This window comes from Pyxicephalus adspersus, chromosome 5, assembly GCF_032062135.1.
Source record: "Pyxicephalus adspersus chromosome 5, UCB_Pads_2.0, whole genome shotgun sequence".
Classification (NCBI taxonomy): Eukaryota; Metazoa; Chordata; class Amphibia; order Anura; family Pyxicephalidae; genus Pyxicephalus; species Pyxicephalus adspersus.
The window spans coordinates 56,311,031-56,382,420 of record NC_092862.1 but is presented as its reverse complement, the minus strand read 5'-3'; the positions used below and the strand labels follow the sequence as shown (position 1 = coordinate 56,382,420).

The 71,390-nt window shown below is 38.0% G+C and overlaps 5 protein-coding genes across 12 annotated transcripts; 3 read left to right on the top strand and 2 right to left on the bottom strand.

Moving 5' to 3' along the window:
- Window positions 1-12,730: 12,730 nt before the first annotated feature.
- RBFA (ribosome binding factor A) lies at window positions 12,731-27,143 on the bottom strand. The gene is made up of 7 exons (XM_072411574.1): window positions 26,881-27,143; window positions 25,329-25,368; window positions 24,183-24,353; window positions 23,981-24,093; window positions 19,928-20,012; window positions 17,211-17,302; window positions 12,731-13,237 (listed from the first exon to the last, which is right to left on the bottom strand). Exons 1-7 carry the CDS (start codon window positions 27,078-27,080, stop codon window positions 12,880-12,882), a joined length of 1,059 nt encoding a protein of 352 aa, XP_072267675.1. The 5' UTR covers window positions 27,081-27,143; the 3' UTR covers window positions 12,731-12,879.
- Window positions 27,144-27,149: 6 nt separating this feature from the next.
- LOC140330951 (glyoxylate/hydroxypyruvate reductase B-like) lies at window positions 27,150-37,601 on the top strand. The gene is made up of 6 exons (XM_072411576.1): window positions 27,150-29,670; window positions 30,988-31,368; window positions 34,700-34,871; window positions 34,999-35,177; window positions 36,637-36,733; window positions 37,387-37,601. Exons 2-6 carry the CDS (start codon window positions 30,993-30,995, stop codon window positions 37,541-37,543), a joined length of 981 nt encoding a protein of 326 aa, XP_072267677.1. The 5' UTR covers window positions 27,150-29,670; window positions 30,988-30,992; the 3' UTR covers window positions 37,544-37,601.
- Window positions 37,602-42,865: 5,264 nt separating this feature from the next.
- Window positions 42,866-48,213, top strand: LOC140330949 (glyoxylate/hydroxypyruvate reductase B-like). The gene is made up of 5 exons (XM_072411573.1): window positions 42,866-43,241; window positions 45,377-45,548; window positions 45,639-45,817; window positions 46,517-46,613; window positions 47,490-48,213. Exons 1-5 carry the CDS (start codon window positions 42,866-42,868, stop codon window positions 47,644-47,646), a joined length of 981 nt encoding a protein of 326 aa, XP_072267674.1. The 3' UTR covers window positions 47,647-48,213.
- A 682-nt stretch (window positions 48,214-48,895) lies between these two features.
- Window positions 48,896-64,884, bottom strand: LOC140330946 (glyoxylate/hydroxypyruvate reductase B-like). 5 transcript variants are annotated; one of them, XM_072411565.1, is made up of 7 exons: window positions 64,792-64,884; window positions 61,717-62,108; window positions 61,072-61,246; window positions 57,204-57,379; window positions 55,976-56,072; window positions 54,055-54,257; window positions 49,480-49,618 (listed from the first exon to the last, which is right to left on the bottom strand). In XM_072411565.1, exons 1-6 carry the CDS (start codon window positions 64,866-64,868, stop codon window positions 54,101-54,103), a joined length of 1,074 nt encoding a protein of 357 aa, XP_072267666.1. In that variant the 5' UTR covers window positions 64,869-64,884; the 3' UTR covers window positions 49,480-49,618; window positions 54,055-54,100. The 5 variants fall into 5 exon arrangements, with proteins under 5 accessions (XP_072267667.1, XP_072267666.1, XP_072267665.1 ...); XM_072411566.1 differs by lacking the exon at window positions 54,055-54,257 and having other exon boundaries at window positions 48,896-49,618; XM_072411564.1 differs by lacking the exon at window positions 49,480-49,618 and having other exon boundaries at window positions 52,498-54,257.
- On the top strand, window positions 64,520-69,439 carry TXNL4A (thioredoxin like 4A). Of its 4 annotated transcripts, none has more exons than XM_072411571.1 (5): window positions 64,520-64,612; window positions 65,468-65,597; window positions 67,292-67,465; window positions 68,163-68,266; window positions 69,016-69,439. In XM_072411571.1, the coding sequence occupies exons 3-5, from the start codon at window positions 67,313-67,315 to the stop codon at window positions 69,185-69,187; spliced, it is 429 nt and encodes a 142-aa protein (XP_072267672.1). In that variant the 5' UTR covers window positions 64,520-64,612; window positions 65,468-65,597; window positions 67,292-67,312; the 3' UTR covers window positions 69,188-69,439. The 4 variants fall into 4 exon arrangements, with proteins under 4 accessions (XP_072267672.1, XP_072267673.1, XP_072267670.1 ...); XM_072411572.1 differs by lacking the exon at window positions 64,520-64,612 and adding an exon at window positions 64,661-64,739; XM_072411569.1 differs by lacking the exon at window positions 64,520-64,612 and having other exon boundaries at window positions 64,818-65,597.
- Window positions 69,440-71,390: the final 1,951 nt, after the last annotated feature.

Below are 71,390 nucleotides of genomic sequence, written 5' to 3'. Positions count from 1 at the left end.
TGTCATTTACAGAAAAGTATAAATCTTGAGCATTCACAAGATCCTCCTGATACGTCAGATGATTTAAAATAAAAGTGTTTAATTGCCAAAGTCTATCTGGTCTAACAGGTTGATCTCCCCATACAACTGTCACTGGCGCATGATCTGACCACGTTATAGATCCAATAGAAGATTGGGTAATATTCAGAAGAAATCTTAAGTCCGCCGGAGGAGGAGTCCTGTCGCCATCTTGTTGTTGACGGGATTGTTGTGGCCTAAAGTATTAAGAAAGTTTCTGAGGCTCCGTCTTCCCCTTCGTTCGTCTCGTCATGCTAGCCAGAGTTAGTGTAGAACCAGAGCACCGATAAAACACTCGGAGGGTCACAGTCGCTACGGGAACTGTCGCTGACGCCCAGACTCACACGGAGCTCTCTCAACACACAGCCATCTTAAGAGCAGGCTGGACACGCCCCCCCCCCCCCACTTGTATTTAGTTTTAAACATAATGTATGGCTCTCACGGAATTACATTTTAAAATATGTTGTGTTTATGGCTCTCTCAGCCAAAAAGGTTCCTGACCCCTGATCTAAGGAGGTGATTTTGCAGTTTGTATGATTCTACTGAGGGCCATAGTGACAGTGGCACGAAAGCAGTAGTGGGCGTATCATAGTAAAGACATTATCAGCAGTAACAAAAGAGGACAGGTGAAAAAGGAAAATAGATGAAAATAAAGAAGTTAAAATCAGGAGAAGATGGTAGGAGAAAGAGGGGAAAGCTTTGGCAATAGTGGACCAATTACAAGTAAGATTTGCAACTTAATAAAGCTAATAAAATGCTGTGGATTGTTGCATAATGATGTCTGGGAATGGGACCAAAACCCACATTGGTTTGTGAAAAGCCTGCTATAAGCCAGTTACATATAGGAGGAACTGCTGGGGTAACAAGGGACACGGTCAGTTAAACTATCTATTTCCATCCCCCTACAGAAAACTGGCATGTAACATTTTTCAATGCAAAAGTTGAGTTTTGCAGTAATGTTTAAAGCAAATATCTGCAAGCAGGTAGGCTTTCTATTACAGAAACAATTTATCTCTTCTCATTTCTGCAAAAAAAAGGATCCTTACCCGCCTGTATTTATTAGTTTTTCCAGTGCACAGCTCTGTGTGCAGCCCAATCTATACTATAGCCTGTGTAACTATCTCCAAATCAAGCACCCCTGTTTAGATAGATTTGTAGGTAAGGAAGCATTTTCTTGTATTGTTTACCAAATAACTTGCAAACAATTGTATAAGTCCCTATAATACCTGTATGGTTCAGTAAATCTCTGTGCAGACTGTGTGTAGTATAAATTTTCCAGTCCTCTGAGCAGAATCTGAGCATCAGCAGGCTGAGAAGAGCTGTCACAATAATGGATCTGTTAACATTTGCCCCACTCACACAGGGTTACTGCCACCACGTGCTTCACCACTAGGTGGCAGAACAAGTCATTTTATATTAGTTAGTAAAATGCAGAGATTGGGCCATCTGTCAGCAAATTAGATGACTTTACAGGGGAATAATTTAGAAATAGAGCCCTTAATGTTCTGTGGGTTTTAGATGTAGTACAAATTAGCAGGAATTCCTTGAGTCCTGATAGCTATTTCTTGTGTTACATTTTTATTGAAACAATCCAAGGTGTTACAGTAATATAGAAATATGATATAGAACAAAACATCTAGATTAGAAGGTGATAACATAGATATCTATACAAGTTTTATAAATACAGTAATATAAAAATACAACAATATAAATGTATCAAGTAATGTCAAACAGCAGAAGTTCAATGATGTACTGTTATTGTACTGGAGCTCGATACCACTGTGTCAATAGTTTATAGTTGAGGTAATGATATTTATTACATATGGATACCTTATCACCAAAATGAAGTACAGTTAAAATAAGGATAAAAGCTCAAAATCCTTAAGCAGGTTGACAATCGAAAATCCGGCCATCAATAATCCAGATCCTTCAGTTTCCCAGCATGAATTTCAGATTGCATTTTCAATACAGGGACTGCAGTACACTGTCTGGCCACTAATGTTTTCATAGGGCTGTTCTGCAGAAACAGCTGTTAGGTCGTGCTTCCTAAACTAAATACACCTTGAGACGTCCCTGCTGCCTGCTCCCTGGAACTGTGCCAGATATCGGCGGTGCTGCAAGAGGAAGGTTGGCCTGTGTGGAGGTAAGTATAAAAAAAATCCACAAATTTTGAAAGTCCGGGGCACCTCAGGTGCGGAGGTTGCAGGATGTTTGATTGTTAATCTGTAATAGCTTTTCTTTTTGTGCTATTCCTTTACAGAAAGTAAAGAAAAACGAAATATTAGGCTGTTAAAAACAATAGCAGTGTGGAGTTCAATTACTGAGATCTTTCATTCTGAGACAAAAAGAAAAACAAGTGTCAATTACAGCCCTTATTTAAGGAAAGAAGGCAACACGTGTTGTCCATGCTGGGTATAGCGCATTTCTTCCTGAAAAACATAAGTCAATTAGGTCGTTCCTGACATTGTTCAGAGATACAGCGGACTTGGATTTGAAAATTACTAAATATTAGTTCAGGGACTGAATGGAAAGCGAAATCTTGAAACATTTTTTTTCAGTTTATACAGTGAAAGTTTGAGTTTGTAAAGAATGCAGACACTACTAATTTTTTAACAGCCTAATATATTCCATTTTCCTAATTTTCTGTAAAGGGATAACACAAATTTGATAAATTTCATCATCTTTGGTGAGGAAAAATCTGCTAATAAAGGAGTCAATCTGCCAATTTTAATGTGTACAGGAAAAACCTGTGCACTCTGCAGGCCATGCTACTGGCTCAAAAGTTAAAGCACACCTAAACTGAGAAAACAAAAGCTACCAAGAGATAGATCTATTTGACATAAATGACATGCAATGCTAATACGAGAGGGTGCTGAGAAGTTCCTGGCTTTGCCCAGAAAGAAGAGAGCCAGAGTTTTGAAATAACACATTTATTCAACATATTCCCCCCTTGAGACTGATGCACTTGGTACAGCGTAGTTGCAGCTTTTCTAGACCGTTCAAATAAAAGTCCTTTGGTTGGGCCGCAAACCAGCTCTCAGCAGCATCTTTGATGTCAGAGACGTCCTCAAAACATTGCCCCTTCAGGTGTTTCTTCAAATTTGGGAACAGATAATAGTCCGAAGGGGCCAGGCCAGGTGAGTAGGGGGGATGGTGGACCAATTGGAAACCCAGGGTGTTCAATTTGGCAGTCACAACGTTGGACGTGTGTGCAGGTGCATTGCCCTGCAAAAAAAGGTCCCTTTAGTCAACTTTCCACGGCATTTCATCTTAATTGCCTTCCTTCAGCTGGTCCAGGAGGTTAGCATAATACTGTCCAGTGATACTAGAGCCCTGAGGTAGGTTGATCACCAACAGAATACCGTCTTTGTCACAGAAAATGGACGCCATGACTTTTCCTTGGTTTCAGAATCATAGATGTGGAGCCAGGTTTCATCCTCACTCACCTAGCCATAAAGTCCTGTGCAGCTTCAAAATGGGCCAAAACGGCTTTGGATGCTTCAACTCATACCTTCTTATGATCACTGTTTAATCATTTTGGCACCCACTTCGCTGAAAGCTTGCACATGTCTAGGTTTCATCCTCACTCACCTAGCCATAAAGTCCTGTGCAGCTTCAAAATGGGCCAAAACGGCTTTGGATGCTTCAACTCATACCTTCTTATGATCACTGTTTAATCATTTTGGCACCCACTTCGCTGAAAGCTTGCACATGTCTAGGATAGTGGTGATAACAAACCCAACATGCTCCCGTGAGATGTCAAGTATCTGGGCTATCTTCTTTGAGGATATTCGCGGGTCCTCAATAATCAGCTCATGGAGAGCATTGCAGGTTGCCGGGTTAGTTGAGGTTGGGGGCGCCAACTGTGGGGCTCATCTTCAAAAGTGAAATGCCCAGTCTTGAAACAAGATATCCAGGTTTTGACAGTGCTGTTGGAAGGACACTTCTCCCCCATGTTTGTGACATCTCGGTGTGAATGTCCTTTGCTGACTTTCCCTGGAGAAACAAAAACTACGGCCCATAACTCCAGCGACGTGAAACTTGCTTGTGCCTCTGCCATCACAGCTTCTCACTAAAAGAAAAAACAGTTTTAGGAATCACAAAGACCTGATATTTGCACGGGTACATACTAAGATATTAGGCTGTCATATGTCTCCATACTCATTTTTCTATTTCATCTGGAAGGGGGCAAAGACAGGAACTTCTCAGCACCCCCTCATATCTAACTCCCTGGGTCCTGATGGCTTTTTGTTCTGCTCTAAATTAAATGGTGCATGTGCTGTGTAAATTAGAGCTTGGCTCTGTGCGGCATAGACGACAGTTTATTCCATCTACATTTTACTTTATTGTGTAATTATGGTCTTAATATAAACAAATGCAAAAAAAAAACATAATAAAAAAAATACATTTCATATCACATTATTATTGATATTTAAACAAATGTGTGCACTCACTGACATGAGTTTTTATTAAACTAAAATAAATGTATGCAGTATTTGCATAATCTCACTTAAATAAGAATCTTACCTAAATGTTTTCAGTCTAACATGAGGCCATGTTCACACCTGCCCCTTGACTGATCAGTTTTGTGCAGCTACCCATGGCTGGCACCTTTGGCGGCCACTCAAGGACTCGCACAGCAGCTGGTTCAAAAGGATCCACACATCTGCACATTTACCAGCTGTCAGCAGTGAGCAGTACTAGTATGGCTCACTGCCACCCCGATTCATTTCCTACGGGGGCTGCCAGAGGGAGACTTTTCACTCTCTTCCAAAAAAAAAAAAAAAAAAGTTTAGAACCTTCTAAACCCTACCATTTATACCCTCTCCTCCCTTTTCCTGCTCCACCCCTAAGTATCATCTTCTTCAATGCTATCAATGACCTCTCTGTCTTCTCCTAACTGCCTGTCCCTTCTTCCTACCCAGTCATGTGGCCCCTTTAGCTATTCTCCCCTTTTTCTTGCTTTGTGCCTACCTGTTCTAGCAAGTGAAATGGTATAATTCTGTGTTGCTGAAAATGTCTTTAAACTTGGTTCTTGGGTTTATTTATCCAGTAATAGGGTTTGTCAATTTCATTCATAGTCCATTGGCAAACAAGTGCTAATATAGGAGACAGAGGCACGTAATAATAGGAAATGGGGTACATTCTTATTTGCCATATTTTGATGTAAGCGACACATGGACTTGTTATACAGAGTTTTCTGTGTGTGAGAAAAAGACTGTCCTGTTATAGAGAACATGGGCTAGTAAAATTGTACAGCCCTATTACAGTAAGAATATAAGAATGTTCTGCCAGCAATAGGCCACTATATATGAGACTTCCCATTACAGAATACCCCAGACCAAGTGCAAGATATAAGGAATAGGGAAAATATTTACCTGTTTCATAAGATTTGCACCAATATAGTCGGAGATGGCATTTGTATCAAAATCTTTTTTCAGATATTTGATGCTTTTTTGTTTTTGTTTTTCTTCATAACTTTCCTATGTATACCAAAAAGAGTTGAAATGCAAGGAAAACAGTTATACATTATTCCGTAATAGTTAGAACAAATTGATCTTTTAACATGGAGGAACCCTTGAAGAAACATTTGGGTCGTCAGGGAACATCTGTAATGGTGGTCAATGGAATGAATGCCTCTTACATTGCTGGTCAATGAGAAGAATGTCACACTTATAGAAAGCCAAAAAGGTCATTGGTGTGAGTAAAACTGGTCTGAGAGGCACAAACTGCTAATTGCTCGAGGGACCCCTAGCAACCTCTGGAGGAACCCTAAAGTTTAGGGCAACCCTAAAGTGCATATCCCCCCTTGCCCCTGCTCCAAATTGCAGCGCTCCAACAGTAGCAAAGAAAAAAACATCCACATATTCACCCTTCCAAATATGTTCTTTCACCTCCACCTTCAGATGAGCCCCTCAAAACAAACATAAACAAGGAAAATTGAAAACAAGAATCTCTCAAAAGATGGATCAATTTTTATGTGGGTGTTTGTTCTGATGAAAACTGGCTAAGATGCAATTACATTACAATTAGGGTAAATACCCGAAGGGGGCATATATGAAAAAAGAAAATGCATGAGATAGTTTTAATCGTGCCCTACTCCAATAAAAATGAAATATACTTTAAAATATTGATAGAGGCATTTTGCAATAAAAAATGTAAAAAAAGGAACACCACTTAAGTAAATAATGTCCTCCAATCAGAGCCTTATTGTACCAACTTTGCGTGGGCACAATGGTAAAAGCTGATAACATTTAGCTCAGCACTACAGGTATCAAATTAAAGCATGTATATCTATACGTGTTATAATATGTCTATACTTAAGATCATTTAATAAAAATAAAATGAAGGCTGACCAACACCTAAGGTGTGCCTCCCAGTTTGACATTGAGCTCCTGTATGCCAGTAGGATTAAACGCCAAATAATAACAAGTGATATTTCAAAGAAGTAAGTGCTTGGCATTTAATAGCATTGTGTACAGGAGCTGTGAGGATATCTTGAGCACCCTCTCACCACAGTATCTACCTGCGTGTATTAAACTGCATGTTTTGAAAAGCTGCAGGTTTATTGGGTCATGAATCCTGGTATATTAGCCGGTTGATGTTTAAGGTATCCCTATACTCCCTTTACCTGACTGATGAATGGCTTAAATAGGTCTCTTTAAATAGGACACAATACCTGTGTGAATGAGGTGTTTTTCTTGTTTTAACCAATATTTACCTTTGCAGAGTCCATTGAGTCTCATTGACCTGTATGAGTCCTACAAGGACCTCCCCAGCAATGTAGAATGACCTAGGAAGATGGAAAAATCCTCCAGGGAAACGTAAAGCAGATGTAAATTCACACTTTTAGCTTGGGCTTCTGTGTGATATGGGGCCAGGTTATACTGATCCATCTGGGTTTTACAACGTGTTCCATGGGTGAGGCTGACAACATGTTCCATGAATAAAGGTGACAATGTCTTCCATGGATGAGGGTGACAACGTGTTCCATGGGTGAGGGTGACAACGTGTTCCATGGATGAGGGTGAAAATGGGCTCCATGGATGAGGGCGGCAACGTGTTCCATGGGTGAGGGTGACAACGTGTTCCATGGATGAAGGTGACAACGTGTTCCATGGATGAAGGTGACAACGTGTTCCATGGGTGAGGGTGACAAGGTGTTCAATGGATGAGGATGACAACGTGTTCCATGGATGAAAGTGACGTGTTCCATGGATGAGGATGACAACGTGTTCCATCTCGGTTCCACACAGAATGATGATGGTCATGGTACTGTGCAGGGGTGTGCTATAGCAGTGGGAGGTGGGGCCCTGATCTGTAGTAAAATCCATGACATCAGCACCATCCAATCACAGAAGACAACACACTGATTGGTTAGAGAGCCTTGGTGGGGAGTTTGAGTTGTGAGGGAGGGCTGTGGTTGGTGACAAGGTGGATCATCTGACATCCCTGTGCAAGTAAGTGAGAATTCATATCTAATATTATGTCTGATGTTGGAGTTTAGCTCCACTTTCACTGCTGCTTGGCTGCAACAGGCAGATATGTGTCATCTGGGTCAGCCATGATTGGCTGGATAGATCATATGATCACTCCAGCCAATAAATGCTGAGAATACAGATCTTCCTGTCACAGCTAAGCAATAGTCAGGTCTCCTTGGAGGACATTCTACATTGCTGGAGAGGTCTTACCAGGACACACACAGGTCAATGAGATTCATGGGACCCTGCAAAGGTAAGGTTTGCTTAAAACAAGAATAATAAAGATTGTTTACACTCCGTGTTGTCTTATTTCTAGGGACCTATTTAACCCTTTCAGGGAATGGGTAAGGAAGGCCATGTACCTCTGTACTCATTCCCCAGGGATTGGGGGTGGACATCTAGGTGTCTCCATATTAAAGGGGCTTCCAGGTTCAAAAAATGCCCCTCACCCACAGACCTCCACAACATTGGGGTCAGGTTGTGGGGAAGAGACTTGTTAGTTTGTTCCACCCAAAAGAAAAGCCCCGATAGATAATCAAAGAGGAGTGGACTCCTATTTGCCCAGCCTGTGATTACATATCATGTATCTGTGGGAGGAAGAGAAGAAGAGGAGGGAGGGAAAGCCAGGGTTTTGAAGGGCAACCTTCAAAAGCCTGGCTTTAAAAACACAACATTTTATTGTTCCAACAACATAATTTAAAAGATTAAGAGCTGCGTCTCTATAAATGAATCCTAGGCTAACATATAACCAGTAGTTTCACAAAAAATAGCAGTATAGTTTAGTATCATACTGGGTTAGCAATGGCGGTAAGGTGTGCTGCCACCCGATGCGTTTCGCCCGAACTGGGCTTCCTCAGGGGTAAGGGAAGACTTAGTATTATTGCTGTGGCTTTTTACCGCATTAAGAGCCTTGTGAAACCGAATTGCTACTTGTAAGTGATTTGATAGTGAGGCTGATGTTAATTTGGACATACTGCTGGTGTTTCCAGAAGTCCGAGTGGAGTGAACTTGTGATAGACGCTTGAAATGTTTATTCCAGGACTTTCATATGCACAATGTATATGACATCTCTGTCTGTCTTAGTAGAAGTAAATGACAGTGATCCAGCAGGGAAAGATAAAGTGTTGTCTTCTCGTACGGACTATTTTTGTTGTGGTATGTGGGTGAGCTGCAGGCAGCCGTCCAAAAGGGAGGGGGGAGTTTAAATTTAACTCTGGTGGCCCTTTAAAAGCCTGGCTTTCCCTCTCTCCTCTTCTCTTCCTCCCACAGATACACATCTGGGGAAGAGGCTCTTTCCCCCAAGGATGGCCCGTCACCCATGGGGGTAGGAGGGTCTGGTTTCTCCAAAAAAGGGGGAATACACGCTCTTTGCCCCCCTTTCCTGATTCTTAAGGTCCTTTTTATGGATAGGAGAGGGGTGCCACCCACTCACTGCCTCATTTCCTATCCAGGAAGTTACTGAGCCTTTTAAAAGGGTCTGGTTTCATTATGGGAGGATGGGGTCTAACAATGTCTGTATATGGAGTTGCAAACATCTGTACAAACTTCTTGACAATTTAAACACTTTTCATTCCAGTCTGTGGAGGGGGCAGAGGTGGCAAACTGCCCCTGTGTGCTGCATTGAGGGTCCAGCAAATTATTTTCATTTATTAGATTTTACTTATTTTTTTTTATTCAGTGAACAGTCATAGATACTGGCATAAAACATTAAAACATACAAATCACCAACTGTGTTATCATCTTCCGCATCACAAACATATTATGAACAAACAAGCAGAATGACTGAGCACAGGCAATTTTCAAATTATTAACAAAAATAACCAAAGAAAGAAATAGAGAAATAGAAAGCAAAATAAAGGAAAAGGGGGAGGGGCATGGCATTGCAGGCCAGATTGAATAAAGGCCAGACATAACACAGTAGGGAACACAGAGCAATAATTCAATGATATCCTCTGCATTCAAAACAGATCGTCGGCATTATCAGCCGCACTGTATACTGAAAGGTACGCTTGAGTAGTGGTATACTGTATCCAATAGAACCAAGTATTTCGGAATTTATCTGTTCTACCGTCCCGGCTGGTAATAAGGTCTTCCATTGCCATAATGTCATTTACTCTTCTAAACCATTGTAACAAGGTGGGAGGAGAGGATTGTTTCCACAGGGCCAGAATACAGACCTTAGCAGCATTTAAAAGATGTTTGAGTAAAGAAGCATGGTATTTCTTGTTGGACCAATCATTCAAATGTAAAAGGCCTAGCTCCGGGCTGTTACGTATATCTACTTCTGTCAATTCTTCAAAAACCGCTGCCACCCCTCACCAGAAAGATTGCAACTTAAGAGCAATCCCAGAATATATGAAACAGGCTGCCAGCAGCCGCTTCACAACGCCAGCATCTATCATCTACTCCCGGATACATTTTGGCTAACACAGTCGGCACTCTGTACCACCGCGTGAGCAATTTATAGTTCAGTTCCTGGTAAGAGTTGCTGAGAGCAGCTTTATAACCCGTGTACAGGAGACGATCCTGCTGTTCTGGGGAGAATGTGGTGTCAAGATCACTTTCCCATTTACGCAGAAATGGTAAAGTTGAGGTCGAGGGGGCAGTATCCGTCAATAGCATCTGGTAGGCATTAGAGAGAGTCCCCCTAATGGTGCCTTGGGCCCCCCCCCCCCGCTCCACCTGTGATAAACCTGTATGGCGGTGGGAGAGAGTAAAGAAAATGACATAGCTGAGATTTTACTTATTTTTCATGGGAGATCAGTGTGGGATATGGGCAGTACCTGGAGTGATATGCATTCCAACACAGTCTACCTAGAAATGCCCATTCCTCATGGTGGGCTGTCATTGCTGACCTTCTGACAATGCTAGCTGTCTAATATGCTGACTCTCTGGCTACTTCCTGAGTCACTCACCCAGAGCAGAAAAATCAGAGGAAAGTTAGAAGTTCTTATCTATATGCTTGTTCTTAGTTATTGAAAGTTTTTTTTTTTAAGGAACGACCTCAGCATGGCAGTCAGGAAACATAGTTGGACTACTTGTTTTTTTTTTTTCTCAGAAAAGGTTACTCCAATCAGGTGACCGCAGGCGTACTGAACTCATATGACCTCTCAAGGGAGATTCCCCACTGAGAGGTCATATGAGTTCAGTACGCCTTTCTAATTTTTTTTTTGCCTTGTACAGTGTTGAGCAGAGCTGCGAGAGTCTTGACATGTCTTTTTAAATGTATTTGGAGGTTGTAGAAGCTCTACACAGTCCTGAAAAATACCTCAATTTCCCCCTATTGACTTTAATGGTGTTCAGATTCGACGTTTGATAACCCAAACAATATCGGCCTATTCGATCAAACGAATAGTGGGAGTGATACAGTAGTATTTTTCATCAGTTATTCTGGAATGGATAATGTTCATCTCATGCTAGGCTCACAGTTCCTGAATCCATACAGGCCTTGGAATGTGTTCTGTAGAATATTGTAATACTGACTGTAATAAAGCTATATTTACTGACTGTAATAAAGCTATAATTAGAGCAACTCAAGAGAAGGACCCAGTGAATTATAATGGACTCAAATTACTCTCCTACCAGATGTATCCCGATCTCATTGTTGAAAGATATCAGTTAGGAGAAGGGTGTGGAAATTTTGACAACAATCTCCCATTCTCTCCATATGTGTGGGCTATGGGGTAAGTCTGCAATACCAAAGATTCTTCTTACAAAGAAAAATTGACAGGCCCTGCTACAATTTGCCAAAAAATACACTGTCTCCCGGGAGCATGAAGGAAAATGTATTATGGTCTGATAAGACCAGCGTTGAATTTTTGGCCACAATTCCATTTGGCTTACAAACACCACCATCCCCACTGTGAAGCATGGTAGTGACAGCATCATGCTTTGTGGATGCTTTTCTTCACCTGGAAGTTGAGTCTTTAGGGAAGGTGAAGGGAATATTGAACAGTTTCAAATGTGAGGAAACTTTAGCATTTGCTAGAAAGCAGAAGGCGGAATTTTGGCTTTTTTGGAATTTTGGCTTTTCAACATGCCAATGACCCCAAGCATACAACCAAATCAACAAAATATTGGTTAAAAAATTAAGAAAAAATTAAAGTTTTAGAGTGGCCCAGCCAGATTCCAGACCTAAAATCAATAGAAAATCTGTGGGGTGACCTGAAGAGGGACAAATTTGAAGCACTTTTGCAAGGAAGAGTGGACAAATATTACCAGGTCAAGATGTGCCATGCTGATAGACTCCTACTCAAGACTGAATGCCGTAATCAAATCAAAAAGTGCTTCAAACACAAGTATTAGGGTGTGTACACTTATGCAACCAGTTTATTGTACTTTTTTTTATATTTTGCCCCTAACAGATTTGTTTTTCAAATGTGGCATTTTAACTGGGGAGTGTGCACTGTTTTTTTTTTTTTTTTTTTACTTTTGTTACCTTCAAAATGAGGCTGACACGACTTGGACGTCCCCTTGCTTAGCTTTCAAGCAAATTAGGCACAAGACTACTTATTGAATTTAAATATTGGCTCCAAGAAGTCAGTATCTGGCGCCTGCAACTACTAGGTGTTTTGCTATCAGCACTTCCACGTGTGATAAATGTCACACCAGGTGCCCATTTATCTTGCATGGCCATCCTGAACACCCAAACAGTAATTATGTAGAGGAAGCATAACATCCCAAAAACGATTACAATGAGCAACACTATGTTTTTCGCCTGTGGATTCAATCCAATTCTCACTAATTTCATTTGTTTTCCCTATCAGATTCTCTTTTCACTTTTGCTCCAGTTTCCTTTACTTACATTTTGCCCTTCAATTTCGCCCATCCACAATTTGTTAAACTATTCTTCAAAATCCCTAGAATTGGATCTAGAGGCATTTTTTACAGACAGATGACTGTAACACTGTAACACTTTAGTCACTGTAGTCAGAATTTCATAGTTATTAGGGTTAAAATGTCACCAAAATTGCTGGGGATGTCTGGGGGACCAATGGCACACTGTCTCAAAACATAAAAGTGTTAGTGTTAAAAAGCATGGGGTTTTGTCCAAAATCAACACACAAATAAATAGATACAGGAGATGACAATTTTTGAATTTAAGCTTTTGCCAGCCACTCACCTTTTACCAGACCATCTTACAATGATTACTCACTGATATCATAAACATTTATGTAAATAAATCCCCACTGTAATTTTCAAATGGTATATTGACATTTTATTATAGTCTTAATTCAGTTGCAGAAAATACAAAAAATTCAGGACACAATTTCATTGCAGTATATTTTGAAGAATAGCAGTAACAGCTTTTTTCCTGGCAAATGTAGCCACTATCAAACACTCATGTTTGAGCACTGCCATCATCTGATTCTTCTTTTTTATCCATCTCTACAAGGTCCTCGTATAGGTCAAAGTCCAACTCTTCTTGTTTATCAGAGTCCATTGCACTAGCCAATAAATACTCTTGTGGGCTCATATCATGAGACTCCTTTTTCTTTTTCATTTTCTTCCTTTGTAAAGCCTTTTTCCTAATTGCTGCAAGTTGCTCCTGCTGTTGCTGAGACTGTTCAATGATGTCAATTCCAATTACTTTGTCTTTCACTTTTTTCTTATAAGCTAAAATTTGTTGGTTGAGGTCTGCATGATCAATACCAAAGATACTAGGGAGCTGAAATGAAGAAGTTTCTGTATCCAGTTTCCTTAAACAAAAACATATATTGATTGAAAATATTATAGTAAATCCAATTTAAATGTCAACTTAAATCATTATACTAAATCATTATATTTATTTAGCAAGCCATGACTCAAGCCATGAATCATAGTAGGAGGGCCTCAGGTTAATTTTTTTTTTTTTTTTGTAAACTGTTTTTATTAATCTTATACACATACAAATACAACTTTATAACTTTAACCAAAAAGAAAAGAAGAAAAGAAAAAATATGGGGGATAAAATAAACAGGGGGAACAAAAAGGGAACACTCACAATTCCAGTATTATTAATATCATCACAAAAACACTCAACGATCACACGGTCATCCTGATATATTGGTGATATACCATGTAGAGTATTTAAACAATTCAAGTATTGAGGTACAGTCCGAGTCAGTAAAGGCGTAAACCAAAAACTTGTACCAATGTGTCCAAAAACGGGTAACAGAGTCATCGCCCTGCAATTTAGCGTCCAGCATTTCTGTGTGAAATAGGGTTTTCAGGGAGGAGATAACTTGTTCCAAACCAGGAGGTCGTGTTTGTATCCAATTTTGCATGATTGTGCGCCTGGCTGCTAAAAGACATACATTTGTCCAAGTGCGCACAGAGCGAGGTATATTTTCCACCTCTATGCCATCCCAGGAACCAAACACTAACAGAATAGGATTGGATGGTATAGTATGTCCTGTTACAGAGTGTATAAACCTGAGGATCTGAGACCAAAACAGGGTGATCTCAGGACAGAACCACAACCGGTGAGACAGAGAGGCATTCAAACAGTTACATTTGGGGCATTGAAAATGCCATGCCCTCGGCTGTGAGGCCGAAGTGGAGGGTCTGAAAACTTTATAAGCCCTGTCTAGTAGCATGAACTGCGATTCCCTCCAAATCTCGTTAACCATGCTCTGTCCCACCGTTTGATAACCTTGTATAACACAATCCACTATATCAGAGTCTGGAAAATCCTTTTGCCACATTTTTACATTCGAGGATGACAGAGGTTTAGTGAAAATAGGTCTAAGGCACGCATATATATTAGATATATTAGGTGGAGATAACTGCAGAAGTTTATCAAAACTATTGGGTCGAAATGTCTCTGCAAAATTAAGAGCTAAAGATTTGAGGAATGACATAGTTTGGTTATAGTACAGTGGATGAAGGGCCCAATTTGGAATACCATATGTCTCCTGTAAACTAGCCAAAGAAAGTCTAGTTGAGCCCTCCAATTCCAAAGCTCTCCAAAACGTTCCAGACCCCTTCGTTTCCATACCTCAAACGCTGCATGCTCTTGTGCCTGAGGAAACATTGGGTTACCACATATTGATAAATACCTTGATATGCAAACTGGCAGTTTGAACCGTTGTCTAAGTACCTTCCATGTAACCATTGTGTCTCTGATGAGAATATTATGGCGCAGAGGCGGGAATGGAAGAGAACTTACAGTGTAACAGTGCACAGAGATTCCAGGGATAGGACATTGCACTCTCCAAATGTAGATTAGGATAACAGGATGTATGTCCTAGCCAGTCAATAACATGCCTAGCCAGTGTAGCCAGATTATAGAGTCTGAAATTCGGGAAACCCACTCCCCCCTCCTCCTTGGGCAAATATAACTTCACCAGAGAAATTCTCGGGCGTCTACTAGACCACAAAAAGTTTACAAAAGCTCTATTAAGAGTGTTAATATCAGCATGGGTCAGTAAAAGAGGCAAAGTTTGCATCGGATAGAGTAATTTTGAAAATGACATCATCTTTACTAGATGACATCGGCCCAGAAACGATAGGGGTAAATGTTCCCACATCCTCAATTCTTTCTGTATTTTTGTAATTAGCGGTGGATAATTTAGGGCATTGAGATGAAGGTAAGCAACCAATACGTATTCCCAGATAGGTGATGGATTGTGTCGCCACTTTAAAAGGCACACGTGTCTGCCAACTATTCGCCAGGACTGCGTTTTTTGTTAAAGATAAAATCTCACTTTTATCAAAATTTATTTTAAGTCCCGCAAAACTCTCAAAAGTCTGGAATAATGTTTGAATATTATTACTGTCAAGGTGGGGGTTAGATTTAAAGAGTAGAATATCATCTGCAAAAAAGGCAGTACGTAGCTCACCAGTATGAACTGGGATTCCATGCAACAAAGGGGTGGAATCCAAGTATCTAACTAGTGGTTCTAATGCAAGATTAAACAGTAGAGGAGATAATGGACATCCCTGTCTAGTCCCTCTGTGAAGAGCAATGGGGTTTGACAAGAATCCCGGGGTATGTATACGTGCAATTGGAGCAGCATACATAGCCTCGAGCAAATTGGGGAATGGACCCTGAATGCCTACCCGTTTCAGTACCGTGAACAGCCATGGTATGTTTACTGTAATAAAGGCTTTATGGGCGTCTATAGCAACAATAGCCAAGTCCAGATCTGGCTGGCGCTTAGCGATTTCCAGTGCTACCAGTACTTTCCTAATATTAGTCACTGCTGCCCTACCCTGAACAAAACCCACCTGGGAAGGAGAGATAATGGACGGCAATAATCTGGCCAACCTGTCTGCAAGAATTTTAGATAGGATCTTAGCATCAATATTTACCAAAGATATGGGGCGATATGAATCCGGGTCACAAGGGTTCTTATCTTTTTTTCAAAAGGAGTCTTATGTAAGCTTCCTGGCCAGAACGGAAGTACGTACCTTGCTCCCAAAGCTTAGAGTAGAGTGCATAGAGATCCTCCACCACCTCCTCCCTGAGCATTTTAAAGAATTCCGAGGTAAACCCATCAGGGCACGGAGCCTTCCCATTTTTTAGGGAAGCAATGGTGGCCAATATTTGTTCTGTAGTAATAGGGGCATTAAGATCTTCAATATCACTTGGTTGCAAGGCAGGCAAGGTAACTCCGGATAAGAATGCCTTTCCAGCCTGTAAGTCTGCTGGTGGGGAGGAGTAAAGCTTTTGATAGAACTGAGCCAAATGGTGGTTCACCTCCTTAGGAGAGGCAACCAGGGTGCCTGCCATTGTATTTAATTTGGGGATATATGTCGGCTTGTAGCCTGAGCGGACCAAATTGGCCAACATTTTACCCGATTTATTGCCATATTTATGATATTCTAGGGACTTGTATTTGAACTTCAACTGTTCATACTGGGAGAGCCAGGAATCAAATTTACGCTTAGAAGTGTACCATTGTTGTTTAGTATTTTGGGTAGGGTTGTCCGACAGAGCCTGTTGTGCTAGCCTAAGTTCTTGTTGCGCCTGCAAAAAATGGGACAGCGTAGCCTTTTTCCTTTTCACCATGAAGGAAATGATCCTTCCTCTCAAATAAGCCTTACCTGCCTCCCAGAACAACAGAGGGTCATCTCTATGGGCAGCATTATGTTGCACATATTCAAGCCATGCCGACCTCAACTCACCCTGGAATTCTGGATCTTTGGCCAAGTAAGGTGGGAACCGCCAAGGGACATAGTCCCCTTTGGGGTACTGGTCTCGTATTGTAAGAGAGATGGGAGAGTGATCCGAAATCACCATGGTATGAATCTCAGGAGATTCAATTCTATACATAATAGAATCAGTACAAAACAAGGTTAACTTTTAAAAAGGTACAAAACCTAGGGCCTAGGGTGTTTTGTAATATGACTACATCTCTTCCCTACACAATCCCTTGGATGTGTATATTAGAGGCTTTAAACTTACAGGATATGTAAAGCAAACCTTTACTTACTTAAGGACAAACACCTCTACAGACCCAACTTGAGCTTACAAGATAAAAACCATCTTGACTATCATACAATACTATCATTTTTTATATACAATTTCTAATTAAAAAATATCAAATTCTCAATGATAGCTTGGGATGAGGTGTATTAGCGCAATGCACAATTATATACCAGGAAAGAACATGTGAGAAGCATACCAACAGACTAATAAATCCACTGTTTAAAATACATCATCACAGTAACTAATGTACTCTGTACCTGGATACATCAACTTCGACTGATGAGACGTTATCCTCTCCATATTTTAACATTTCCTCTCCAGATTTTAACATTTCAAATAGATCTTCAATCTGAAAGTGATTTATGTATATTATTTGCCTTAGAATAACATTTAAGAACACATTTCATAGTAATACAGAGTAGAGACGTATGGGTCATGTTTATTACAGATTATATTTTTCCCATTAAAGTGTATACCTAAATCTTTGAAAGAATGGGGAAAGGTTAAAACCCATCGGGGTATTTTAGCAGTCTGTGTCCCACTGTAGAGGTTTTCCTTTTCTTTTTAGTACTGGAAACATGACATGAGATGAGACGAAATCTTTTTAAAGAGAGGGGAAATCCCAACTTATGCAGTTGTTGCCAGAAGGTTTGTCCTTCTAGATCAGGGGTCCTCAAACTTTTTAAACAGGGGGCCGGTTCACGGTCCCTCAGACTGTCGGGGGGCCGTACTACAGTTTGAAAAAAAACAGGAGAAGATTCTTATGCACACTGCACAAAACGTATTTATTGTACTGAACTGAATCAGCAGAGGTTTGTACATTAATTGTCCTGGACCAGTCACCGCTGCACTTCGCTAGGATGGGGTAAGTCACTTAACTTTTTTTTTTTTTTTATGATCGGCAAGAATGCACAGCACACTTGCCGATCATTAAAAAAAAAAAAGTGGCGTTTACTTTGGCTTTAATATTGCTTGAGATTATTCCTTTGCATGGAAAATGCACAGATAAATTTGAATTTTCACTGTGTGTATTGAAAATGCAAATGTATCTTGCATTTTCCATGCAAATGAATAATCTCAAGCAATTCATTAATTTGCTTCTTTTTATACACCCTACCCTACACCCAACACTACCCCACACTTTTTATTAATTAAAAAAGGGCTGCTAAAAAAACTTTGTCAGTGTCTGCTACCTGTCACTCACTGCTGCCTTCATACATCGGCTGGATCACACTGCAGCACATGTGTACATGATCAATGTGCATAGTATGTTTATACTATTTACAAATGTACATTGATCAAGTACATTTGTGCTGCAGTGAGAACCAGCCAGTGGATGAAGGCAGCAATGAGTCTCTGCTCATACCTTCTCTGCCTGATGGCTTCCGCCCGACAGCTTCAGCGTTACCCCGGCAACAGTGGTGTCACATGACCAGGTTCCCTGGAGTGCAGATCGCAGGCAGCCAGAGCTCAGGCAGGAGAAGCAGCTTGGGCGGCCGGCGGGCCGGATGGACAACCTCAGCGGGCTGTATTCATCCCGCGGGCCGTAGTTTGAGGACCCCTGTTCTAGATGATTCTTTTACCTTATTCTGATGACAATGTACACTGAATTAAAATAAAAATAATAATAATAAAAAACGCTCTTCTGAGGGACTGTTAGTGATGTGACTATGAACTTAACCACCTGGCCGTTAAGCCCGACCATGTTCGGGGTAAAAACTTTTGCAAAAAGTGTTAAACCCAAACTTTTCTCACCAGGTGGGTAAAATGTAAACAAACGTTATATTGCAATCCGATTGTCATACATTGTATGACAATCGGATTACAACTGAAAGCAAATACTTACCCGGTCCCCGCAGCTTCTCCAGCAGCAATAAAAAATTTGCTATTTGCTGCTGGCATCTGCAGTGAGATGTGAAGCACAATGCAGAAATCCTACATTGTGCTGTGCATCTCTCTGGAGATGCCAGCAGCTTCCAGCATCCAGCGTCCCGGTCTGTGTGAGCTGGGCAGGGAAATCCCCCCCCCTCACATCACTCGGAGGATGTGACATCTTCCGGGTGATGTGAGTGGTGATGTATGGGGGTGTGTCTGGGAGGGAAATTTAAAAGCAGATTACAATGTAATCTGCTTTTAAATGGTTTTTACAGTACAAAAACACCACACAACATGAAATAAAAATAAAAGTACATTTTTAAATTTATTTTTAGATTACATTGTTGTCTATTATTTCATTATATTCAACATGATTGTGTGTTTCAAACTTTTTTTTATATTCATGATATCTACTAGACCCTTGTTCGGACATATTTCTGTAACTTACAGGTCTACAATTTAAAAAAAAATTTCATGAAAAACAGTGTAACGCTTTTGGTACAGAAATCTAGACATCAGTGTAATGCCCAGGTGGTTAAGCACTGTGATAATTATGTATTTTTACACCATATTAAAGTATTGTATGTCAGTGGGCAGAATTTTCCTCAATGGATCTGCATCCAAAACTGTATGAAAAGGTCCAATTGTATTGTTTAGCACATTTTATGGATTTGTTAAGCAATTATGAGATAAGTTCTTAATGGACCTGATTTATTATAGCTCTCCAAGGCTGAAGATGATACATTTTCATCAGTGAAGCTGGGTTATCCAGCAAACCAGGAATGGAGTGCTTCAAATTGATTTGCTAGCAAATGCTTTCAATCCTAGACCATATCCATTCCAAGTTTGCTAGATAACCCAGCTTCACTGATGTAATTTTATCCTCTTCATCCTTGGAGAGCTTTAAAAAACCAGGCCCAATATCTTAATGTACTGTAAGTCTTTATGCTGCTCTGTTCAAAACACCTTTAGACATTTGTACTCTAGCTTTATAAAAAATCATTTAATAATGTAATGTGTAATAAAACCCAGAGCTGCAATATTTGTGTTTGCTATATCTGCCGAGAGTTTAGCTTTATTGTAGTTAATTTCATCTTACCTCCCGCCTTTTAGCATCTGCTTTGTCCCTCACAAACACAACTGGTGGAACATTTCCAAGAACATGATGGCTTATCATGAGATGTCTTAAAGGAAAAAAATATAATTATAATTAGAATGTATGGAAATCAAATAAAAATAAAGAAATATTGACAGTATACATATCTGCATAGACAATAGGTATGTCCTTATCCCACACCAATTAAAGAAAACAAAAAGGTGGTTATACGGTTTTAATTTCTATATATGCTCATTTTAATCTATTCATTATACCCTCTAACACAGGGCATGTATGGGTTGTTGCTACCTAGACCCACTTAAATTCAACAGTAAAAGCCAATGTAACTTTATAGGGTGCACATTTGTATGGCACCTAAACCTGCTGCCTGCACTTATTTCTTTATCTGAAGTGACCTGTCTTCATTAAAACTATTTAAATTATCCCTGGGTAATGGGTAATTCTTTAAGAACTAGTATTTGCTATGTACTGTAGGATAAGGATTTCCAGTAGAAAATGGTCATCAGAGCTAGCTAGCTAACTGTAAAAGCCCCCCACCCCAAGGGAGTGTGAATATATTACAGCACTGCAGACCCTTCCCACCAGTTTATCTAGAGCTGGGAGATTTACAAGCCCAGGGCATTTTACATCATAAACCAGCCTACTTCTTGCATCAGGACCCAGGGCTCTTGAGAGGAGTAGTAAGGCGGGATTATTTGGCCTTTTTAGGAAGCTACGGTATACAAAGCTCTTCCCACCAGTTACATCCACCTGAATGGCACAGAGTTTAGCAATGACATTTTATTTGTGGGGGTGATAAGATAATAGCTTTAAATATAAAAGTAATGTCCACAATACCAAGATCCATTCTCACAAATATTTGTTACACATCACTTTTAATGCTGCCCAGTCTACCCAACAAGGGTAATGGAAGTTTTCCCAGCTTGCTTAAAAAGTCCCCAAAAAGACGTTTTTCTCAGTGCATTTCCCTTTAGTTTTCACTTTCTTCTTATCTATTCAGTCCAGCTCTGCTCAAGGATCTGAATGATAAGTATACATTTTATCCTTTATTAAATTATCTGTATCTTTCTCACTCCTGAATACTGTCAGCAAACAGGCAAAAAGGTTGCTACAGGTCAGATCATTGACTATTTGTTGCCCACAGAAGAGCCCAGGTGTACATACCGTGTTTCCCCAAAAATAAGACAGTGTCTTATATTTATTTTACCTCTGAAAATCTCATTAGGGCTTATTTTCAGGGGATGTCTTATTTTTGTCACAAAAAATCTATATTTATTCATGTACAAAAATCTGTATTTACCAAAACCTGTAACCAATATTACAATGCTATAGAAAGATACCTCTGTGTTGCCTGTGACCTGTCAAAATCACAGATTTCTTCTGTTATATACAAGAAGTCATGAATAAGAATTGACATAAATGAGTAATGAAAAAAAAAAACACAGCTTCATAAGGTTAACACAGCTTCATGAAGTTATGTTGCACTTCAAACAAGTGCAACATAACAAGAAAATGTGCTGACAATTAACATGTGACTCATAGAGTTACATGTTAAATCTGAGTAAAAGCAAAAAAAAAAAATCAATTAATAAATATGCATTGCTGCTAATGAATGAAATACTAGCAAGGACCTTTTGAAAAGAGAATCCACCAACCTCTGCTAGTGTCACACCAGAGTACTGTAGGTTAATTAACCCTGCGATTTCTTCACCCCTTGCTCCAGTGCTTTTGAAATCTCCTGCTCTCTCTCTCTGCTCCCTCCGTGTACCACGTGACCACACCCTCTGAAGAAGCCAATAGGGCTTACTTTCGGGGGAGGGCTTATATTTCACCCTTGCATGATTAGCATGCTAGGGCTTACATTCGGGGCAGGTCTTATTTTCGGGGAAACACAGTAGGTGTAGGTTTGTTGTATAGGGGAAGCGGAAACAAGCAATCCCACACAGCTAACAGTTGCTACCAACTTAGAGATTGAAATGCAGTGCTGGATCCTAGGGATTAACAGCAGGCGGAAGTGAGCGTTCTGAGCCTGGTAGTTGCTAGTAATAACTTTAGAAAAAAAAATGCCAGTTTTTACCAGCCGAGTATTAAAAATGTGGGTGGAGCAAGACAGCACATTTAGTGCTCCCATTTATTTATGCCACAGGTATCCAGTAACCCCTATACCTGTGTCAATGTTCCACTTTCCCCCTATACTTTGTTCCAACTTTCTAATGCCTGGCTTTCTAAAATGTCCAATTTTTCAGTTTTTTTTGTAATATGCCCAAACTGTTCAGTGCTGTGTATTTTAATACAACTGCCTAGTGTTCCATGTTTTAATAGTGTAATTCTTTGTATGTATAGTGTGATCAATGTGGTGTGACAAGTTAGGCTTCGTTTACATGAGCAGTAAAAAAAAACAAAAAAACTTTTACCCCTATTGAGTGACTACTTGGCACCTGCTAGGCACCTGGGATTGGTAACAGGCGGTTAGCCGAACTTTTTAGGCCTAGCAGTTTTTCGAGCAGCAGTGATTACTGGCGAGAGGAAAGTGAAAAGTAAACGCAGCAAATGCAACCTTACTGCCAGTGGTGAATTCAGCCCGATTTCAGATGTGGCCTCTTAGTGCTATATCTAGTTAACACAAGTTAAAGTTAAAAAAATTTCACTTGATCTGTCCACAAACAGAGCCCTGCGAGTTCCACGCTTGCTCAGCTTCCATCTTCTTTCTGATGCTCACCGGTCCATCCAGTGCTGATCTCATTGGACATGTGTGAAATTGAGGATTTTTTTTTTTTTTTACTTTATAGGAAAGCCCCTGATGATACATTCCCGATGTTGGGCATGCACAAAAGGAGCAGCCCACAGCCATTTGGGATATTTGACACAAATACCCCAGGAGGCTGCGGATTTACCCTGCAGTCTTTACCACCATGCCAGTAAATACGGAGGAGGAGGGGTCCTCCCCCCAAAAAAGAAACCCACATTTTTCTATTAATTAAAAAAGGGGAAGTCACCCTTTATACAATGTTAAAATGTGGTGTCGCTTTAAGTGCATCATGCATGAGATAGCAGATGGGGCAGTACAGCCAGTGTACCCCCACCCCTCCATCATATTCTATAGGCAAAAAAAAAAACTGCCTGTGAAACATATCCAACCGTAGTGTCTGTCTGTCTGCCCGTTTGTCTCTGTCTGTCTGTCTGGTCATATTCTGCAGCCTCACAACTCATCATGTTCAATCTTTCAAATATCATAAATTGTTGGTTGTATTAACCTGACATTTTTAGGGTGCACAGAGAGGACTCCCATCGCTACTAAAAACCATAATTTATGTATTAATTAAATTTCAAGATATGGGGATCAGGAGTTTAAAAACTTGTGGAAATTGAACTTTTGGGTTGCTGTTTCATAAGAAAGTACAGTTTAGGAGATATGAAGGTTTGTACACAGAGTTGTAAGGCTGCATAATGACATACAGTTACACACATCAGACTGCTCCGATGACGTCACTACACACGCCCATTCGGGCGGAGACATTTTTACATTTGTTTTTGTTTAGTTTTTTTAAAAAAGAAGACTTTGCACAGTTTTGATATGGGAGAGGGACAGCCAGTGTCCCAATCTCATTGTAGCAGTGCTCTTTTCTCCCTGCCTGGCTGTTATCAGCAACTTATTCTTATCAGCTGAGAATGGAGCAGTCTCTCTGTTGTCAGTTCAAAGAATTAGTGTTACTAATAGGAGCCGGGTGGAAAGGAGAGCATGGCAGCAGGGCAGCCCACCCACCAAAAGGGGGTTGGGGAAAACTATGTAGGGGTTACTAGATACCTGTGAAAAAAAACTGAGAGAAGTAAATTTGTTGTGTGTTGCTCTGTCTACTTTTTGACCTCAGGGAGCACCACTGAAGCATTCTACTATTGCCCCTAAGGTAAGAAAGTCAGTCATCAAACAATCTTAACACCTTGAGGTCCTTTATGGATTTTGATAGGCTGCAATCTAAAGTTAGATCACACATTTTGTTATAAAGCAATCAGGCTATGTAAAGGAAATTACATTACCTAAAACGAGGAGCATACTTCTGAAGTGCTTTTTCAATTTCATTATCGGTTTCTTTGTTGCCACTACTTAACCAGTAGGCTCGACAGACAGAAAAGTCGTCAGAAACAGAGACCTACAAATAAACAAAAACAGGTTCAGTCAAAGAAATGAAAAGAAAAATGACAAGTGATGGATTAGGAATATGGGATTTATCTACATTACCTTTGATAGTTCAATAGAAAAGTCATAAATTTCATCACTGACTTCTGAGGTACTTAGCAGGCCAGTCAATGCATCATAAAGGACCACATTTAGAGCCCTAATACGCACATTTTCCTTCTTTTCTGTTGGCTTTTGCTTCATCAATTTCTGTAAACTAGGGGGATTATTTTCCTACAAGAAAATGCAAAGTCATAGAAGCAGCTAAACATATTCAGAATACAATACCTTATAGAGAACAAAAAAATTGATTATTGCTAGTTAAAAGAGTAAAGTTTATATTTGTGCGTAACATAAAATCATATACAATGGTTTTAAAATAACAAAGCTTTTAGCCAAATGCATTTTCTTTTTCCTTGGGTGGAGTGGGGAAGGCTTAGAACATCTTAGAAATGTATTGTTTTCAATATCCCAAGTGGGAAGGGTTTTGTTTCCTCACTTCTTGTCCTGGTGACAGGAAGTTAAACATAGATGGGTATTCAACACAAACCTGATGACCTGGGATAGGTCTATTAACACCAGACTCTCCAGTTGCAGGAGTGTTATCATAAGGATACCAACCAAAATAATATTTCTAGAAGGAAGGGTCAGAAATGACAGCCTCCATGTGTTCCATATAATGCTTTCTTTAAATAGCTTGTAACAGACAGTGACAAATAATGCTGAGTACACTATAATAATTGTCCTTGGAAAGGAACTTTCACTATCCTTATCAATGACAAAAGAATGAATGTGTATGTTTGTTGTACATACAGCACCGTTCTATGGAGAGCGGAGCGGGAGAATGACGGAGCAGAACCCCGCTGCGCACTCTCCTTCACTGCCATTACAATCAATTGTGGATCCACCAAGACTGATCCAAGAACAACGAGCGCTGTACACAGGCCAGATTCTTGTCCAATATCCGCCCTTAGGCGATTATCGGGTGAAAATCATCTGATGTGTTTACATAGCCTAAGATACTGCTTACTATTGCAATAGTAATAAAGGGGACATAAGACTGGCTGGGCAGAATTACTAGTCCAATGCTGTCATTTACATGGTATTCCCCCCAAATGATCAAATATCAATAATGCAGCAAGGATGTTGTGATAAAACAAATTTCATTTCACATGCCATACATGAAAGTAAACTCCGCATTGTACGTACCATAGGAAAAGACCAAGTGCTGTCAAACCAAACTCTTTTTCTAGTGAAGAAAAAAAAACAAATACCTTAAAACTAATAAAAAGCACATATATTTTAGGTGTGTTAAGCATCACATCTGAACCCCTGGCAAAGCCATGACAGCTTGAAGCATAGGTACAGTCTGGCATAACCTTCCAACCCCTTCTATTCTACCTGTCTTTCTTCAAAAGTAATGTCATCTGGCTAAAAGATATAATCCCCCCTAATTCAGTTATATGGCATGGTTGGTTCATACCACATCTACAGGAAACACTTTACATGAAAGAAAACGTTTAGTTCGTTTTTGCTGTCATTTCATATATTAGGACGAATTTGCCTGGTTTGTTTGCACTGCAATTAAGCGCTTATCCCATTTAAATTTGCCACCCTAACACAACTCATACCAAATCACAGGTCCTCTTAGAAACATTACTGTAAAAATTAGTTAAATTTAAAAATTGATTTTCACTTCTAATCACTGATTTAATAAAATGATCAGAGCCTGGAAATCTAAAGAGAATTAAACAGGAAACAGATCAAAGCCACATGATTTGTGGTCCTCAGCTGGATGTGGAGTGATTGCATGTGTTAATTCATATTGATCAAAAGTTCAAGACATATTGTTGTATGAATGTTTGAGCAAATCCAGTTAAAACCCCCCATCATTTCTGTGATTCACGCTATCCCCTCCCCAGATAAAGAGCAGAATATGGTGTACATGTGTGCCGTGTTTTGGGACAGCCAATTAACATGCCCTCTTGGATCGTTTCTACTTAACAACCCCCTCCCCCCATCGCCTGTGTCCACAAATGAGGGTGAGGATTGCAAATATGGGAGAAACATTTGTTCGCCAATTTCTTCTGCAGGGTGAAAACCCCCAAATTATCAGATCTGATAACTAAAGAGATCATGGCATTTCCCAGGCTACAGGCACAATCAGTTCTGAACTGCATGGAGCAGGGGACCAGGGAAACACCAAGGACCTTACTGATATCTCTATAAAGAGTACCTGTCACTGGCCCAAAGTCATCACTGAAGATTTCCCATCTTGTTATGTGTAAATTCCCCACCTACTAGATTGTAAGCTCTTTGGGGCAGGGTCCTCTCCTCCTGTATCACTGTCTGTACTGGTCTGTCATTTGCATCCCCTATTTAATGTACAGTGCTGCGTAATATGTTGGCACTATATAAATCCTATTTATTAATAATAATCAAAATATTTAAACAAAAATGAAGTTAAAAAATGAAAATGTCAATATATAAACATAACATAAAAACTCCAGCACAGCCCCCTGCACACATCCTATGTACATGACTTTTGAATGTGGTATCACAGTGCATAATATAGGAGGGGAGTAATGCTGGGGACATCATTTAGTTAACTCTGAACTCCTTCTGACATTTACAGCACCGCCTACTGATAACTTTGGGAACTGCAGTTCGTATAGGTTGATCGCCCTGTATCCGCATACTTAACAATCAGCTCATTTACAGAATAGTGCGGGGAGTGACCGGTAGATGGCGCCGTGCTCACTTGTTTTTAGAGAACTTATGCAGATAGTTCTTCCCGGAGAGCCCCGAAGAGCAGTGTACAGGTCTACACGGGACAGCTGCTGCAAAGACAAGATTGCTGAATACACCGGAGTCATGGCGCAGCATCCTCACACAACACGGAAATTCCTTCCAAGCCATAATCCGATGAAATCGCGGAAAAACCACACAGGACGACGCCATGCTGCTGCCTGTGCCCTACACCGTCCTGTCACAGATCTGCGAGCAGCTGCCTGGTCTGCTCAGTCTCTACTAAATGATAAGGCAGCACTGAGCCGTGCAGATAATCCTGCAGGGGGCAGGCAAGAGCGAAGACCGACTCGGCAGTCTGTATAAATGATGGAAATGAATGAATAATACAATCAGACAGCAGGGGGCGGAGGTATAGGGGACAAAAAAAGTTCAAATAGCAATCAAGGGGTTAATTATCATGAGAATGTCCTTCATTGGCATCCCAATGCTTACACATACAATATGTTTGTTTCTAAAGTCGATCAGAAACATTTCTGTAATTCTGACACTATCACACCTTGATAAATTCTACTGCATGAACCGAATAGGTTATAATAGACTGGGTGACATAGTGCAAAATAATACAATGTAAATAATATGATTTATTTATAACTCGGTTGTAGGATAGGTTAAAACTAATGTTTTTTTATTATTTGTAAATAGAATCCAAAAAAAAGTGTAGGGTCCCCCTTTTTAACCCTTTAAAAGGTTTGGGATTTTCCTGGATAGAAAATGAAGCAGTTAGCGTGTATGTCCCTCGTCCTATCCATGAAAAGGTCTTGTGGAATTTGGTTTACATAGTACATAGTACCCTATACCCATTACCATAAGAGATTATGATATCCCTAGCAATTAAGCACACAGATCAGAGCTGCTGCTATTATTTCCTTCTGAATGTTACAAGAACTGTCAGATCCATTTAGCAAGGGCACATGAGGACAGCTGTCCTTGTACTATCTCTGGCAAGTTGCCTAAAACAAAACAGAGATTGCAATGTTTCTGCCGATAGGTCATAACTTGTTATTTACACATCCTTCTATGCATCCTTTTCAAATGACTTCATGTTATATAACAGTGTTTCTTGACCTTTGTTACATGTAACCCTTGAAATATCTTCAATATCTTCAGGGAACCCTGCTATAGTTACTAAATCCACAACTCACAGTACAATATTGTGGTGGTCAGTAGGAAGAATGCCACCTAGTGATATCCAAAAAAATCATTGGTGTCAGTGGTAACTGATCTGAGAGGCACAAACTGCTCATTGCAATCCTAGGGTTCCACAGAACCCTGGTTGAGAAACTTAGCCTGATTTATTAAAGCTCTCAGAGGCTGGAGAGGATACACTTTCATTAGTGAAGCTGAGTGATCCAGCAAACGTGGAATTGATCTGGTCCAGGATTGAAAACATTTGCTAACAAATAGCAAATGACCTTGAAGAAATCCTTTCCGAGTTTGCTGGATCACCCAGCTTCACTGATGAAAGTGTATCCTCCAAGCCTCCGAGAGCTTTCATAAATCAGGCCCCCTGTGTTTTATACTTTTATTTATTAGAATAAATGCTTTGCTGAAATGGATAAGAGTTTGCGGTATGTTTGGTAGGTACTTTGGTGATTCTGTAAGCATATTAGACAAGTTTTACAAAATACATCCACAGCAATATAGTACTTCATAACACAGTCTACCATGTTCTATTTTCCCTTTTTTAACCTATGTTTATGCACACAGTAAGCTTTTGCTTCTCTAAGGTAATTGTAGTTACTTTTATAGTAGTGGTCATACTTGTTAATGGTCAATAAATCAAGTGCAGCACCTGGATGCTACTTAATTTTTCACATACTTCTTCTGCACTTTTACTTAGCCTTTGTTAAAAAAATATTGGCACAGTGCTACTATGTCATGTGTTATTATTTATTTAACCTCCATTGCAACAACCTAATTTTTCTTCCACATCTTTAATCCTGCAGATCCCTCGATGGTGCTAGTCCTGGAATTCCTCTTTGTCCCGGCAGTGAGGAAGCGCTGGGCTCCGCCATCTTCAGTCTTCTTTTCCATCTTTTTCTTGTCTTCATGGCACATCACCTGATCTCGCACTGCGCATGTGTGATACCGGGTGACATAGCCGATGTAAAGGGGGAAAAAAAGAAAGCCGATCTCACTGCGAATGCGTGAGATGAGCATCTCTTTCCCTTAATGGAAAAAATGCCCCTTCTGCACATGTCCGAAATTAAGGTTGTCTACCCTTTTTCAACTGACTATTAATAAAAAGGATACACCTGTAGCACCAATGTACGGGTCACTTTTCCAAAGTCAATGTAATGGTCATGTATGTATTGAGAAACTTGCCACCATCAACATAAGTGGGTACTTTTCCAATGACCAGCAATACAATATGATACCTCTTCACTCAAGGTACTACATTTCATATTTGTAAGAGGGCAAGGCAGTTTTTACACAAAGAGAATGGAGGGGGTCATTAAGAATAATATGCCCTAGGTGACAAAAATATTGAGTACATCACTGCTGCCACACAAATAATGGCTTATTATTATGTCATCTCTTTGATGATTACTGCATAGTGCATTACATATGTATGCATTCAAATACATCTGTTGAGCTATAAATATTGTGATATAAGTACATTTCTGTTTGCAAAATGTCTTGGTAAAGAATCCTTTATAACTGGCTAAGTAAATAATTAACTCCTTTTCCTTCTTCAGCAAAGCATTACAGTGTCAGAAGAGAAATAACTGTGGCTGAGGTATGTACGGCTGAACTTTGCTTTTTTACTGTACTTTTCTAAGTTCTTGTTTATACCTACAGAGTTTAAGGATTTATTCATATATATGAATTTAATTTCCATGTTGGATAACCAGTGAATTTATATGTTGTTAGGCTGGCTATTTCTTTATGAAATTATAGGAGGGCGGACAGAGACATCTGGTAATCCTTGAATGATTTGCTTTAGTGCTGTGATTCCTAATAATACACGCCTGACACAGACAATGAAAACACCTTTGTTAGGTGATTTTTTTTCCCCCAGTTTTCTGCCAGAAAATCTTCAGGTCCCACACAGACATTGGGCCTGATTTAATATAGCTCTCCAAGACTGGAGAGGATACACTTTCATCAGTGAAGCTGGGTGATCCAACAAACCTGGAATGGTTTTGGTCAAGAATAGAAAACATTTGCTAACAAATAGCTAATGACTTTTAGAAAATCCACTACAGATTTGCTAATCAAAATGTATTCTCTCCAGCCTTGGAGAGCTTTATTAAATCAGGCCCATTGTGTGCAGTAGTGCACATTTTATGGAAGAGTACAATGCATTGTGTATGTATAATTTGGAATGGCATCCTAACACCATATAGAATGCAGCTCCTGAGCAGGAGCTAATTCTCCTGTGCCAGTGGCCATTCCATTGAGTTCCTTTTTTTACTAAGGGCTTTACTAAAGTTTGCCTTGTTGGGGCAGTGGAGTTTAGCCCCAAGGTTACGGAAGTCATGCCTTTAGAACAAAGTGAAACCAATTTTAGAGCATCTTATAGAATTTATTTTTCTGGCTATGAAATTTAAAATTTTTACAATATCTGCTTTTACAAAGTGCATTTACTTAAAAAAGTTTTAAATGCCTGGTAGGTTCTCTTTGCTTGCCTATGAGATAAAATATTAGGAATCTGACCCTAGCTATACAAGCAACTGTGTGCTTTGTTAAAGAGTATGCAAGCCAAAAAAAAACACTTCTCCATTTTATCTATGAAGGGAGCCATGTTGTCAAACAAGCTAGACTGTCTATGTTGATCTCTACAATTACATGGTTGATTGATAGGACTTGTAGTTTACAAGAGAGATATAACATTGTTTATGCTGTCTTAGCTTTTAGGTATAATAAGGACGCTGCATTTCTGGCATGCTCAATTTGTATTTTCTGTATTAACTAAAATGTTCAAATTGAGAAAAAATAAAGTAATGAAGCAGCAACCACCATCTCTAAGGACTGGTAAAATGCAATATATTACATTTTTCTTTATGGGTTCAGACAGACATATGCTAATAATTGCTTTCCATATATTTTGTAGAAGAAATGGAGGAACTTCCCTATGCACTGTTATCGTACAGCGGAGGGTCTCTGGGCTTTCCAAAATATTATGAAAGCATAGTAAAACAGCACTTCCATATTGTGTACCAAGAGGACCTTAACAACAACAAGGAGCTATATGCCCCAAAGGTAGAAGCCCTTTTGTTGTGGTGGCACCTGCCTGTAGTGACCAAAGAACTTCTAGATTCTCTTCCCAACCTTAAAGTGATATCAAGCTCTGGAGCAGGTGTCGATCATTTGGATCTGAAAATGATATCAAGTTATAATATAAAAGTCACCAATACACCAGGTGTAGGAAATGAGGCCACTGCAGATATGGGAATGGCCCTTATGCTTGCATCTGCCAGAAATATAGTAGAAGGTAAGATATCTGTGCTGTGCCATGTACACATTTTTATTCTGTTTCTAATTTCTGCTCTTTATTGTGATCTAATCAGTTATCTATATTGGCTGGAAAGCTATCCAATGTCCCAAAAACTTAGGGTACTCTCCTGTGACAAGTGATGTTAGATACGTTTCGGGAACCCAGCCTGCCTGCTGGGTACATTTGTATTATTGTTTTTTAAATATAACACATAGTAAAGAAATGGGTTATATAGAGAAAACAGTACACAGGAAACATGTATAAAAATATATTGTCTTTTTGTGTTTTTATATACATGTAGCATGTTTGGAGTTTTGTGATACCTCTAATTTGGTAACTTCCTGCTTTTGCTCTACATTACAGTAATTCTGCCCTATTAACCCTCTCACATATTTGAATCAATTGAACCAATAAAGATAATAGTTTTCCTTGTGGCTGGTAATTTATTTGAATAGTTCAATTATTTATGTAACAATGATAAAGGGCCTGATTTAATAAAGCCCTTCAAGGCTGAAAAGGATATAATAATAATTATTATTACATAGTATTTATATAACTCAGTGCTGTACAAAGTCCATAGTCATGTCACTCATTATCCCTCAAAGGAGCTCACAATCCCTACCAAAGTCATATGTCATTAGCAGTCTTGGGGGGAAGCCAATTAATCTAATTGCATGTTTTTGGTATGTGGAAGGAAACCCATGCAAACAAGGGGAGAACATGCAAACTCCATGCAGATAGTGTAGTGTCTTGACTGAGATTCGAACTGGAGACCTGGCGCTGCAAAAGCCAGAGTTCTGACCTCTGAGCCACTGTGCTGCCCTATACCTTCACCTCCATCAGTGAACCTAGGTGATCCTAGGTTCACCTAGGATCAAAAAACCTGGATAGGATTTCATAAAGTCATTGGCAATTTGTTAGCAAATGTTTTCAATCCTGTACCTGATTCATTCCAGATTTTTTGGATCGCCCAGCTTCACTGATAAGAATCATGTTAGGGGCCACTTTTGTACATTAAGGCATGTTGTGTTAAAGCATACCTAAACTCAAAATTTTCACTTTACATAAAAGGGTAGACAACCCTTTTATTTAAAGTAAACATTTTTTTGGTTTGTGTTTTTTTTTAAGTGCAACACCCTTTTTTTGAAAAAAAAGAGTGCAGCACCGTCCCCTTATTTCTCGATAGTCTAGGTGATTGAGAATGAATGAGAGCGCAAAGCCTCCCAGGATACCTACATCATGCATCCCGGGAGGCTCTTGGCTGCGCAATCCAGAAGGAGCTTATTTGTCAAAAGAGAAAAATTGCCGATCTCACTCATGCGCAGTGAGATTGGCAGTTTTTTCCCCCAGCCTATGTCACCCAATCTCGTGCCTGCATCTGGTGCCTGCTGGATTGAAGGTAAGTGTGTTTTTTTTTTTTTTTTTTGGGTAGTTTTGGGCTTACTTTTTCTTTAAGGCTTGTTGATCATCGATTTAGTAATTCTGTCAACATGCCCCATCTCACCATGAATAAATGGTATCTGTACTAACATATATATATATATATATATTGTTACAATATATCACTGCATGGGTTATATATGTAGGTACAGCCAAGGTTTGGTAACTTTAGTAGCAAAATGGCTGCAGTAGAGAAGAAGGTTCAAGGTAACTACTGTTCATGGTAAGTAAAATATGTTTTTTACAGCTTACATCATACACGCAAAGTTTAAATATCACAATTATATTTGCAATAATAAATAAAGTGCTGTTTGAAATACCCATATGTGAAAATTTACATAAATTTAAGTTTTTTTAGTTAACTATGTTCTTCATCTAAATCTTTCATTAATAAAGCTTCATAAGATTATATGTCTGCATGCAGGCATGTAGCAGGTACTTCCTGTAAATCAGGAATAACTGTAGAAGTAATTGCAGAAAAATTGTCTCAGATGAGAGTTTCAAGGTCTGTCTGAGCATAAAAAGCAATGATATCAATAGTGGGGTTGATTTTCTAAAGGCGTTTGGGCTGTTTGCTTAGCAAAGTAAAATTTTACTTTGTAAGGTGCAAGGAATATTTCACGTATCTTGAATGCAGTGAAAGTTCCCTTTCCAGACACAATGGGCCTGATTTATTAAAGCTCTCCAAAGCTGCAGAGAATACACTTTCAACAGAGAAGCTGGAATGAATACCTGGAATGGATCTGGTCCAGGGTTCAAAACATTTGCTAGCAAATGACTTTAAAGAAATCCATTTCAGGTTTGCTGGATCACCCAGTTTCACTGATGAAAGTGTATCCTCTCCAGCCATACAGAGCTTTAATAAATCAGGCCCAACCAGTCTGACTCATTAAAACTCCTCAAGACTGAAGATAGACTATCATGAGAGAATCTGGGTGATCCAGCAAACCCGGAAAAGAACTGGTCCAGAATTGACGCAACAAATAACAAATGATTTTTAAGTAATCCATTCCAGGTTTGCTGGATCACCCAGATATTTCCATGATAGTTTAGTCTTGAAGAGCGTTCATGAATCATGTGTTTTATATTGTTTTAAACGTAAACTGCACCTTCAGTAAGACTACATTTGAGCTTTTGTTTTACTACCGTATTAACCTCAAAGTAATTTTTTCATACATTACACAATAAATGTGGTTTATTTAACATATAGACGTATGTGTCCTTTAAATGGTTTACATAAATGAAGAAATAAACACTAACTTAGTAACATTTAGTTTGACATAGTTTGTATCTTTTTCTTCTTTTATTGAGCATGATTTATTAAAGCTCTCCAAGGTTGGAGAGGATACACTTTAATCGGTGAAACCGGGTGATCCAGCAAACCTGGAATGGATTTCTTAAAAATCATTTGCTATTTGTTAACAAATGTTTTTAATCCTGAACCTGTTCCAAGTTTGCTGGATCACCCGGTTTCACTGATGAAAGTATATACTCTCAAGCCTTGGAGAGCTTTAATAAATCAGGCCTATTGCATCAGAGTTCTGCAAATCTCTTTCTTTGTATCCACGTCTACGTCTACATTCATGCATTACTGGACTACACTGAACCAGCTCACAAGAGTATTGTCCCTTTTAACAATAAATGCTTGAACAAGCACCGTTATGGCATTATCACCAGTTTTTATTTTAATTTACGAGGCTGTTTATTTAAAAATATTCATAATTATTTTTGACATTTCATTATGAAGATACAGCTTATATCGAATTAGGTTTACAAGTTTACAAATGGTCCTTTAAGTCACAGTGATTGTGGGTTCTAAAATATTGTCCTTCAGCATCTTGATGTAGTAAAGTATTTCTTGTTTAACTATATCATTCTTATTTTTTAGGTCACAGAATTTCATGTTCACCAGACATAAAAGATATTGATTTTAACTGGCTGGGTGATGACATCACTGAAGCAACTCTTGGCATTATTGGAATGGGCGGTGTTGGCTACTGTATAGCTCAACGTGCCAAATCTTTTAGAATGAACATTCTATACCATAACAGGAAGAGAAGGTGAGATGTCTTTTCATGTAATCAGAACTGTTATACAATGGGTGGAACAATCATAACTGTATTTTGAATGCTACAGATTTTTTAAAATAAATTGTTCAGAATTAATTTCCTTTATTATATATAACAGAGCTGTGGAGGAAGAATTGGCTGTGGGTGCTGAGTACTGCAGTAAGATGGCTGACTTGCTCCAAAGGAGTGATTTTGTGATGGTTGTGGTGAACCTGACTCCAGAAACCCATCATTTGATTGGACAAGAGCAGCTTCGGCTGATGAAGCCCACTGCAACTCTTATCAATATTAGTCGAGGTACATCCAGCAATTTCTATATACAAATAAACTTTTTTTTACTGATTTAATAATAAATAAATATTGGATTAGTGTCCATTACTAATTCTGTATATAATTGTGTATTGTTTAAAATATGTATTTGTTTTGCTATTAAGTGTGGATTTACAGCTGTGAATTTAAAAGTAAGTTTAAAATACACAGGGATACAGGTTCATGTATGAAAAAAAGTATAAAACTTTTTTTTTCGAAAATCTCCTCTTCCATCATTACTGGTGTTTCGTTAAGGACTAACAAGGAAACCTGCAGCCTCCTCGGATACTAACATCCCATATACCTGGAAGCTGCAGGCTGCTCCCTCTCCGCAGAGAATGGGCACTGCGTCATAAGGGACTTTTCTCAAATGTAAAAAAAAACAATTGCTTGATGTCACACATGCGCAGAGCCAGATTTACCCTGTTTTTTTTACATTTGAAGGAAGACATTCCATCCAATCTTGCTCCTAAGCAGTGCGAGATCTAATGAGAGTAATGTCATTAAGAACCCAGGAGGAGGAAGGTAAAAGATAGCAGCATGGCACCACAGAATGACGAGCCCCCAAAAGAAGCTGGGCGCTGTGAGAACATTGTTTAAGGTCTTCTTCTTTTTTTTCATAATTGTACAGGTAGTCCCTGAGTTAAGGACATCCGACATATGGATGACTCCTAGATACGAACCAGGCTTCCCTGCTCGTTTCTGTGCAGGATGGAGGCTTGATAGGGGAAGGGGGGTGGTTTGCATTACTTGCAGAAGAAATCTTTTGCTAAACAAAGCTAAAGCTGAGCTCTTCTGTAACATCTTGTAACTCTTTAGACAAGACAAACTCTGTAGTTGTTTCTTTTTGCATATCAAAGCACAGCTTGATCCAGAAGTTAATAAATGTCTGGGCTCCATAAATTTTTTTTTTTTTGCTTTGTTTGTGATTAACTCACAGTGAGGATTTTATACAGTAACTGTCACCATGCTGCCTAATTATTATGTTGAAACAAACATCTGTCCTAATTGCATTCATTAAAATAATGTAACTGTTCCGACTTACATACAAATTCAACTTAAGAACAAACCTACAGTCCCTATCTATGTATGTACCTGGATACTACCTGTATATGTTTCAGGCCTTTTAAAGGTAAGTGAAAATTTTTTCACAAAGTTACGCTTTTAATGAGCATTACATTCTTAGTTTAAAAGAAGCTATTTCCTGACCTTTTGACATTTCATACATTTTTTTTTCTGTTAACATGTTTTACACACATTTCATATGTCTCCATTAATTTCTGTGATAAAAACAAATTTCAAAGGCTATATACAGCATTTCTCCAAACCACACTGCACTTAAATGATGAGTATTTCTAATCTGGAAGCAATGTTATATCACTAACTAAAGAAGTGTTAAAACACATGCAAATACACTTATAGCTTTATAAGCAACTGTTTATTTCAGGACAAGTAATTGATCAGGATGCCTTGGTAGATGCCCTGAATTGTGGAGTTATTAAAGCAGCAGCTCTAGATGTCACATATCCAGAAATCCTACCGAGGTAAGGTACCGGGATGCTGAATTTCATGCAGGTTATTTACCAGTGTCTAGCTATGGTTGCATTATAGAACATTTTCACTGTTATTACTTTTGCTATTTATATTCTGTTACTACTACTTTTTACTTTTTTTTTACTACTATGACAAGAACTATTACTAATGTTGGTGATACTGAAAATCAACATGTGGTAAAGTGCACTAAAACAAACCAAAACTACCTTTCTCACCAGTAAAGTACAATATTCCTTTATAAAATAGAAGGGTTTAGTCAGGAGAGGTGACGGATCTAAGGAACTTCTCAGATACTAATATTATAGAGAACTGTTGGGATTTTCTCATCCCAAAAAGAGGGACCGTTGGTGAAAATTTTAGGTAAAAAAAGGAGAAAGGCAGCAAAAAAAAAAAAAAAAAACAATCATTTTTTCAGTTAAATGCAACTGATACTTTATTTTTTTATATTTATATTTTTAACAGATGACAGGTAACCTTAATTATAATTCTTATTTACAGTATTGTAGTTTGATTTTTGATATGATATTATTAATGTTGTTATTGTTATTACAATTTCTACTAAAGTATTACCACCACAGTTACTACTAATATAATTGTTGCTATGAAATTAATATTACCACTGTTTATCACATTTTGTCTGCAGAGATCATCCTTTGCTGGCAGTGAAGAATCTTATACTGACACCACATATAGGAAATGCAACATATAAGACAAGAAGGAGAGTTGCTGAAAAGATTGTACTGGATGCAAAAAACATTATAAAAGGTCTGCCTGTAACCAGTGTAGTAACTACCGCTTAATTAATAATGACCTTGCATATTTGAAAAGAACATCTATTAATAAAGGAAAAAATTTAAACCAGTGTCCTGTAAAATTCTTAAAAACAAACTTGAACTGAAAACTATATAGTTATTATTGACCTTTTCTGAAAATACTGGTTCTTTGGCTTTCAGGCTTTACTACATTCTAAATTACAGAAAAAACGTACAGATTACGAACTTATTTATTAATTTGGTTTAATGATCAGCTTGCTTGTTTTATTGGGTCAGCGACATTGTAAATATTAAAGCCATAAAGTAGCCTAATTTGTTATTGTGGATTGTCATAGCTTTATTACCTATTATTTAGGTAATAAAGCTTAGCTTTATTATTTATTATTTACCCTTATTGCACACCTATCTGCATTAGGCTTATAGAGCTTTTGAAGGGGTCAGTTTTCCAAAGTATCATCTATCCATTGGATCCCAGGTTACAACTTTAGTTATCCCTCACATGAGATGTAATACTCAATCAATGAAGCTTAAATGCGTTACAATAGGACAATAGATACTTTAAAGCAGTGGTCTCCAACCTTTCAGACAGCAGGGCCCGGTAACAGAATAACATTTTCCCACAGCCCAGTATATGTACAGCTTACACTACTTTGCTATTCTGAGCAGCTCGGCCTCCTGTCAGCACTCTAGCTGAGAATATCAGAGTAGTGTATGAGAGCTGGTGTGCTGTCAGGTGGCAGAGCTGCTGGGAATGGCTGAGAAGTGTAAGCTTTACAATCATTGCTTTGCTATTCTCAGCAGCTCCTGCATAAGAAATCCTGCTGTCACACCGTCGTTAGCTTTAGAGCAGTATAAGGAGGGCCTTGGCGCTACAGCTGCCAGCACTTCTGCCTTCTGTCATTTGCGGCCCCAACACACCAGCCACAAACCGGCACCGGCACCGGACCGCGGCCTAGGGGTGGGGGAGCACTTCCTTAAAAGATAAGTAGTGCTGGCCATAAGCTGGTCATTATTTCTATTAGATGTAAATATAAAATCTAATGTGAATAGGGCATTCCTATTCGACGATTGATCAATATGACAGCATTCATTTACAATTCCAGCTCCAACTAAATTATTCCAGTCCCCCTTTTAATGACCACTAATAAAGTAACTCAGCTTCCTAGTATTAGTGGTCCCAGCAAAGATTAGGCTAGTTGAGAGATGTGCAGTGGTAACCAGGTGACTTATAGGCATCTGAAAGATATCAATCCTTTACACTAGTTGTATACCCATAAACTAATGTATGGCCATCTTAAGGAATATGGCTTTGAGAAACATGCATAATTTGTGGAGAATATAGGTTTAATTAATCTGGATGCAAATATACCCACATGGCTTGTACTGTAAAAACTTTATATGATACTTTGACATATGGTATATGGTTAATTTAATATATTGGCTTGGCAAATAGCAGGTAAAGTAGTATGGTAGGCCCATGGCTTTTTACATGTCTTGGTTAGTTGAAAAGCAAGACCTGCTTTATTACTGTCCACGTTGATGTCATCATTATTCTTACTCTTAAAGAGATCATCAACAAGGGATGGAAACCCTCTTTTTGGCCACAGCAGAAATGCATACTTAGAAATATCAGTTTTGTGAAAAATAACAAATTTCGGGATGCCAGGGGCTACTTGCCATAATGTGTGCACAGCACACTTACCTAAGGCAATGTGCCCTTCCATTTCCAGGCCCTCCATGTTCACATAGTTTTCTTTGGAGTTCAGAACCTTGAGATAGATGGCAAATGATTTTAATCCTTGAGCAGATCCATTCCAGGTTCGTGGGTCACCTATATTCCCAAGACAGTCTTCTCCAGTTTTGAAAAGCTTTAGTAAATCAAGTCTGATAAGATTTCTTTGATTTTGATTAAACTTGTATAAATATTTCAAAGAGCACATTTATTGTAGTGATAAACCACATAAATTAGTATGCTTATAGAAAGTAATTACAAAACTGTAGCTAACAAGTTTCTGCCGTGCCCCATAGAAAGCACCAAATCATTTCCAAACTCGATTATTGCCAGGTGTAGGCAGGAATCTAGATGCAAATACCTCGAGATGCATATTCCTAAATGCTTATGAAAATGCTTAGGTTAAATCTACTCATAAATGATCTGAAATAAAGCCTTTGCTGCTAAAAAAAAGTGTGTAAACAATAATTTTCTATATGTTGTTTAAAACATATATTGGAATTGTGAAAATGTAACATATGCGTGAATAATACCAAAACATAGAATGGTTTATATGTAACAGTATTAGCCACCAGTAGTCAGAACAATGTTGTCTTTTATTAAAAATACCAATCACAATGACTAACAATTACTAATATAGTTTATGTAAATGTATAAAAAGAAAATAAGTCATCATACTAGAGTTTTTGTGTAAGTTAATGTGCATTTTGATATAAAACTGCAATTTCAAGTGAGCATCAGGGAAAGATTACCTCCAACTGAAATGAAAGATATTAAAGTAGGCTTTTTTTTACAATCCAAAGTGTGTTCTTGTTTAAAACACACCTAACTGGCTACCCAAGCATATATCACAGCTATATAAGAGCAATTATAACTCAATGGACAGACACAATCTGTACTGGCTACATAACTAAGCGCAACCCTGTTCTTTCCAGTAACTTGCAGAAGGAATTTAAAAATACCTTTATAACAACAAAAATGCAAAAAGTTAAAATGAAAGGAAAACCGTAACTTTCCCTGGCAAACCTGGAGTGTTAGGTGTCAGAATATATCATGTGAGAGGTATTCGGATTAATAAATTTTTTGGTTTAGTGAAGTGCAGAATGAAAGATATGCAAGAGGATGTTGAACGCCGACGCCATCTTCAGTCTTCTCTTGCATCCTCTTCCTGTCTTCTTTGGCACATCACCAACGTAGCCCTCTATAAAGGGGAAAAAAAGGAAGTGGATCTCACTGTGTTTGCGTGAGATCTGCATTTCTTTCCCTTAATAAAAAAAATGATTGTTCTGCGCACATCCAAGATTAAGATTGTAAACTTTTATGTAAAGTGAGAATGTTGAGTTCTGGTCAGTTTTAGGGACATTCTTCCTCCCACTAAGCTAAATATATGTTGCATTTTGTTTTCACTTACCACCAATGTAAAAGGCTTTCTTTTTGCCACTTACCTACTAATGTAAGACAGATCCTTTTCACAAATCACCTATATATGAAGCATTCTTGCCATTAGCCATCAATGCAATAGAGCATTTTTCAACTGATAAACCAATACAAAAGATAAACCAATAAAAAGGATACACCTGTAGCACCAATGTAAGGGTCACTTTTCCAAAGTCGATGTAATGGTCTTGTATGTATAGGGAAATTTGCCATCATCAATATAAGTGGGTACTTCTCCATTGACCAGCAATACAATATGATACCTCTTCATTTAAGGTACTACATTACAAGAGGGAAATGTAGTTTTTACACAAGGAGGATGGGGAGGGGGTCATTAAGAATAATATGGCCAAGGTGACAAAAATGTTAGGTACAGCTGCTGTACAAATAATGGCTTATTATTATGTCATCTCTTTAATGATGACTGCATAGTGCATTACAGATGTATGCAGTCTATTGAGCTGTGAATATTGTGTTACAAGAACATTTCTGTTTGCAAAATGTCTTGGTAAGAATCCTATATAACTGGCTAAGTAACTAATTATTTGCTTGTCAGCAATTTTTTCCTTCTTCAGCAATGCATTACAGTGTCAGACGAGAGAGAACTGTGGGTAAGGTATGTACAGCTGAACTTTGTCTCTTTATTGTACTTTTCTAAGTTCATAGCTACAGATTTTAAGGATTTATTTATACATATGAATTTAGTCTCCACGTTAGATAACCAGTGCATTTATATGTTTTTAGGCTGGCTTTATCTGTTTTGAATTGTAGAAGGGCGGACAGACACATCGAGCAATCCTTGAATGAATTGCTTTAGTGCTTTGAGTCCCCATAATACACGCCTTACACAGACAATGAAAAACGCCCTTGTTAGGTGATTTTTCTACCAGTTTCCTGCTTAATAACAAGCAATAACCACATCATTCATTTGTATCATTTATAGCCATTCTTTGGTATGGCTGCCACTATTCTTGTGGCTTTAAATTAGGTGTCAGCCTTATTTGTGTACGTTCTACTTTTTGTATGCAAATCCTGATATGGTGGTGAATCTTCAGGACCCCCACACACATTTTGGTAGCTTGTGTAGTAGTGCACATTTTATGGCAGAGTACTACAATGCATTGTGTATGTATTATTTGGAATGGCACCCTAACACCATAAATAATGCACCTTTACTGCAGAGCACCACCAAACTGGGAAGGTGGCTATTCCATTGAGCTTTACTAAGGCCTCTACTAAAGTTTACCTTGTTGGGTTAGTTGAGTTTAGCCGCAAAGTTAAGGAATTCATGTCTTTACAACAAAGTGAATTCAAGTTCAGAGCACCTTATAGAAAATCTTTTTCTGGCTATGAAATGTAATCGTTTAACAATATCTGCTTTTACGCAGGATCTTTACAAGAAAAGTTTCAAATGCCTGATAGATTCTCTTGCCTATGGGCTAAAATTTTAGGAATCTGGCCCTAGCTATACAAGCAACTGTGTGCTTTGTTTTCTATGTTAAAGGCTGTGCGATCCAAAAAGATCACTTCTCCATTGTACCTTTGAAGGAAGCCATGGTTGTCAAACAAGTTAGAGAGTCTTTTTTGAGCTCCAATACATGATAGATTGATGGGACTTGTAGTTAATCAAAACGAGATAACATTGTTTAGGATGTCTTAGCTTATAGGTATAAGGCTAAGTAGACATGCAATAATTGTCGTTGGAAAGGATCTTTCACAATCATTTCCAACGACAAACGACTACACGATGCATGAAAGGGTGCTGTACATACAGTGTCGTTCTGCTCTATAGAGAGGGGATGGGGGAGAATGATGGAGTGGCACCCCGCTCTGCTCTCTCCCATTCACTTGCATTACCATCATTCGTTGTCTATCGTCTATGGACAATGTACAAAGAGTGCTGTACACACACCAGATTCTCATCTGATATCAGCCCTGAGACCAATATCACACTAGTAACATTGCACCATGTGTACATAGCCTAATAAGGACGCTGCATTTCTGGCATGCTCAATTTGTATTTTCTGTATTAACTTAAATGTTCAACTCGAGAAAAAATAAACTAATGAAGCAGCAACCACCATCTCCAGGGACTGGTAAAATGCAATATATTACATTTTTCTTTATGGGTTCAGACAGACATATGCTAATAATTGCTTTCCATATATTTTGTAGAAGAAATGGAGGAACTTCCCTATGCACTGTTATCGTACAGCGGAGGGTCTCTGGGCTTTCCAAAATATTATGAAAGCATTGTAAAACACCACTTCCATATTGTGTACTTAGAGGAGCTTAACAACAACAAGGAGCTATATGCCCCAAAGGTAGAAGCCCTTTTGTTGTGGAGGCACCTGCCTGTAGTGACCAAGGAACTTCTAGATTCTCTTCCCAACCTTAAAGTGATATCAAGCTCTGGCGCAGGCGTTGATCATTTGGATCTGAAAATGATATCAAGTTATAATATCAAAGTCACCAATACACCAGGTGTAGGAAATGATGCCACTGCAGATATGGGAATGGCTCTTATGCTTGCATCTGCCCGAAATTTAGTAGAAGGTAAGATATCTGTGCTGTGCCATGTACACATTTTTATTCTGTTTCTAATTTCTGCACTTTATTGTGATCTAATAAGTTATCTATATTGGCTGGAAAGCTATCCAATGTCCCAAAAACTTAGGGTACTGTCATATGACAAGTGATGTTCAAATACATTTAGGGAACCCAGCCTACCTGCTGGGTACATTAGTTTTATTGTTTTTTAAACATAACACATACTAAAGAAATGGGTTATATAGAGAAAACAGTACACAGGAAACATGTATATAAATATGTTGTCTTTTATATACATGAAGCATATTTGGAGTTTTGTGATACCTGATTTTTCTGTACATCATAGTAATTCTGCCTTATTGCCCCTCTTACACATGGGAATCAGTTGACCCAATAAAGATAGTAGTTTTCCTTGTGGCTGGTAATTTATTTGAATAGTTGAATTAGCCTTGTAACAAGGATAAAGGGCCTGATTTATTAAAGCTTTCCAAGGCTGGAGATGGTACACCTTCATCAGTGAACCTAGGTAACCCAGCAAACCTGGAATGGATTTCTTAAAGTCATTTGCAATTTTTAGCAAATGTTTTCTATCCCGGACTAGATCCATATCAGATTTTTTGGATCACCCAGTTTCACTGATAAAAGTGTATCCTCTCCATCCTTGGAGAGCTTTATTAAATCAAGCCCAAAGAATCATGTTAGGGGACACTTTTGTACATTAAGGCATGTTGTGTTAAGTCTTGTTGATCCTTCATTCTATTTATAAAACAGGGAATTTGACATTCCCTCATGTCTGATTCCCTGATTTAAAAATAAAGCCTTTTGTATGATAAAATACATACATTTTTACAATTATGAGGCTGTTTAACCTAAGTTATTTGGAGATAAAAAAAAGTCTTATGATATGCATTTTCAAAAAACTAGTTAAGTATGTTTTAATGATATATATTGTTACAACGTTATCACTGCAGGGGTCATATAGGTAGAAACAGCCAAGGAATGGTAATTGTAGTAGCAGAATGGCTACAGTAGAGGAGAAGGTTCAAGGTAACGACTGTTTATGGTAGTTACATTTATGTTTTTTACAGCTTACATCATACACGCAACGTTCCTAACTGATTAGCACAAAATATATCAAAGTCTAGAGACATTTGAATGACAGCTTGAAATTGGCTTGAAGGCAAACATTGCAATTATATTTGAATAAAAGTATTGGCCCCAAACCATTTAAACAATAAACAAGAGTCAACAAGAACAAAAAAAACCCACAAAATCGAGGATTATTTTAGAAGAACAAGGACTGAGGGGTTCAGAAAAGCAGGACTTTCAAGTGCTTACTTAGGTACAAAATTATACAAGAACATTTAATTTCAACCATTTTAAAACAATGTGCTACAATAAAAACAGATCAGCATCAATATAGCTATGGGTAATAGATCTCAATATTATCAGTAACTTTTGAAACAATAAATCACCCCTTCAAAGTAAAAATCTCTCACAAATTCATTGTACAGTGAAGGGGGGGTGTTCATTTGATGCGTAGGGATGATTGGCAGAGATCATATATAACAATGAAAGTAGGATAACAAAGTTGAACCTGTAGTTTCAAGATTACACAAGACAGATGTAGCGATGCCAGGGGTGCAGAAACAGCAGAACACTACTGGGCTGAATAACAAAAGGGCCAATTTTCAAATGCTCTAAGGATCAGAAATCATCCCAGCAGAAGCGCATCCAGGATTGAAGAGCCCGCAAAAGCCCATCCAGATAAAGATGAATCCAATCAAAGGAAATAAAAAGCCCAGACAGGCAAACAATGTTAAAGCCCAGACAGGATTAGAACTGTGTCCAGAGGATCACTCTTCCTTTGAGTTGTTTTCCCTTTTAACCCTAAATGCTTAAACAAGCACCGTTATAGCATTATCACCAGTTTTTATTTTATTTTGGCAGGTGTGGATTTAAAAATATTCATAATTATTTTTGGCATTTCAATAAGAAGATAAAGCTTATATGAAATTAGGTGTACATACAAGACAAGTGGCCCTTTAGGTCACAGTGATTGTGGGTTCTAAAATATTGTGCTTGGGCATCTTGATGTATTAAAGTATTTCCCATTTAACCATATCATATTTATTCTTTAGGTCACAGAATTTTATGTTCACCAGACACAAAAAATATTGATTTTAACTGGCTGGGTGATGACATCACTGAAGCAACTCTTGGCATTATTGGAATGGGCGGTGTTGGCTACTGTATAGCTCAACGTGCCAAAGCTTTTAGAATGAACATTCTATACCATAACAGGAAGAGAAGGTGAGATGTCTTTTCATGTAATCAGAACTGTTATACAATGAATGCTACAGATTTTTGTTCAGAAATAATTTCCTTTATTATATATAATAGAGCTATGGAGGAAGAATTGGCTGTGGGTGCTGAGTACTGCAGTAAGATGGCTGACTTGCTCCAAAGGAGTGATTTTGTGATGGTTGTGGTGAACCTGACTCCAGAAACCCATCATTTGATCGGACAGGAGCAGCTTCGGCTGATGAAGCCCACTGCAACTCTTATCAATATTAGTCGAGGTACATCCAGCAATTTCTTTATACAAATAAACATTTCCTACGGATTTATTAATAAATAAAATTTGAATTAGTGTCAAATATTAATTCTCTATATAAATGTGTATTGTTTAAAAGAGTGGTGCCCAACCTTTTTTCATCTGGGGCCGCTGTTGATATTGGAATAAAAGTTGCAGGCCACAATGCAATAGTTTTAATTTTATTTTTAATTAAATGAAAAAGATAGGAACATGGGACAGAATGGCGAGCCCGAAATAGAAGCTAGATGCTGTATATACATTGTTTTAGGCCTTTTTTTTTAATTGTATTGGTTTGAGGCCTTTTAATGGTAAGTGAAAAAGTGTAAGTTATGCTTTAATAAGCTGCACTTCAAAGGAAATTACACTCTTAGTTTAAAAAAAAGCTATTTCCTTCCTTTTTTTTGACATTTCATACATGTTTTTTCTGTTAACATGTTTTACCCACATTTCATATGTCTACATTAATTTCTGTGATAAAAACACATTTCAAATGCTATATACAGCATTTTTCCAATTCACACTGCACCTAAATGATGAGTATTTCTAATCTGGAAGCAATGCTACAGTATATCACTGGGTAAAGAAGTGTTATAACACATGCAAATGCACAGGTGTGAATCTAACCTACTCTAACTATAAATTTAATTAAATCTATAGCTTTATAAGCTACTGTTTATTTCAGGACAAGTAATTGATCAGGATGCCTTGGTAGATGCCCTGAATTGTGGAGTAATTAAAGCAGCAGCTCTAGATGTCACATATCCAGAAATCCTACCGAGGTAAGGTACCGGGATGCTGAATTTTATGCAGGTTATTTACCAGTGTCTAGCTATGGTTGCACTAGACAACATTTTCACTGGTATTACAAATTAGCTAGCTATAGGAAAAACACAATGGTATTTATTGGTCAGGCTGGCTTGTGATAATCAGAATATGTTAATAATATGACCATTCCTATAAATATTCTGTTACTACTACTTGTTCATTACTATTTTTTTTTACTAATATCACAAGAACTATTACTATTGTTGGTGATACTGGGAATCAACATGTGGTACGGTGCACCAAGACAAACCTACCTTTCTCACCAGTAAAGTACAATATGCCTTTATAAAATAGAAAGGTTTAGTCATGAGAGGTGATGGATCTAAGGAACTTCTCAGATCCTAATAATATAGAGAACTGTTGGTAAGGTTGCTCCCAAACTGGGATTTTCTTATCCCAAAAAGGGGGACCGTTAGTCAAAATTTGAGGTAAAAAAAAAAAGGCAGCAAAAAAGAGCAAACATTTTTTAGTTAAGTGCAACTGAATATTACTTTTTTATATTTATATTTTTAACAGATAACAGGTAACCCTAATTATAATTCTTATTTACAGTATTGTAGTTTGATTTTTGATATGATATCAATGTTATTGGTATTACAATTGCTACTAAAATATTACCAGCACAGTTACTACTAATTCAGTTAAGTGCAACTGATAATTTATTTTTTATAATTCTTTTTTACAGTATTGTAGTTTGATTTTTGATATTATGCTATTAATGTTCTTATTGTCATTACAATTTCCACTAAAATATTACCACCACATTTACTACTAATATAATTGTTGCTATGAAATTATTATTACAACTGTTTATTACTTTTTGTCTGCAGAGATCATCCTTTGCTGGCAGTGAAGAATCTTATACTGACACCACATATAGGAAATGCAACATATAAGACAAGAAGGAAAGTTGCTGAAAAGATTGTACTGGATGCAAAAAACATTATAAAAGGTCTGCCTGTAACCAGTGTAGTAACTACCGCTTAATATTTGAAATAAACAACCATAATTAATAGAAAAAATGCTGAAAACTTACCAGTGTCTTGTAAAATTCTTAAACACAAACCTGACAACTGAGAACTATATAGTTATTTTCTGAAAATATTGGTTCTTTGTCAGGCTGTCAGGCTTATCCAAAGGTTAAACTACATTCTAATGTACAGATTGGGAACTTATTTATTAGTTTAATCTGGTTTAATTATCAGCTTGCTTGTTTCATTGGGTCAGTAACATAGAAAATATTAAAGCCAAAAGGTAGCCTAATGTGGATTGTCCTAGCTCTACCTTCATTGGACACTCGTCTGCTTTAGGCTCATAAAACTTTTGAAGGGGTCAGTTTTCTAAAGTATCATCTATCCATCAGATCCCAGAATACAACTTTAGTTATCCCTCACATGAGATGTAATATACAATAAATTATGACAGCTCATTATATCAAGGCAGCTCTCTTTTTACATATCTTGGTTAGTTGAAAAGCAGGGTCTGTCTGCTGTATCTCCGAACTCTATTACCGTCCACGTTGATGATTTTATTGTTCTTACACTTCTGTATGTATTCCACCATATTCAGGTGCATTCTGCATAATATAAACAAAATAAGGAGATAAACAACAAGGGTTGGAAAGCCTTATTTTGGCTGCAGCAGGAATGCATACCCAGAAATATCAGTTTTGGGAAAAAATAACAAATTTCGGGATGCCAGGGGCTACTTGCACAGCACCACTTACTTAACGCAAGGTTCGCTAGATCACCTAAATTCCCATGACAGTGTATCTTCTCCAGTTTTGGAGACCTTTAATGGATCAGGCCTGATACGTATTGTCCAATTTGTGTCATTGTGAATCAGCCCTTAGATTTTATTTAAACTTGTATGAAGATTTCAAAGAGCAGTTTCAATGTGGTGATAAACCACATAAATTAGTACGCTTATAGAAAGCTATTACAAAACTGCAGCTTACAAGTTATTGTTGTGCCCCATAGAAAGCACAAAATCAATTCCAAAATTAATATTGCCAGGCGTGGGCAGGAATCTAGATGCATATTTCTTGAGTGCCTAAATGCTCAGGTTAAATATACCCATAAATGATCTGAAATAAAGCCTTTGCTGCCTAAAAAAGGGTGTAAACAAAAATTGTTGTATGTTGTTTAAAACATATATTGGAATTGTAAAAATATAGCATAAGGATGAGTAATACTAAAACATGGAATGGTTTAAACGTAACAGCATTAGCCACCAGTAGTCAGAACAATGTTGTCTTTTATTAAAAGTAACAATCACAATGACTAACAATCACTAATATAGTTCATGTAAATGTATAAAAAGAAGATGAGTCATCATACTAGAATTGTTTTGTAAATGAATGTTTAAAATGTGCACTTTGAGATGAAACTGCAATTTCAAGTGAGCATCAGGAAAAGTTTACCTCTAACTTAAATGAAAGATATCAAACAAGTTTTTTTCACTTCAAAGTATGCTCTTGCTTAAAACACACCTAAGTAGCTAGCCAAGCATATATCGCAGATTTATAAGAGCAATTATATCTCAATGGAAAGACACAATCTGCACTGGCTACATAACTAAGTGCAACCCTATTTTTTCTAATATCTTGCAGGACATTAAAAATACCTTTATAACAACAAAAATGTAAAAAGTTAATATGGAAGGAAAACCAAAACTTTCTCTAGCAAACCTGGAGTGTTAGGTGTCAGAATATATCATGTTAGAGATAATTGGAGGATTCATTTTTAGATAGTGAAGTGCAGAACGAAATATATGCAGAGGGATGTCAAAAGATCCTTCATGTCACTTGGCAGTAACTTCATTGGACACAGGAAAGCCATTTACACCATCGATCAGACTTTGAACCATGTCTTCCATCATACTACGTCTGACTTTGTGAGTTGCACTGCCCATGTGAGGTGTTAAAATAACATTGTTCAGTTTTAATAGTGGATGCTTTCTAAAAGACAAGTAAATGAAATGAGTTAGAAATGTTATTAGTGTTCTAAAAAAGATAAAATGGAATAATATCTCTTTAGATACAGTCTATAGGTCTATTTGCTCATTAAAATTTAATTTTTTCCTATGATTTATTGTTGTCAATAGCAACCTGTATCCTTGCTTTTTGTTAACCAATGAGTGTATACATTTAAAAGCTAATGGGTTACTATAGGAATGAAGAAAATATTTTGATGTTTCCCATTTCATACATTAGAGGTCATATACACAAAGGACCTGGTATGGGAAAAATATTCCTTTACATTGCCATCACACAAATAGGAAGCATTTTTCACTAGGATGCAAGTTATAGCAAGGATAGCAAGTTATAGGCTTTTTATTGCACTCTAACAATCTTTTCAATCAACTTGCTTTTTCCAGGTGCTTCTTTACATTGGTGGTGCCATATTTTTCAATGTCTGTAATATAAGTCATCCAATGTAACCATCTTAATATTCTTTGGAGTGAAGTTCTCTAGCCAATAAAGAGACTAGTCTCATTAGGAATAAGGTGCCCAAGCATGAATAAAACTCCCTTTAAGGGAGTTCCAGCTACACTGCATACCACTCCTTTGTTATCCTTGTACATTACAAATTGTGCATAAAATATGTCTGCTCCTCCCATAACCCAACAATATACAAGGAAGCCACATGTATTCTGAACAAAAATTCCAACATTCATTCCATTTCTCTTTGAAAAAGCAAAAAAAATTGTATGTTTGAATGCCATACAGAGGAGCTCCTAAACCCCAAACATGGCACATGGAACTTTGCTAGCTCCAAAGGACTCCTAAGTGTGCCTTTTTTAACTATACCTGGTAAAGCACACAAATATTTTACCCAGGGTAATAGAATAAGGAATTACTACCTACATTAAAATCCTGCCTTGTTTTCGTTAGCCATTTCAAAAAGACCTCTCTGATCTTGGATACAACTTCATACCATCTACTTTTGTTCCACAAATCCATGTAAGTGTGAATATTTCTGGATTAATTACTGTCTGACATCCATGTATATTGGCCTAAAACCTGCTTGTTATTAATCAATTAATAACCAGTATATATAGTGGGACATCAATGTGCGCTCTAGGTCATCATGTTATAGAGAGCACATTAATTGGGAATGTGTATATCTACAACATAATATTCATATGAGTCACTATAAATTCTAATTCAAACATTATCTACTGGTCTAGATGCAATTGACACAGACAATCTACGCATGCTGTCAATACTCCTGAAGAAGCCGTATCTGGCGAAACGCGTTGAGTATATCCAACAACATGCTTTGATGATCAAACATTGTATATGGTCAACAATATATAAGTTGATAGCTGTTATATGTCTAGTGAAAAAATCACTTTGTGGTTGAACCCCAAGGACAATAAGGTGGTTCAAACCAACCTTTGATTACTGTTTATTGTATTAAGTAATCATATGACTTCAATGATTATACCTGACCACTAGTTGTGTACAGTGGTATTTTTTAATGTACAAACCCTATTACAAATTTTGTTAATGTATGTTGAATACATCGTTTGTGCCGAAAAACCCTGCTTAAATCTCTGTCTTTGTTGTTTTTTTGATCATTTCAAAAAGACTCCTATTTCTAAGAAGTGGGTATTGTGCATAGGGAAGAATTAACGGAGGGGAAAGCATACAGTTGTGTTCCAACCTACATATGACATCACATAATATTGAAAGTAATTGTAGTTAAACACAACAAAAAGAACAAAATATAGGAGCTGTAGAGTGACAGGTACTTAAGTATTTTAAAAGTTACTTTGATAATGCTATCTAATAGCATAGAGTTAATACATTATGTTACATTGTAGGGTTTCTTCAGATGTGGACATTATACCTCAAATGGACCACCAGTCCCACACAACATATAAGAAATGCATTACACATATTTCTACCATGAAACTGAATGTGCAAAAGAATCCCAAATGAATTATAGGAAAAATTCTCTTATCAATAGTATGCATTTACCTAATCACCTTGTGGAAAAAAAGTGATACAGGAGAAGATGGACTAATATGAGAGAACCAGCAAACCTGGATTTGATCTAGTACAGGACTGAAAACATTGCCACCTCGTTATTTCTAAGAAATCCATAACAAGCTTGTTGGATCACCCAGGTTTTCTCAATATAGTCAAATTTCTCCAGTCCTGAATACCTTTAATAAATCCGGTCTTTAGTCCATTCATTTAACACAAGAAGCTCTTGAAAATGTAGAAAATGTGTGGTAGTTGTAGAGATGTGTAGAGATCTGAGATGTATTAGGAAAGAATACATTCTAATTGCAAACTGCAAGGTACATCCAAACTTTCAGTCCATTACAATGGCTAGAGACTAGAAGCTCCTCACATAAAGTACACAGAAACCATTCAATTGTCACTGCTTACAATTCAGGAAAAAGGTTTTTTTAATCTAGAAACATAATAACATCATTGGCACAAGAACCAGAGGTCAGCAGGCTTCTCTCTTTATGCAGACAGCTAGCAGAAAAGCAGAAGAGCTATGCTCTATCCTATCCAGATGGAAAAAAGTCCTTCATTGGACACCAATAATATTTTAGGTCTAGTAGTTTGAATGGCTTACCTTTTCTATCCAGTACAGTAATGCCGAATTTTAAATCACTATTGCTTAGCAACCAAACTCATGAAGATGTGCTGACCATAGCCCCACGTTATAAGGTAGGTTGACAAGGCAGATGGCTGATAAGGTTTTTGCCCTTTAAATTGCCAAATGGAATTAATACACCACTTAGTTTAATCTTTTTCCATTAGGAACACATGGAAATTGCATGCTTTATTTGCCCAATTCTTTTTGTTTGTTAGCAGATGCTATAGCTAAAACATCTCCTTCGTATACCCTAAGAGACAAGTGACTTTTTTACAAAGGACATGGCAGGAATTATCTGGGCTTGAGCACTGGCTGCAGTGTAATCAAGCAAATAAAATGAACACTGGGCAAATCTTCCGTTATGACCCCATGCCATTAGCTGTATTAGCTGAGTAAGGTCAGTGTCTCACCAGATTTGGCAGTGTGTGTGCCTTTCCATTTCCAGGGTTAGCTTCCAACTCATTCTTCAAGTACAATAGCAGGCCTAAATATTGGCCCTTGGAAGCCTGAGCTTATCCCAGAGTGGCTGTGCTGGATGCTTACTGGCTACTCTTAACAGAGGTGGTAGTTGCTATTTCCACCATTTTATACCCACTGATGCACAAGACTACTACTACAAGGCTACTTCATGGTTCCATCTTCAGTTCTTTGTGAAAATATCTCCACCCGATACAATAAGCCCATTTTAATACTAGGATCATTTACATTTAGCTCTCTAGCGCTCTGAAATGGAGGGAGGTTAGCAGCGTTGTAGCGTGAAATGGCAACAAACCAGTCTGTAGGAGGTAGTTTTCACAACAGTGCCTTCCATAGTGCTATAGTAAGAGTACTATAGCACTTTGGAAGGCACTGTTGTGAAAGCTGCTTGGTAGCGCATTTTTTCTTGGCACTTTGTTGCCAATATTTTCCATCAAACATGTCATGAAGCAAAAACCAATCCTATGATAATCAGCTGAAACGACTAATGCTATAGATTTTTATCTTGTCGCAAAAAAACATTTCTACACAATAAAACAGCGACCGTCTCTATTACTTTTCTTAAAAATGGCGGTCACAGAAAACATTACGTACAGTGCTTGAATGAAATCTACTTCTGCACAAAAATCATCAGCAATCCCTGTATATTTGTCAGCATAAACAATAAAGTTAAATTGCCCCCTTCAGCAGACATTTCCTGCTCAGTTTCTTCTGGACAGATCTTGTAGCAAGACATACAAAAAACACCCCAGAATTTTGCTACAAATATATATTTACCATATCCCAGCTGAATATACCCTTCGGTGAGTGGCAAGTATTTCAAATATCTCAGATTTTGCTCCTTTCCACACTAACTACTGGATTGGCTTCACGGTGGCTCAGAGGTTAGCACTTTTGCAGCACTAGGTCCCAGGTTCAAATTTGGGCCAGGTTGCAGTTTGGAGTTTGCAGGTTGTTTGTATGTTCTCCCCATGTTTGTGTAGGTTTCCTCCCACATTCCAAAAAACATGCAGTTAGGTTAACTGGCTTCAATAGCCCTATATATCTATATCTATCTATATATTTATATATAAATATATAATCAAAATATTTTCGACCAGCCTCATTTTTAACTAGGAGTACATCAGTTTAAGCAAAGTCCCTATTTAACCATTTATCTTTTTTTTTTGTACTTTTTAAATATGCAATACAAATCATCAAACATTTGAAGCAACCCCTAGTTTAAAGATTTGTGGAGGCTTCACGTTAGATGGGCACTAGACTTTATTAGGATGACATTAAAGTTGGTGCATACACTGTAAATTGTCTTTATAAAACCACCAAAATAAGGAATTCTTGAGTTAGATGTCAGCGACTTCATAGGAAATCGGGTGACCGTTAACAGCATCCATCATACTCTGTATCATATCTTCCATCATAGCACGCAGAGAATCGCGTGTTGCAGTGCCCATGTGAGGAGTTAAAATAACATTGTTCAATTTAAGCAGTGGGTGATCTCTGAAAAAAATGTGAATTTAACAGTGAAAAAATAATTTTTTGACAATAAGACTTTTTCACAAGCTGTGGATCATATGTTTTGGATATGTATTACATAATATATGTATGTGTATTCATTCGCATACATGCAGGCCTCTATTTGACAAGGCAAAGATTAAAATGTATAGTGCTATTACATACCAACATGCACTACTATGTACCTGTCTCAAGAAACCCAAAGAAATAAGACTACAGTCTCTTCATCTGGATTTTTTTTTTACCAGCACCATTCTTGTGTCCACAATTATGCTAGTCATTCAGTATGCAATTTTCTCTCAATGTTCTTTTTAAGTGATAATAAAATTGTAATTAGGATCAACTATTAGTATCTCCACTTGAGCAGTTTGTGTTACACCATCATACATTATTGAGATATTGATAATGTTACATAGCAAAAGTTTAATTTTTAATTAGAAAGTCAATAGAAAAATGAACAATGTTTTACCTGAATAATATTAACTTGATGTTCTGCTCAAAAAATAATTTTGATTGATTTGGTATAATGTATGGGTAGATTAAGTGTGAATGATTCCTGCTACTATCTACATTACTGGCAGATCAGAAGAGCTGACGCATTTGCCACTTTTCCACACTAATACGTGAGTGGTGCAGGCAGTGGTACACCCTTACATTTACAAAAAACAAAATGATTTCATTGGGAGAGCATGCAAGACAAAAATACACGCGCGAGCTTGAAGATTAACATCACATTTTAGGCATCAAATTGCAAGACACAACAAACTTAACACAGCCTCTGTTTCCACAGAGTCACTTGAAGCTTCACTAAAACAAACTTTTAAATAGTACGTTTCTGAATTCTACTATTTGCACAAGCTAGGCCTGCATCCATGTGGTACTTTGGCTTGGAAATATCAGGAGTATCCAAAGGACCAGGGCCACACATGCACTGTATTTCCAGAGGTAGCTCCAGAAGACACTAGGAATCAGGCAAGGTGTCAGAAACCGAGACAGAAGCGTGGTTAAACAAGCAAGAGGTCAGGGCAGGTGGCAAACAGGAATAGTCAAGGGTCAAAGCCAGAGTCGGTACACAGGATAATCACAGACTCAGGAACAACTAGAACCTGGAAATAGAGCCTAAGGGAACTCCTTGTTCAGGCACTGTTGCCAGTCACTTCCTTTTATAGAGGTGGTCATGTGGCAAATGGGTGTCACATGACCAGCAAGTGAGAGAACCCACCACCAGAGGGAGTCCTGGAGAAGAGGGAGCTCAGGTGGTGTTTAAACTTCTGCCAGCAGAGGGAGTGCATCTGCAGAATACTCTGGTTCTCTGGGGTGTAGGAGCAGCTCTCAGAGGATTACATGACTGAGACCAGCGTACAGGATTCCAGAAAAGGGGTTCTGCTACTGCTGGCTGCTGAAGAATTTGAGGTGGGTGGTACAGACAGCGGCACAGATCCCCTGGTCCTGCAGGGATGTGTGACAATTCCATTATGTGCAATGTGTAGCCAGCAGTCAGGGAAATGTTGGGTAAATCTTGGTGAAAACATGTGAAAAGACCACAAAAAGATCCTGTAGAGGAACGATGTATACTTAAAATATTAAATGTTAAATATACCTTAAATACCTTGTATATCCACATTTCTTTAAATTAGTGTTTACTTTCTGAAGCACTGTAGAAATTAATATGAAAACATGCTTTAAACTTAAAATGCATTTACCTGGGCAATGGTTCTGGATATGTAACATCTAGTGCAGCAGCTTTGATTTCTCCCTCTATTAAGGCTTCTACCAAAGCATCCTGATCAACCACAGGACCTATATGCAAAAAATAAAAAAAAAGAGGAACAACTGTACAAATGTGCCAAGAATTTACACAAATTAGCATTTATACATTCTGTATGTGCAAAAGATATGGCCTAAATACTTTGTACTGTGCAGAGAATACAAACATAAAACACGCTTTCAATTCGGTAACTAAACAAGAAGTGGTTCTGTTCTGTTGGGTTTTTACTGCAATCCAGGGCTCTGTTAGAGAGATGTACCAATACATTTTCTGTCCTGATGATAATGTCACCAACAGAGACACAGACAGAGGTAATAATCTGGCAGGTTTATAACTTTATCCCTACTAAACTCTATTTCTTGTTTTAGTGTCTTGAAATTAGTTTGCAGTAGATATCTTTTTTTTTATTCCCAGAAAAAAATGGTAACATATGTTTTCTTCTTTTAAATGATAAAAAAAAATTAAATATAAATCCATATGCTTGGAGTTTAACTTTATTATGACAAACCAGTACCCCTAATTCTTTCTAGTTCGTTTTCGAAAATTAAGTGTTTTCTACTTACCATAGATGAAAAACATCTAATATGTATGTCTGGAGTTAGACTTGGCCAAAGGCCATCTTTTCTTCTTCTTCCTGTTCTTCATCCTACATCACTCGGCCCAGGCGCGGGATCGGGTGACGTAGGATGAAAAAAAAAATTTGCTGATCTCACTGCAAATTTTTCTCTTTGCACAAAAAGGCTCCTTCTGCACATGCCTGAGATGCGCATGCCTGATGTAGGTATCCCGGGAGGCTTTATGCTCCCATTTTTTTTTTTTGCTTTTTTTTTTTAAAGTTTAAGAGTTTAGGTACACTTTAACCCATCCTGTCAACCCAGCCCTTGCTACCATGCCTTGTGACCATCAATTGTCTGCTTCTCCCACATGAGCATTATCAATATAAAGAGCAGCCTTTCACAATCAACAATCATTTTTTTTTTAAATCAAAGTCAATTAATCACATTTTTGTTTGATTCACTGTTCTTGTGGTCTATCAAGCATTTAAATGTAACTCCTAAATCCCACTTTTCAATAAGCAACACAGGAAATTGCATATAGTTAGGAGATGAAGTTATATCTAGCTTCTGTTACCCAAAGACGGGAAATAGAAGACTTATACAAACCTCTGCTAACGTTAATGAAAGTTGCAGAGGGCTTCATTAGTTTAAATTCTTTTCTCCCAATAAGTTTTTCTGTCTGTGGACTTAGGTTAACAACTAGCATTACATAATCTGACTGCTGGAGCAAATCTGCTAGATTTTCACAGTATGTGGCCCCAACTGACTTTTCCTCTTCTAGTCTGCAAGAAAAAAAATATAAAATCAGTAATCAATAAAATAAAGTGTATTACACACTGGAGCTTTTTTATCACAATAGGCAATATAGACACCTTTCTAATGTCCTATTTTTATTTACATTCCTTTTATTCCCCACTCTGAAAAGTAAAAGAAGAAGCAGGACCCTGGTAAGCATATTTAGCTGTATTCTCCACCTATATGTATGCTCATTGTGCTGTGGTACACCTGACCTTATTTTTCTTCGTTTCCACCGTCTCTAAGCGCTGCTGTGCAGACTATACAGGGGACTACAAGAGTCTGATACCTAGTCAAATGCAGAAATTTACACTGTTTGCATTAAAAAATAAATGTAATGCTTCATTAGTTATTGCAAAGCTGCATTCATTTGTGTATTTTAGATGTGCCTAAAATTCAGCTTTAAGGCTTAATCTGGTAAAGCAGAACTATTAAAGTGTTAAGCTGCGTACACACGTCAGATTTTTCTCGCCCGATAATCGGCATCGGCCTGATATCGAGCGAAAATCTGGCGTGTGTACAGTCGGCGTCGTCCATCGTCCGAACGACCGTCCTGGCGGATCCACGGACGATGAACGACGACCAATCCTAATGCAAGGGAAGGGGGAGAGCGCGCAGCAGGGTGCTGCTCCGTCGCTCCCCCTCTCCATAGAGCAGAACGGTGCTGTATGTACAGTACTGTTCATGCATCGTGTAGTCCTTTGTCGTTGGAAAGGATCGTGAAAGATCCTTTCCAATGACAAAAATTGCACGTGTGTACGCAGCTTTATTTCTAGGTCTGGGGAAGTTAGCAATACAGCCATGTACAATACTTACCCACATGACTATTACCTTACGAACTACTACATGCTAATGCCTGCCTCATGCACTGGGGGTTCCTATGTATCATTTATCAGCAGATAGTCTAACAGACATTTATGGAGATTTCCTGGCACTTAGGCTACGTACACACGTGAAATGGTTCTTGTCCGATAATCGGCCCAGGACGATGGATGAGAAACGATCCTAAAGCATGTGAAGGGGAGAGAGCGCAGCGGGGTGTCGCTTTGTCTCTCTATGGAGCAGAACTGTATGTACAGCACTCGTTCATGCATCATGCCGTCTTTTGTCATTGGAAAGGATTGTGAAAGATCCTTTCCAATGGCAATTATTGCACATGTGTACATAAGCTTTAGCATGTTGTGCTCTGTTGGTTCCTCAGTGTAAGTCATGGTATAAGTTACAACCCCTAGTACTAGAAGTTTAATTTTTTAAATTTTCAAGCAGACCAAATTTTGGGAGCAGGTTTTTAATGCCCCTGCTTGGGTCAGGTATATTTCAGCTAAGGGATTAGTTACCTTGACAGATCCTAATAAAGTGTGCAGCAATTTGATTTCTGATGAACCTGGTTAATTCAGTTACATTTTATTGGTGTCAGGTTCATATCAGGAAATTCTTGTAAACCCTCTCCTGGTTAATTTATAATTGGTGTGGTTTATGATCACTAGCTGTTGATTACTAGAATGTCAATACAGAGAAAAGACTAGGCACTGTTTCCCCTGTATAAAAAATAAAATAGACAACATAGACACTTTTTTCTCCTGAGTTGACTAAATTTCATAACAATCATTTATTTTTTCAAACAGTGTACATTCATGTGCCAACTACCCTTTTTGTGTGGCCAGCTAATTTAATCAACACTCATTTGACAGTGAATATTAGTTTAAATGGTGCAGCCACAAATGCCCTTGACATATGCATACTATGTTTCATGCTTATATTTTGCTTCTTGTGTTGTCCTTCTGCAAGGCATAAATTATGGTCTGTGAATTCACTTTCACTGTAGTTCAGTTTCAAATACTCGACTGTTGGTTTAGGCTAGTAAACATCTTGATGTTTCTCCCTAAAATTAACGGTAGGGGAGCAAGCTGTTGAGCCTTTTTATTGAAAAGTGGGAAGAATGTCTCTTGGGCTGAACATTTTTAGTATTTTTATTAGATTTCTATAATAAGCACTTCCAGTACTGAAAGATCCCATTTAATATGGGGGGGGGGGGGGGCAGGATTGGACCTATTTATTTTTTTACTCCTAGAGCCTGATTTATTCAAGCTCTCCAAGGCTGGAGAGGATACACTTTCATCAGTGAAGCTGGGTGTCCCAGCAAACCTGGAATAGATAATAGTAAATAGTAATTTACTATTTGCTAGCAAATGCTCTGAATCCTGGCCCAGGTCCATTCCAGTTTTGCTGGATCACCCAGCTTCACTGATGAAAGTGTATCTTCTCCAGCTCTGGAGATGATTTAATAAATCAGGCCCTTGGTTTGTGATTTTCCTTCAGCAGTCTTTCAGTAAGTCAGGTGAATATACTAAAATGTACCCCAGGTGCAATCTCTTCAATTACTGTCTGCTGGTGGAGGAAAGAGTGTTGTGGCTTCTAGGAGTTCTCTAAATGGGGATTTGGATCCTTTTATCAACTAGGGTTTATCCAGAGATTGACAGGGGTTCCTGTAATGGGGGCATTGTTCTTATTGACCACCTACACACCTATAAAGGAATGCACTGCTCCACTGACCACCCATAAAAAAGTGGGACCTCATTGACCAGCAATATAAAGGGGCACTTTTCCACTATCAGTCTAAGCAAACATTTCATATACTGATCACAATGTCAGGGGAATTTACAATTTTTACTGTCTGTATTTTCAGTCATTATTTTTATATGTTAGGTTTCAATATTAGTACTGTGGCATATAGATAGTTATTAGAAGGAATATATACAAACATATACAAACCTACAGGTATGTACATGAAATTTGATAGAGTGGCAAAATGACTAGCACTATCGACTTGCTGCACTAGGAAGGGCTGAATCTCAATAAGGTCACTATCTGTCTGGAGTTTGGATATTTTCCTTATGTTTGCATTGGTTGATACATGACTACAGATTAGTATTATTAATAAACAGGATTTATATAGCGCCAACATATTTTGTAGTGCTGTACATTAAATAGTGGTTGCGAATGACAGAGGATTACAGACACTGACACAAGAGGAGAGGTACAGAGGAGAGGACCCTGCCTGGAGGAGATTACAATCTAGTAGGTGGGGAAAGTAACACACAATAGGAACGGAGATATGTAAGGGTGGGAAGTAGTGGCGGTTTCAAAAGACAAAAGAAGATGGGCAGGCAAGTTTTAAAAAAAAGTTGTTGGAGTGCTTTTTTAAATGAGCAGAAAGTAGGAGTAAGCCGAATAGGACGAGGAAGTTCATTCCAGAGAGTTGGGGCAGCTCTAGAGAAGTCTTGTATCCGTGCGTGTGATGAGGTTATGAATGAGGAAGTCAGTAGTAGGTCATTGGAGGAGCAGAGAGAGCGGCTTGGGGAGTATTTTCTTACCAGGTCAGAAATGTAAGTAGAACAAGAACTGTGGAGAGATTTGAGGGCAAAGCACAGGAAATTGAATTTGATTCTAAGGTGAAATTACAAAGAGATGCAGCGGAAGAGGAGCGGAGGGAAGGATGGATGAGTCTGGCTGCAGCATTCATAATAGATTGGAGAGGAGAGAGCCGGGTTATTGGAATACCAGATGCTGCCTAATATATTGTTGCTATACAAATACATGATAATAAATATGTAGCAATGAAATTGTTTACAATAATAACTCTAAAAAAAAGTTTTTAAAAGTATTCCAAGTTTCCAACCTTTGTCGTCTGTTGTGATATAATATCTTCATTTCAAATGCCTTTGCTCTTTGCGCAATTTTATATCCAATTCTTCCCATTCCAATAATCCCGAGAGTGGTCCCTGTTATATCTCCTAGTGATACCCAGTTAGCTTCAAAATGATCAGTGTCTGGTGACATCGCAATCTTGTGACCTGTTGAAAGGATGATATTGTGACTGATAGGCATCTCACTAAAAGCTCTTTAATACAAACATTTGTTTGGCTTTAAATAGGAGACATAATTGTTATTGAAATTGTTTTGTTTAAACAATAATGAAAAATGTTTTCCATTATAAAAAATCTTTAAAAATGTATTTTTTTATGTATTTATTGTATTTATGTGTTTATTGTAAGTCATACTTGCTTTGTGACCCTTGCAATACTGCTGACCACTTTTATTGATTTATCAGCATACCCCATGGTCTTACCTTTTTAGATATTATTCTTTCAGCACTTCACAGAGTTCATATGTCCACTCGACTATGATTTTCTATATCATAAATCTATTTATGTTCTACACTTTAGACAAAGTAAGAAAATAATAAACATTGTTAACATTGTTATGATTTTAATCTGTGAGTGGTAGGAGACATCAAGACAATAAAAACCTTGCTTTGCATTACCTTCCAGAAAACTTCTGGCAGAGACAAGTAGCAATGTCATTGCCAAGTCAGCTGTAGGATTGGTCACAGCATTAGGAGTGTTGGCCACTTTCACTCCATAACTGGATATCATCTTTAGGTTTAAGTGATCAACTCCCGCTCCCGCACTTGCAATCACTTTCAGCTTTGGTAGGCTTTTTAAAATTTCTTCGTCAACATCAGGCTTGTTTGCCCAATTAAAGATGCCTACAATGTTTTCTGCTATATTTTCTTTCTTCTCCTTTAATTCTTTCATGGTGATCAAAGTAAAGCGCTCCTTCAGGTGGTCCACATGTTCTTCCATAACTCCATAGGATCCTCCGATCTCCTCCACCAGTACCAAAGGGAGTTCCTTGCTGGCATTCATCTTGTCACTGAAAAAATGAACAAGGTAGAAATGACCAAAAATATCCAATTCAATGCAGTGAACTTTGCTCAAGATAACTAATTGATTATAAACTTCATGTGGGGCACGGTGTTCTTAACTTATAACATACAGTAACCCACAAATGTCCTGGTTTTACTAATGTACTAGTGTTACTAGGTTTACTATGGGAAAACTGGCAAATACAGTTTAAAAGCATATTTGTGAACTGTCTAAACCCAGTGTTTCTTAACCAGGGTTCTGTGTAACCCCGGGTTTTTCAAAGGTTGCTGGGGTTCCTTGAGCAAAGAGCATATTGTGAATCTCAAATCTGTTTAATTGACACCAGTAACCCCTTTGGCTATCGATAAGTGTTATATACTTCCCAACAACAAGCAATTGAAGAAGCATTCTGACCACCATGCGCACACCATGCCTGGTTTGTTAAAGCTCTCCAAGGCTGGAGAGAATACACTTTCATTAGTGAAACTGGGTGATCCAGCAAACCTGGAATGAATGTGGTCCAGGAATTACAACATTTACTAGCAAATGACTTTGACGAAATGCATTCCAGGTTTACTGGATCAACCAACTTCACTGATTAAAGTTTATTCTCTCCAGCCCTGGAGAGCATTAATAAATCAGACCCATAGACTTTGAGTTGTGGATATAGTAACTACAGCTGAGGTTTCCATTGACCTGAAAGTTTATTCAAGGGTTTCCCATGTTAAAAAAAATTGAGAAAGGCTGGTCTAACCTGAAAAGATGTGTAACTCACTACCAAAGCTGTGCTCAGAGCATAGCAAGGTTCTTGATATTCAGTTTAGCTAATTATTATGGTTAAGAACATGCTCCCAAGGTCAATGAATGGACAATGGAGAAGCTGCAGCTAATAATAAGGTCATCCCTGTATCCCTGTCTGTAAGCATGTTCACAGTGTCGGTAAGCATGTTCACAGTGTATGAAAGCATTGTGCAAGCAACAGTGCCCCAATTGGTTCAATATTTTGACTCTCCTCCTAGTAAAATTATATAGATACATTTATGATGCTTATATACAAAGTGGTTTTAGGAGTAAGCTATAATTAAAAATACACATATACATATCTTTTTTTAATAAATGCATATCTGGATTAAAGTGTTTTTTTTTTTTTTAATTTGGCTTTAAATACTCCCAGATGACAGTCAAAACACCACAAACATACTCTTCCTTCCTTATACTGCAATCGTCACATGATGTGCAGGTAGTTTAAGCTATACATATACAAATCAACATAAAAAACTAAAAATCAATCAATATGATCATAAATACAATTGTTATAATGATGGATTTTTAAGAACAATGTTGGTCAATAATTGATCGGGCAAGGTGTTTTTATGCATAGCAATGGATTTTGTGTACAAAGTTTTATTTAGATATAATGATGAAGATGATTAAACACTGTTTACACACGGATGATACATTGAATATTTATTTGATTTAAAATGATCATATTATGATAGTAATAAAAAAATAATGAAGATACTTCAAGGAAGATACCAAGGAAAATTTGTATAAATTATGCCTAGCATAACTTGGAAGTGATACATTTCTTATATGCAACAGGCTTTCCCAATCTTTTTAATGTGGATACCCTTGAACTAACTTTAGGGAACCCCGGCTATAATTATTATATTCACAGATCACAGTACATTAGCATGGTGGACATTGGGAAGAATGTCTCTAACATTGCTGGCCAGTGGAAATCACCCATACAGAGAGCAAAAAGATCAGTTGCAGTTGCAGTTGTTTCTTTTTGCATATCAAAGCACAGCTTACTCTAGAAGTTAATGAATGTCTAGGTTTCATAAAGATTTTTTTTCCTTTGTTTGTGATTAACTCACAGTGAGGATTTTCTACAGTAACTGACACCATGCTGCCTAATAGGATGTTGAGACAAACATGTGTTCTAATTGAATTTATTAAATAATGTACCTATTCTGACTTACAAATTCAACTTAAGAACAAACCTACATTCCCTATCTCATACATGTACTTCAAAAAGCTGAGCCTAGAAATCTTTTTTATTTCAGCACATAATAATTTAATGATAATAAACCCATAATAGTGTTCTGTAAATGCATCTAATAGTTCTTATTGTACCACAGCTAATCATAGAAAAACATTTATGAGTATTGAATGAAAAGTCAGATCACATAGACATATGCTATTCTGTAGCAATTTCTACCACCCTTCTATTAAATACTTTAAGCATTGCTTTCTCCTACAAATTATATTTTAAAATAAAATTGTTTATCAGAAAATACTTTACCCACTGGACAGAGAGCTGCGGATTAGTGACTAGGATAAATTCTGTGACTGCCCCAGGGTCAGATTGCTGCCAGATCAGCAGATTACATGGTTCACTTGTATTACAAAGATCATTGGAATGATTCCAGCTGATTGCCAGTTCCCACTACAGATCTACACTGCAGTGATATTCTATGTTTTGCTGAACCTTCATCTCTGTTTGCTGTAGGTATAGAGCATACACAGGACACTCGGAAAGTGAATTCTTCCAGCCTGGCACACAAGTGGCACCACCCAGGAATATGCACAGCATTGCTGCCCATTATATGCCATCTGGAATGGCATGGATTTGGTAACATTGTATTAGCCGTGACAAGCATTATGGAGGAAGATATAATTGTTACCAGATTTGTATCCAAATATGTTGTGTTCTCTCCAGGCTGCTATACATAACAGGGCATTGTCTGTGCCTACTGAGCATGCGCAGAGTGAGCCTGCCCGGACATAATAGTGATTGGGATGTCCCCAATAGTCTAGGGGGAGGCAATGGGGACACAACTGATTGTATCGTCTTATTCGTACTTCCGGCTTCCATTGCTCGCTATTCTTTCCTTCTTGCTGGGAACGGGATTTTAGGGAATGCCATTTTTACTTTAATATGCAAAAAAGGAGTTACTCGGCTCTCTTATATTCAGTGTTTTCTGTGACGCTGTAGCAAGTGAATTGATGTATTTATTGTTTGTAAAGACGGTCAGAATTACAATCAGATAACAAGTATGCACTTTCAACAGAAAGGGTCAGTAAATGTTTGTGCCCCACACAGATTTTATTCAAATGAGCTCTGTCTAGCTCTACGGTCGGACCACTTTAGCGCCCTGCTATTGGTTGTACGTCGCTCGGAACTTCCCCTGAATGGAAGCTGTAGCAGCCATGCTTAATTTGGGCAGGATTGGCGAAATAATACTAGTTGTTAAAAGAAATATTTATTCTATCATACGTTCGTTGCTATGAATGAGCATTCTGTATGTTTCCAATACCTAGATTTTTAAAATGATATTTTTTTAATTCAAATGATGTTAGGGTACTTGCCCTTATGCAAGATGGCGACGAAGGTTTCCGGCCTGGAAATTTCCAGCGAATTCCTTTGCGACTTTTGTGAGCTCATCAGCTCAGTTGGTTGCAGGCTGCTGCAGGACGTTCATGTGGAGTGGTAAGGTATCATGAATCGAGTTATGTTATATGTTATATATCGTGTTTTGTATTTGTTTTGCTAACGAGCTGCATTTTTCCATAATTTATTGTATTGTGTTCCCTGTTTGTGTTTAGCATTTTAACTTACGAAAAGGGGTCATGAAGGCTTCCTCCTTGTGCATGCATAGAACAAAATTCCATATATATGTATATCTGATGGAGTATGGTGGGGTTACACCAGGATAATCACTGATTATATTCCCCTTTGACCTTTTAATTGCATATTTATATAGTTAAAATTGTCATTATGGTATTGTTATTATTGATAAACAGGATTTATATAGCGCCAACATATTATGCAGCGCTGTACAATAATTATGTTGTGGTTATACAATACCATAGATCAGCTGGCATTTCCATAGATCATGCTGGGGTTTTAAATAAGTTATAATTTATCTACTGAAGAAATCTAAATATCTTGTATAAAAATCTGAACCAGGACACTTCAGAATATTGCATTGTGTTGTTGCAAAGCATTTACCATTCATTTTAAATACACAAAGCCAGAGGCTTCTATCTTATCATCTGCACACACTGTACGGTTTCACTAACAGATCACAGTGAATTAGGTAAGGGATGATTTATAAACAGCATGTTTATCCCGAAATCTGGTCTGTATGTGGCCCCTGAGGATTGGAGCTGAGGGCCCCTACATCATTGCACCTCTGTTGCGCATTGCATATTAATACTTCTTGGAAGCAGCTAGGGGAGAGCAATGCAGCTCATAAGTAAACTGATTGACTAGCTTTCAAGTCTGATGACCATATACATGATCCATTAGGGAGGCTTTAAGTTTTAGTAGATGCAATAAAAATATCTAATTATTTTCCAGCAATCATAATGTAGGAAATGAAGTTTCCAGACTGACATGCTAAGATTAAAGTTGAAACTGCTTTAGCTTTAATGATTAAAGTACCTTATATTTTGTTCTTACCTGTAATTTGAAAAAAAACTGTTGATCCTGACAGTGTAAAAGTCACTTCCTCATATCACCACTGGATGCAGATTTGTATGGATCTCCACACCAGCCATTCTCAACCATTCTCCCCTACTACTGTGTGTTACGCCCCCCACCTCCTAGGTTGTAAGCCCTTCTGGGAAGGGTCCTCTCTACCTCCTGAGTCACTGTCTGTATTCGTCAACCCCTATTTAATGTACAGCACTGCCTAATATGTTGGTGCTATAAAAATCCTGTTTATTATTAATAATAATAACTAAGGTTCCTCCAGAAGTTTCCTGAACTGTGGCTGATTGACCTCCCATTAGATGGTGCCTGCATAGTTCTTGGTCGTACTTATTTTAGCAGAGTCGGCTGCATGAAACCAAGGAACTTATTAGCTACCTGTAAAGGGGTCATGCTGACCACTAATGTACAGGGGCACTTCCCACTGGAAACCAATGCAAATATCATTTAATATATTGATTATAGCAGAGTATCCATTGACACCTGAGAATTTAGGGGTGGAATGCCGGTCAAGGTTATGGATCTGCTTTGGGAGCCTGATGATCCAACCTCTACTCATTATATTATTCACAAGTGCCTGCTTCTTCTAGAATTTGTCTCCTATCCATAATACATATATACAGCGCATCCTAAATTTATTGCAGTTTCTTACTGAAAGATTTTAACTTTAAATGTCTGTCTATTTACAGGACTAACAATAACTTGTCAAAATGTCGTACATGCTACCACATCTACACAATGGCTGGCAGGTTGACCAAGCCATCCTTTCTGAAGAAGACCGTGTGCTAGTAATTCGCTTTGGGCACGACTGGGATCCAACATGTATGAAGATGGATGAGGTTTTGTATAGTATAGCCGAGAAGGTAAGCAAAGCACGAAGGTCTTAACAACAGCTACTGCAGGGTTTTGTATCTGAAACCAAACGTGGTGACTTCAAAGATGTCAGACTGTACTTTAGACATTATAACAGGGCCCTTTAGGGGCCAATACACTGCATGAGATCATTTGTAGAAGCATCTCAAGAGCTCTCTATTGGCTTGCTCCTAATTCTTTCTGGTATATTATAGTAAAGGATCCATTGTGGGTTTTTACCCATTATAAAGATTATGTTCAATTTAATAACTTGAGTTTTCAACCTCATGTACTTTCTGCTATAAATTTAGCTAAAGGGAGCCCATATTTCATTCTGCTACACAGCATCTTGATCTTGGTAGTGACAATCGTTGTCCCAGAAATATGTTTTGTGATAGACATAAGCCTATCCAATATTCTCTATGACTGTGCTCAATGCATTTGCACTGGCTGAAATATGAGGTTTATGGCAAAAAGTTTTTGATGAGACAGATTGGTCCAGCAATGCAAAGGAAACATCTGCAGTTTAATTTCCATTCGTCATGGTGGGTTGCCAATAAGGATTCTGTATACATATTTGTCTACAATAAATGGGAATATACCTTTTGACAGGAGACATTTTAGAAATGTATCAAATGGTTAATCTAGTTCACATTGTCACTTCGTATTGATTGTGTTTTCTTATTGATTTTTTTTTCTTTGCCCCAGGTAAAAAACTTTGCTGTGATTTATCTTGTGGATATAACAGAAGTACCAGATTTCAATAAGATGTACGAGTTGTATGATCCATGTACAGTCATGTTCTTCTTCAGGTTGGTAGTCCAAAAATACATGTATATTGTATTATTTCATACATGGTTAGCATTGGCCGATTACAGAAGACAGAAGTGAATGTCTGTTATTTATGGATAATTGAACTGATACCTTGCCAATGTAATGCAGAGCAGTAAGTTGCCTGTAGGTTACAGTGGTATGGCTACAGTGCTCAGCCCAGACATTTTTTTAAGCTGTGTGGGAAGACGTTGTAGGTGGTTTGCAGCCCCTGTATTGTGACCCAACTCCTCACTAACCAACCAAAAACAGCCGGGTGGTTACTGAAAAGTACTGGGTGGTGTACCCAGCTAAAAAGGGCTGGGGAAAACATTGGACTGAGATAAAACAATATAAAAAATAAAATATACTTTCTTCTCTGGTGAACTGATGTGTGAGTACCAGTAATGTCCTGGGACTTTTACTCTACATTATTATGGCACAGCTAGTACAATCAAATCTGCTTCAGGTAGAAGATTTATTAAAGCTAACTAGCTAGTGAAAAAAATCTTCTTACTGTTAGCAAATAAATGTTTTCCCTCTGGTCTTCTAACATCTGCTTTTATTACTATGCCCACCCCCAAAAAGTTTTTGTATTCCTGATGGTATGGAACTTCAGCATTCATGTTATGGCTTCAAAAAACGATTGCACCTTCTATCCTGTGGTTTAATATTAGAGCATGTATCTGATGGCTTTTTTTTTTTTTTTTACATGAGTAAATGTCAATGTTTTTTTTCCCCCTTAAAACAGGAACAAGCACATCATGATAGACTTGGGGACAGGTAATAATAACAAGATCAACTGGGCCATGGAAGATAAGCAGGAGATGATTGACATAGTGGAAACAGTTTATCGTGGTGCTAGGAAAGGCAGAGGTCTGGTGGTGTCTCCGAAGGACTACTCAACAAAGTACAGATATTGACATACGCGTTTCCAATTATTTCTTTTTTGGACTATAATGCCACTTGTGTCTGCTAGTTGTTTATGCTGTTGTGAGATCAGAAGGTGTGAGCAGTTTTACAGTTTATGCCTTTTGCCACCAAAAACGTCATTGAATTACAATCTATGAATTGGAAGTCTGAGGGGCGGATGCCTTAACCACCTTATTTATGTAAAAAAAGAAAAACGTTCTTTGTATATTGTAATGTGTTTAATAAATGACATTTTTACTTTTTCCTGTTGTTTTTTGGACTCCAGATAATATACTTTGATTTGTAACCTTGATATGTATTTTATAAGTACATACTATGCTGGCAGAACATCACTGTCTACAGAAATGGTTCTTTTTATTTATTCATAATGGAAGCAACATTTCAGTGACACAAGGACTCCATCAAAGCAATGTAACTTGCTTATTACTCTGCTACTCAAAAACTTTATTAAAATTAAATCTGACTTTTTTTCCTCAACTATAAAGCACCTATTTCCTATGATATGTAGAAGTGGAGGGGGTCCTGACCTAGGGCTGCATCTGTTCTTGTGTAGAAACAGTACTGAGAAGCTGTTGTCACCTTAAGCATGTTACCGACCCGATCAGTTGGTAAACATAAGGGAAAACACCTAAAAATAAACTAATGCAGCCATCACATCTAGGACTGGTAAGCTGCAATAAAAAAATCTATTTTTAGTTTTTTTCACTTAAGGTTTAGAAACTCCGGGTGACCCTGTAATCGATTTATTTTTCACTTGGGACACTGAATAGAGCCCATGTCTTACCTGTATAACCTGTATACACAGGTTATGTTGCTGTTAATCTTTTAAAATGGAAAACTTTGTGTATAAATGTATTCTATACTCAAAAAACTCAGCAAAAAAAAAATACATTAACCCTTTTTACCAGTGTTTCTCAACCAGGGTTTCATGAAACCATAGGGTTCTTTCAGAGGTTGCTAGGGGTTCCTTTAGTGTTTAGTGATACTTATCTGTAGGAGTGACATTCTTTCCACTGACCAGCAAAGTAAGAAACATTATTATTTCTGAGCACAGGCTAATGTACTGTGAGCTGTAGGTATTATCATTGTTAGGGGTTCCCTAAGACCTGAAAGTATGACCCGCTTTATGCCAAGGCAAATGGAACAAATATTAACTGATGTGGCAACATTTTGTTATCATTAATATTATCTGGTCTTCTAACATTTGTAATCCTGCCAACATCCCCAATATATTCTTGTTTCTGTATTCTTTGATGTGGCAACATTGCCACCTAGCTGTTAACAGATGACAACTAAACATACAAGGGCATATTCAACCAAAGCTGCAGTGTGCATGCATGCCCCATGGTTGTAGGCAACACTAAGTGTAATTCTGGTTTCAAAACTCAAAGCACCACTACTCTAAAATATTGTCCTCCCAAAACTGTATGTGATAAATACATGTACTGATAGAATGTTTATTTCAAATACATTTATTTATAGTTTTTGCACATTTACATGAAGCTCAAGTTGACAAAAAAAAGTAACAGTAACAATGGTTGGGTCACACAATAATTTATGAGGTGCTTATAACGGTCACATTTTATTGACCTAGTGTAAATGTTTTCATGATGGCGATCCACTATATTTTCTGGATTGCAATAGCAGCTCAGTGGCAACTTGTAGATTGTAGGCTGTAGAGGTTTTCCATTCTAGAAACCTTACACTTCTAGATGCCGGTATAAATATTTTATGTAGATTTCAGATCCTTGGCAATATCCACAGTTAATGCTTAAAAAAAGAAAAAAAGTTAGGTAAAAACGTAAGAAGTATCTACGGTAATTTGCCATATTAAAAAAAGCTGGTTATTTGGCATGGCAGCTTGTGAAAAAAAAAGTTTTCCTAAATTAATTTTCAGAAACAATTCATGTCGTCTACAGATCCCCTGTGTGGATGAGCTAGCAGTCGTACAGTCAATTTCTGGTTGTGATGACAGGTTGCCCTGAGCTGGTCTGTGTACGGGTCTTGTTTCCACTCCTCTCAATGACCCCAAACCTGCAATGTATTCAATGTATGACCGGTTCCCTTATTATCAGGATAAGATGTGGTCACTGGTAGGAGTGCAGACTTGTACATTGCACGATCTGCAGAGCTGCCCAGGCTAAAACAACCGGCAGGTGTGTGGGATGGTTACATCCTTTACAGTGTGCTGTG

Coding starts and splice junctions, on each gene's coding strand:
- TXNL4A (XM_072411571.1), top strand. CDS start 67,313: ATGTCGTACATGCTACCACATCTACACAATGGCTGGCAGGTTGACCAA. Junction 67,466..68,162: donor TGTATAGTATAGCCGAGAAG/GTAAGCAAAGCA, acceptor TCTTTGCCCCAG/GTAAAAAACTTTGCTGTGAT. Junction 68,267..69,015: donor ACAGTCATGTTCTTCTTCAG/GTTGGTAGTCCA, acceptor CCCTTAAAACAG/GAACAAGCACATCATGATAG.
- LOC140330949 (XM_072411573.1), top strand. CDS start 42,866: ATGGAGGAACTTCCCTATGCACTGTTATCGTACAGCGGAGGGTCTCTG. Junction 45,549..45,638: donor TACCATAACAGGAAGAGAAG/GTGAGATGTCTT, acceptor TATATATAATAG/AGCTATGGAGGAAGAATTGG. Junction 45,818..46,516: donor TCTTATCAATATTAGTCGAG/GTACATCCAGCA, acceptor TGTTTATTTCAG/GACAAGTAATTGATCAGGAT.
- LOC140330951 (XM_072411576.1), top strand. CDS start 30,993: ATGGAGGAACTTCCCTATGCACTGTTATCGTACAGCGGAGGGTCTCTG. Junction 31,369..34,699: donor TGCCAGAAATATAGTAGAAG/GTAAGATATCTG, acceptor CTTATTTTTTAG/GTCACAGAATTTCATGTTCA. Junction 36,734..37,386: donor TATCCAGAAATCCTACCGAG/GTAAGGTACCGG, acceptor TTTTGTCTGCAG/AGATCATCCTTTGCTGGCAG.
- LOC140330946 (XM_072411566.1), bottom strand. CDS start 64,868: ATGCTCAGTAGGCACAGACAATGCCCTGTTATGTATAGCAGCCTGGAG. Junction 57,380..61,071: donor TATCACAACAGACGACAAAG/GTTGGAAACTTG, acceptor TTTTTCTTGCAG/ACTAGAAGAGGAAAAGTCAG. Junction 49,619..55,975: donor TATCCAGAACCATTGCCCAG/GTAAATGCATTT, acceptor CTTGTCTTTTAG/AAAGCATCCACTATTAAAAC.
- RBFA (XM_072411574.1), bottom strand. CDS start 27,080: ATGGCGTCGTCCTGTGTGGTTTTTCCGCGATTTCATCGGATTATGGCT. Junction 24,094..24,182: donor TTTCTATTGAACTATCAAAG/GTAATGTAGATA, acceptor GTTTATTTGTAG/GTCTCTGTTTCTGACGACTT. Junction 20,013..23,980: donor AAGTATGCTCCTCGTTTTAG/GTAATGTAATTT, acceptor TTTTCCTTTAAG/ACATCTCATGATAAGCCATC.